The 72,089-nt window shown below is 45.3% G+C and overlaps 2 protein-coding genes, 1 non-coding gene and 1 pseudogene across 3 annotated transcripts; 2 read left to right on the top strand and 2 right to left on the bottom strand.

Annotated features, from left to right (window-relative positions):
* The first annotated feature begins 22,149 nt into the window (after positions 1-22,149).
* On the top strand, positions 22,150-26,387 carry LOC125537993 (chloroplastic import inner membrane translocase subunit HP30-2). Its single transcript, XM_048701304.2, has 6 exons — positions 22,150-22,551; positions 23,069-23,184; positions 25,374-25,500; positions 25,626-25,780; positions 25,915-25,977; positions 26,057-26,387. Exons 1-6 carry the CDS (start codon positions 22,222-22,224, stop codon positions 26,082-26,084), a joined length of 819 nt encoding a protein of 272 aa, XP_048557261.1. The 5' UTR covers positions 22,150-22,221; the 3' UTR covers positions 26,085-26,387.
* A 451-nt stretch (positions 26,388-26,838) lies between these two features.
* On the bottom strand, positions 26,839-26,912 carry TRNAN-GUU (transfer RNA asparagine (anticodon GUU)). The gene has a single exon. It is a non-coding gene; the product is annotated as a tRNA-Asn (tRNA).
* Positions 26,913-27,535: 623 nt separating this feature from the next.
* Positions 27,536-32,867, bottom strand: LOC125537655 (chaperone protein ClpD2, chloroplastic). Its single transcript, XM_048700974.2, has 12 exons — positions 31,794-32,867; positions 31,343-31,512; positions 31,022-31,251; positions 30,809-30,917; positions 30,590-30,720; positions 30,170-30,271; positions 29,807-30,088; positions 29,593-29,714; positions 29,207-29,501; positions 28,882-29,115; positions 28,382-28,615; positions 27,536-28,059 (listed from the first exon to the last, which is right to left on the bottom strand). Exons 1-12 carry the CDS (start codon positions 32,411-32,413, stop codon positions 27,748-27,750), a joined length of 2,841 nt encoding a protein of 946 aa, XP_048556931.1. The 5' UTR covers positions 32,414-32,867; the 3' UTR covers positions 27,536-27,747.
* Positions 32,868-34,688: 1,821 nt separating this feature from the next.
* Positions 34,689-66,686, top strand: LOC147985569 (uncharacterized; annotated as a pseudogene).
* Positions 66,687-72,089: the final 5,403 nt, after the last annotated feature.

The following is a 72,089-nucleotide window of genomic DNA, read 5'->3' as shown; positions in this document are numbered from 1 at the left end:
CGGACTGAACCTTCTCTACCACCACACTCATGACAGTGCGGTGCTCTTCGTCAATGGAAGTGCCACGAAGCGCTTCCAGCAAGTTGTCTGGTGCCTCTGGATGGACAGAGGCCATCGGCACAAATGGCTCGCCCCCCTTTGTGAGGGGTTGCCCGACAGAGTCCGGAACCATGGGAGGTTCCGGCGCAGTATTCGGCCAGGGGCCGGACTTGCTGCCGCCGTCCTTAGGGCCCACGGGAGCCTTGCCTCCCATGCGCCCGGCGTCTGGGAGGTCTCCTTGGGGCGCCCCCGGAACTACCTTCCCTTGGCTTGGTGCCCTTTGGGACAACACCTCGGTGTTGCCCATAGGGCAGGGGAGGAGGCGGTCGGGAGCGAATCATTGTTCATCTCCGACAGGCCCAGAGACCCATCCGAAGAGGATACGTCGAGACGATCCTTGGGTGGGCTGCATGATCATGTTCGGCATGATAAGAAACAATAAAACGAAATATACCGGAACTGTTATGGTATCCGGATACTTACGACTTCGCCAGGGGCTTGTCCCTGGGCAACCACTCCTCGTTGTTGAACGCGGCCGTGGTGGAACGGTCTGGAAGGAGGGCTCTTCCCTTCTTGGACCCTTCGGCCTCCCCGGATGGGGCGGCCTTCCTTTTCTTATCCCCCCCCTGGCTGGATGGGGAGAATTTTCCTCTTCTTCCTCCTCCTCGTCTTCATGGGAGGAGGGCGTCTTGGTGTTATCGGACGACGATTCTGATACAACCTTGCGCTGGAGCCCTTTCCTGGTCCTCGCGGCCTTCTTCTTGGCCTTCTTCTCTGGCGCCTCGTAGGGCGCCGGAACCAGCATCTCCATCAGGAGAGTACTTGCTGGATCTTCGGGCAGTGGGGCCGAACAGTCGATCCGCTCAGCTGTCACGACCCATTCCTGTGTAAAAATGTGGAGGCTCAGATCCCTCACATAATTATACTAGGGAAAGAAACACCTTATGAGATATAAGGAGCTTACCGGATTAGCAGGGCGCTTCGCGCTGAGTCCGCGGTCCTCGGTAAGGGGAGGAGGTACCTCGACAGACTTGAACAGCACCCTCCAGATGTCCTGGTGTGTCGTGTCGAAGAGCTCTCGCAGCGTCTGGTGCTTTGCCGAGTCGAACTCCCACATATTGAATGCCCGTCTTTGACACGGGAGGATCCGGCGGAAGAGCATGACCTGGACCATGTTGACAAGCTTGATTTTCTTGCTTATCATGTTTTTAACGCAGTTCTGGATTCCGATCAGCTCCGCCATGAACCCCAAGATAAGCCCTTCTCTTTCCAGGAGGTGAGCCGCATGGGGATGCCAGGTCGGAATTCGGGGGGCCGCCCAGTTCATGTCGCGTGGCTCGGTGATGTAGAACCACCCCGATTGCCACCCCTTTACGGTCTCCACATAGGAGCCTTCGAGCCAGGTGATGTTGGGCATTTTGCCCACCATGGCGCCTCCGCACTCCGCTTGCTAGCCGACCACCACCTTCGGTTTAACATTGAAGGTCTTCAGCCACAGGCCGAAGTGGGGCTTGATGCGGAGGAAGGCCTTGCACACGACGATAAACACCGAGATGTTGAGGATGAAATTGGGGGGCAGATCATGGAAGTCCAACCTGTAGTAGAACATGAGCCCGTGAACGAATGGGTGGAGGGGAAATCCCAGACCGCGGACGAAATGGGTAAGGAATACAACCCTTTCGTGGGGCTCAGGGGTAGGAACAATCTGTCCCGCGCCTGGGAGCCGGTGCGCAATATCTGCGGCCAGGTATCTGGCTTCCCGGAGCTTCATGATGTTCTCCTCCGTGACGGAGGAGGCCATCCACTTTCCTCCCGCTCCGGACATGTTTGGAGTGTTTTTGCGGAGAAAGATGCGAACTTGGGCGCTGGAGCTCGAGTGCGCGAGAATGGATGGGCAGGGAGGAATAAGGCGTGGGTAAAAAAGAGGAGTCCTTATCCCTTTATAAGGGCGGTAGAAACTACGTGCCTCCCCACTGGCCTGGTAAAACTCGCTTATTCCCCAAGCGTCGTGATTGATGGCGCGGTTGGGTTACCCACACCCGTATTGATGAGAATCCCGTGATAAGGGTCACAATCTCTGCTTCAACAAGACGTGCCAAGAAAACCGCCTCGCAATATGTGCAGTAGCTGGTTGGGAAAAATGGTTCGAATAATAACCGGAGCCATGGCGTGATGTCATGTTATGAAAAGTTGTCAGCAGATTAGATTTGTGGAAATACTATACTCTCTACGGTGGTATGTGGAATTTGTTTTGCAGAGCCGGACACCATCCTTGTGTTCAGAATCTTCTATGGAGTATTCAGAGGAGGAACCCGCCTTGCAATGCCGAAGACAATCTGCACGCTGGACTCATCATCATTGAAGCCTGGTTCAGGGGCTACTGAGGGAGTCCTGGATTAGGGGGTCCTCGGACAGCTGGACTATACACTTTGGCCGGACTGTTGGACTACGAAGATACAAGATTGAAGACTTCGTCCCGTGTCCGGGTGGGACTCTCCTTTGCGTGGAAGGCAATCTTGGTCGTTCGGATATGTAGATCTCCTCCCTTGTAACCAACTCATTGTAACACTAGCCCCTCCGGTGTCTATATAAACCGGAGGGTTTTAGTCCGTAGGACAACAACAATCATACCAAAGGCTAGCTTCTAGGGTTTAGCCTCTCCGATCTCGTGGTAGATCAACTCTTGTAATACTCATATCATCAAGATCAATCAAGCGGGAAGTAGGGTATTACCTCCATCTGAGGGCCCGAACCTGGGTAAACATTGTGTTCCCCGCCTCCTGTTACCATCCGTCTTAGACGCACAGTTCGGGACCCCCTACCCGAGATCCGCTGGTTTTGACACCGACAGCGATCCCATATTCGCCCGAGTTTCAAAACTACTCCGAGTGGAGAGCAATCCTCCCACTCGGGGGCTTAGCTGTGAACCAGCTTCGCCTAAGTCGAAAAATCCGATCACACAAAACATTTCGGAAGCAGGAAAGCAAAATTCGGATAAAACCACCAAGTTCGGATAAATCCGGCAAGTTTCAGAACCGCAAGCAAAAGTACTCGGGCGTCAGGCCTGAAAGATTTTAATTGCTACACGTTCACTCGACATTCCGAGGAAAATAAATATGGATCATTAAAGTTTTTCACTCGGTGGGGGCGGACTCGCTGGCTCGACGAAGGTGTCCAAGTTGATGTCGTCGGCTATGCGAGTGGCTGCTTCTATAAAGGTCTCCATGAAAGACTGGAATTGGAGTTTCTTCATGTTTGCCACTTGGAGAGCCTTCAGTTGTTCCTCCTTGGCATCCCTGCAATGGACTCTGACGAGTGAAAGAGCCACATCGGCTCCACAATGAGCAGCTAATTTCTTTCATGCCTGCACTTGACTGGGGATGTCATTGAGCCGAACCATCAGCGACTCAAGGTCATTCTAAAGTCTGTCTTCTGGCCACAGCTCTTGGTCTATCTTGGACAACGCAACCTTCAGTCGGGCAATGTACCCCAAGACGCTGTCAAGACGACCTTCAAGTCGCATCACATTCATTGCGGCTTCATCTTTGACGAGCGACTTCGTGGGGTCCAAGCCTGGTTCGATCCGCTCATTCTCCCGCTTAAAGTCCTGACAGAACTCTGCATGAGGGTGAAAAATGAGTCGACAATAGAGTTATATAAAAGCTTTCCGGATTCACTCGGATGGACAAAGGTACCTTCAAGCATGACGTACAACTTCTTGGCAAGACCTCCCAGATAAACCTCCAGCTCATCCCTCTTTCGAGTGAGCTCATCCACCTTGTCAGTCAGGGCCACCTTCTCTTCTCTCAGCTGTGCAGCTTCTTTCTTCGCCCCATCGACGGCAGTCTTCAGATTGGCATTTTCCTTTTCCAGTTTGCTGACTGAAGCCAACTTCCTCTTAGCCAATTTAGTATTCTCACGCGCCACCTTCTATGCCCCCGCAGGATCAGTGTCCTTCTTCTCCAATGCCTGCTTCATGGTGTCTAAAGAAATAACATTCTTCAGTTGTGCTTCGAGTTGACGATTTTCACTACGCACATCTGTTCGAGTGGAGTCACTCACTCGGTTCAAAGGATGGAAAAGAAGAAATATCTAAGCATACAATCAGCAAGTTGTTTCCTCCCATGGTCGCTACTTCATCATGAGCGTCCTTCAGGTTCTTCCTGGCAAGCTCCAGATCAAGCTTGAGTTGGATCTTCTCCTTCTCCAGGGCAGTATACTGAGTCCCAAGCTCACAAGATTTCTACAATCAACAAAAAGACAATTCAGTCAACAACAAGAAAGACCCTTTACTTCCGAGTGAAGAAGAGCAAGTTCAGATTGCTGTTGTTAAAGAAGTTTTAAGACCACCGCCGAATCAAACATTCGACGACGGTCTCGGGGACTACACCCAATGGGTGCACTCAGCATGCCCCCACTGGTTCGATTTCCCACTTGGTACGACCTGCCCGGACCGAGTGAAAAAAACCTTGTTCTCAGACCCCCCCCCCCGCCGCCCACTGCATGCAGTCGACAGCGGTCTCGGGGACTACACCCAGTGGGTGCACTCAGCGTGCCCCCACTGGACCTGGAACTCACTCGACACGGCCTGACCGACCCGAGTGACGAACAACAAACCAACATATTATAAAAGACCACTGCCGAATCAAAAATTTCACGGCGGTCTCGGGGACTACACCTAGTGGGTGCACTCAGCGTGCCCCCACTGGACCAGTGTAACGCCCCGAGACCGATGTGCCAGGTGTCTTCTAGTTATTCGCTGTTGTTGCCTTGTCATTTGCTTGCGTGTCGCATCTTGCCATGTCATCATGTGCATTGCATCATCATGTTTTCAAAACTTGCATTCGTACGGATTCCCCCAGTTCCTTCCGTTGTCCATTCTGAGCCCAGACACACTTGGACGCGCCCGAGACACGTCCGAAATATTATTTTATAAGTGGCCGAAAAATGTTCTCGGAATGGGATGAAAGTTGGCGTGCGGTGTTGTTATAGTGTAGGTAGACCGCCTGTCAAGTTTCATCGCATTCGGAGCTCATTTGATAGCCCAACCGTTAAACATATAGCAGCACTATAGCCGGTCATACGTCGGACGTTTCCGGTATCCGGAAACATGTGTCGGGCTGCCCATCTTCCTCTCTTCTCAGCCTACTAGTCCACTTACACAACCCATCATCAGCCCACCTGCAGCCCGCCTACACTCCCCTCCGCCCCGGACCGTCGGATCTCGATCGGAGGGCTTCAGAAGCCCCCAAATCCCCCTAACCGAGCCCTTGTGTCTATATGTAGACCTTCCCCTTCCATTTTTGGAACCCTAACCCCCTCCACCTACTTCTACCTACCCCCTCCTCAATTTTCACGCCGCCAGCCACCTCCTACCTGCATCCGCCGCCCCTCCTCGAAATCCATGCCCGTCCAGCCCTCCGCCGCCAAGTGGTGCGCCACCACTGGCTGTGCCGCCGCAGCCGACGCCCACGGCCAATCGGATGCCTCCATGTCACCCTTCCAGTGCCCCATCCGCCGCGGCCCGCTCAGACCCGTGCGGGGCCCAAGCGCCGCCCGCGCTCGCCGCCCGTCCCGTCTCCCTGCTCCAGCCCCGCCTCTTGGGAGCCCCGACCCCGCCGCCTCATACCCGCACCACTGCGTCAGCCCCGCCGCCTCTGGCCACCAGCCCTCGTCGTCGCCAGCGAGCGCCGCCACCATCTCAGGTGAGCAGCGCCCCGTCCTGCTCCTTTCGCCGCCACCATCTCCCTTCTTCTTATCTCTCTCTAACCTCTCTCTCCCTGTGCCATGTACGCTGCCGCCTAAGCTCGAAAACGCCCCGCTGTACCTCGCCGGCCCCTCCTCCGGTCGGATCCGAGCACCCTCCTGCCAGATCCATCCATCCCCGCCGTCCGCCGGCCCTCTCCGCGCTGCACCACCATCCCCATCGCCGGCCATCGCCGCCCCTGCCTTTCCTCGATCCAGTGGGATCGGGGAGGAGGATGAGGTGCCTCTGGGCCCCGTGGGCTGCGACCCACCTGAGGCCCAGCGCTCCAGCGGGCCTCCTCAACCAGCCGGCCTGCCGACCTCCTCCCACCGAACTGGGCCGAGCCCATGGTGAGGCCACACCCCAGCGCCCCGCTTGTTTTTTTACTTGTTGGGCCAGCTAGATACGGCACGTTTCATGTTTTTTCCATAGAACGTTTATCCTATTTTTCCAAAGATAGCAGTTTTTCAGAAAACCCCTTATGTTCATGCATATAATAACTTCAAAACCGTGCATCGGATTAAAATGATTTATATATGAAAAATGCTTAGAATTGTGTCTAGTTTCATAATATCCAACTTTCAACCATGTTTAAAATGTTTAACTTGATGTTTGCATTAATTTGCTCATATGCCATGTTAAATGTTTTATTTCATAACTAATTAACCGTAGCTCCAAACTTAACAAACTTTATATGTAAATGTGGTAGAAGAATTCATGTTTAACAACTCTAAAATATGGTTTAGGGCAGAATAGTACCAAACCTAAAATATGCATATGAGGATTTTCTGGAATTTGTTGTTTGTTATATCCGGCCTCATTTAAACTTGTCTAGATAGGTAGTTTTCACATGCTTCACCCCCCCTTGCCATGTTTAATAACATTTAACATTGTTGGGTACATAAACGAGAGGAACTAGATAATTGACGTGGTGTTTCGTCAATATGCAACGGAGTTGCATATTGAGCTCCACTTAATTTGTAGGATTGTTTGTGCATTTTGCCATGCCATGCCTCATTAAACCGGACATGCATCATACTTGGTTGTGCATCATGCCATGTTGATGTGATGGTTGTTTACTTTGCTGCTTGCTTCTTTCCAGGTTGCTTCTCTCGTTAGCTTCGGTTTCGTTCCGGAGTTGTGAGGATCCATTCGACTACGTCCGATTGTCTTCTTCATGGACTCATTCTTCTTCCTTGCGGGATTTCAGGCAAGATGACCATACTCTCGAAATCACTTCTATCTTTGCTTGCTAGTTGTTCTCTCTATTGCTATGCTGCGATACCAACCACTTGCTATATGATGCCTCCCACATTGCCATGTCAAGCCTCTAACCCACCTTCCTAACCGTTGTTTGGCTATGTTACCGCTTTTGCTCAGCCCCTCTTATAACATTGCTAGTTGCAGGTGAAGATGAAGTTTGTTCCTTGTTGGAACATGCATATGTTGGGATATCACAATATCTATTATGTTCATTAATGCATCTATATACTTGGTGAAGGGTGGAAGGCTCGGCCTTATGCCTGGTGTTTTGTTCCACTCTTGCCGCCCCAGTTTCCGTCATGGTGTTATGTTCCTTGATTTTGCGTTCCTAACGCGGTTGGGTGTTATGGGAACCCCTTGACAGTTCACTTTGAATAAAACTCCTTCAGCAAGGCCCAACCTTGGTTTTACATTTGCCTAACAACCTATTACCCTTCCCTTGGGTCGGCCAACCCGAGGGTCATCTTTATTTTAAACCCCCCCGGGCCAGTGCTTCTCTAAGTGTTGGTCCGAACTAGAGTCCTTTGCAGCGCCACCTTAGGGAAACTTGAGGGCTGGTTTTAGTTGTAGGGAGTGCTCATCCGGTGTTGCCCTGAGAACGAGATATGTGTAGCTCCTATCAGGATTGTCGGCGCATCGGGCGGTCTTGCTGGTCTTGTTTTAGCATTGTCGAAATGTCTTGTAACCGGGATTCCGAGACTGACCGGGTCTTCCTGGGAGAAGGAATATCCTTCGTTGACCGTGAGAGCTTACGATGGGCTAAGTTCGGACACCCCTGCAGGGTTTTGAACTTTCGAAAGCCGTGCCCGCGGTTATGGGAGATGGGAATTTGTTAATATCCGGTTGTAGAAAATTTGACACTTAACTTAATTAAAATGCATCAACCGCGTGTGTAGCCGTGATGGTCTCTTTCCGGCGGAGTCCGGGAAGTGAACACGGTCTTGTGTTATGCTTGAACGTAGGTAGTTTCAGGATCACTTCTTGATCACTTATAGCTTCTCGACCGTGCATTGCTTCTCTTCCCGCTCTCTTTTGCGTAAGTTAGCCACCATATATGCTTAGTGCTTTGCCGCAACTCCACCTCATTACCCTATCCTACCCATAAGCTTAAATAGTCTTGATCTCGCGGGTGTGAGATTGCTGAGTCCTCGTGGCTCACAGATACTTCCAAACAGTTGCAGGTGCCGATGATACCAGTGCAGGTGACGCAACCGAGCTCAAGTGGGAGCTCGATGAAGATCTTGATCGTTGTGTTGTGTTCTTTTCCGGTTGATCAGTAGTGGAGCCCAGTTGGGACGATCGGGGACCTAGCAATCGGAAATCAACTTACAATCGTACTTACTCGGACATTGGTTTGGAGGGTAGAGCTGGCGTCGTAAGTGGCCTTGCTGGTCTCATACACCACCTTCAGTCAGTCCATCATCAGGCCAGCTTGGATCATGGCTTCCTTGGCCGCTCATGTTTGGTCCTCCAGGACATGATGCAGAGTGAACTGGGATGATGATGGAGTCGATGACGTAGCTGGAGGGATCAGAGTTTGGGGCTGACAGTCGGACCCAATGTCTGAACAGTCGACACTGGAGGCTGATTAGTCGACAAAGGAACAACAAAAGAAACAGTGGCTCGAGACGGGTCACCAAGTTCTTGAACAACAGGCTCGGGCGGCGGGCAGGGCGCTCGACTGGAAGGCGCCCTCTTGCTCGAAGCCCTGCCCCTTCTCCCCACACTCCTCTGGGGTTCATCCTCGTCGTCGTCGTCTGGAAGCTGGATAACATCTGTTGGCGCTGCAAACACTTGATAGTGAGATTTTAGTCGACCACCAAAATAGTGGACATAGCGTAAACATGTCTGCAGTATCATACCTTCTCGAGAGGTGGCCACGTCTGCGGTATCCCATCAACCTGCTCCTCGTCAATATCCATGGACGTTGCAGAAGTAGCAGCCCTGGAAGTCCAAAATCTCACTCGATCAAACAAATGAGGAAGTCCACAACAACAATGAAGAACAAGGAAAAGAAACACTTACGCAGAAGCAACAGGCACGACCACCTTGATCCTGGGCAGGGCCTTCCGAGGCTTTGGTGGAGCGACTTTGTTTTGCTTGGCAGTCTTCTCCGTCGATTCTGGAGTTGACGTCCGAGTGTGCTTGGTAATTCTCGCACTCGATGCCACCGCCTTGTCGTGGCCGCCCGCAGGATCTTGTGATTGCTTGGAGCGTCGCTCGGAGCATGGTGTGACTCAACCTCCTCGCCATCGTTAGAGTCTTCGCTGTCATCCTCATTGTCATCTGCATAGTTTATGTCAGCGCTCCCGCCTTCACTCTCCACTCTTCGAGGTGCTGCTCTCCGTTCGGCATAGAGTACATGTTGGTGAAAACCTACAAGACACAAGTCACAAATGTCAGTCGGATTCCAGAATAACTACATATTGGAGAATACAAGACATATATAGTCGACAAACACGTCTGACCTCTCCTGGAGCGTTTTGGGCGTCGAATGGAAAGATCCTCTTGGCTCCTCGGGGATTGTCCTTGTTACCAGTTATGCTCCGAAGCCACTGGGCCACCGTCTCCTCGTTGACCTCCTCCGGGTGGGTCCGAGCGGTGTCTTCTGGGCCTGAGTACATCCACATGGGGTGGTCACGAGCTTGCAAGGGTTGGATGCGTCGACTAAGGAACACCTCCAACAGATCCATGCCCTTCACTCTGCCCTGGACCAACAGAATGACCGCATCGACCAGGATTGCTACCTCGCCCTTCTCCTCAGGAGATACAGTTAATCAAGGAGGGTGGCGGAGTCTTTCCAGAGTGAAAGGAGGAAGGCCGGTTGACTGACCAGGAGTCGAAACATCTTTGCAGTAAAACCAAGTCGACTGCCACCCGGCCCCTAACTGACTCAGGAAAAGTCATAGGAGGGAAAGTGCTCCTACCCCTCATTTGGATTCCTAGCCCCTCGCACATCTGGATCACATGCGTCCTCTCATCAGTCGGATTAGCTTTCTTCACCGACTGAGATCAGCAAGTGAAGATGTGTTTGAACAATCCCCGGTGCGGGTGACACCCCAAGAAGTTTTCGCACATTGAAACGAATGCGGCAAGATAAGAGATGGTGTTGGGAGGAAAATGGTGGATCTGGGCACCGAAGAAGTTCAAAAAACCTCGGAAGAACGGGTGAGGAGGCAGAGAGAAACCTCAATCGATGTGGGTCATGAGGAGAACGCACTCGCCCTCGCGCGACTTGGGCTAGGTGAAAGTGCAACTATCCCTAGGTGGTTTTGGTAATTCATAACAACATATAGCTCATTGAGCTAATGCTATTCCAAGATGACTATTTCAGGAAAGCTCAATGATTGGCATGGCATGGATGTGAAAGTGGAACCCTCAAAATGCTAAGGACAAAGGATTGACTCAAGCTCAAAAGCTCAAGACTCTTCATTTTATATTTTAGTGATCCAAGATCACATTGAGTCTTTAGGAAAAGCCAATACTATCAAGGAGGGATGAGGTGTTGCTTAATGAGCCTTTTGCTTCATGTGCTTAGTGATATGCTCCAAAACCCTCAACTACTTTCCCATATCCACATATGACCTAAACCCTAAGCCAAACTCGGTCCTACCGATTCTTTCTATCCAGCGCCATCGAGTTTCACTTGTCATAAGCCACTGCCAAACCCTAGCAATTCGGTTCTACCGATAGGGATCTCGGTCTCACCGAGATGGGATTGCAAACTCTCTGTTTCCCTTTCGTAACTTTTCGGTCTCACCGAAAGAGCGAATCAGTCCCACCGAGATTGCAATGTAAGTTCAGTGTTTCCTTTTTGTAACTTTTCGGTCTCAGCGAAAGAGCAAATCGGTCCCACCGAGTTTGCCTGACCAACTCTCTGGTTAGCTAATTACCAAAATCGGTCTCACCGAGTTTGTGTAATCGGTCTCACCGAGATTACGTTATGCCCAAACCCTAACCATATCGGTCCTACCGAGTTGCATGTCAGTCCCACCGAAAATCTCTAACGGTCACTAGGTTTACCTTTTCGGTTCGACCGAGTTTGTTGATTCGGTCCCACCGAGATTGGAAAACTGTGTGTAACGGTTGGATTTTGTGTGGAGGCTATATATACCCCTCCACCTCCTCTTCATTCGTGGAGAGAGCCATCAGAACACATACACAATTCCAACTCATATGTTCTGAGAGAGAACCACCTACTCATGTGTTGAGACCAAGATATTCCATTCCTACCATATGAATCTTGATCTCTAGCCTTCCCCAAGTTGCTTTCCACTCAAATCTTCTTTCCACAAAATCCAAATCCTATGAGAGAGAGTTGAGTGTTGGGGAGACTATCATTTGAAGCACAAGAGCAAGGAGTTCATCATCAACACACCATTTGTTACTTCTTGGAGAGTGGTGTCTCCTAGATTGGCTAGGTGTTACTTGGGAGCCTCCGACAAGATTGTGGAGTTGAACCAAGGAGTTTGTAAGGGCAAGGAGATCGCCTACTTCGTGATGAGGCAAGTCCTTCGTGGGCGATGGCCATGGTGGGATAGACAAGGTTGCTTCTTCGTGGACCCTTTGTGGGTGGTTGCTTCTTCGTGGACCCTTCGTGGGTGGAGCCCTGTGTGGACTCGCGCAACCGTTACCCTTGGGTGGAGCCCTATGTGGACTCGCGCAACCGTTACCCTTCGTGGGTTGAAGTCTCCATCAACGTGGATGTAGGATAGCACCACCTATCCGAACCACGGGAAAAACATCCGTGTCTCCAATTGCGTTTGAATTCTCCAAACCCTTCCCTTTACATTATTGCAAGTTGCATGCTTTACTTTCCGCTGCCAATATACTCTTTGCATGCTTTCTTGAATTGTGTGATGATTGCTTGACTTGTCCTACAATAGCTAAAATCTGCCAAGAACTAAAATTGGGAAAAGGTTAAGTTTTTATTTGGTCAAGTAGTCTAATCACCCCCCTCTAGACATACTTTCGATCCTACAAGTGGTATTAGAGCTTTGGTCTCCATTTGCTTTGATCTCCATAGCTTTTGGTGGTCATAGCCTTGATTTCACAACCTAGGAGAGTATGGCGTCTAGCGAGGGAAATTATCACCGTAGAGGTCCTTACTTTGATGGTACTAATTTTGCTAGTTGGAAGTATAAAATGAAAATGCATATTCTTGGACATAACCCCGCCGTTTGGGCTATTGTGTGTGTTGGTTTGCAAGGTGACTTCTCTGATGGGAAAGAACCAAACCGTGAAGCTACCGCGGATGAGTTGAAGATGTTGCAATACAATGCTCAAGCTTGTGATATTCTCTTCCACGGATTGTGCCCCGAAGAATTCAACAAAATCAGCCGTCTTGAGAATGCAAAGGAAATTTGGGACACTTTGATTGATATGCACGAAGGTACCGACTCCGTCAAGGAATCCATGTTCTTCAAAGTCAACTTGACAAGTTCAAAATGAAGGATGGTGAAGGTGTCGCTGAAATGTACTCTAGGCTTGCTCTCATCACAAATGAGATTGCCGGCTTAGGAAGTGAAGAGATGACCAATAGATTCATCATCAAGAAGATTCTAAGAGCCTTGGATGGAAAATATGATACCGTGTGCACATTGATCCAAATGATGCCCAATTACAAAGATCTCAAGCCAACAGAGGTGATTGGAAGAATTGTTGCTCATGAGATGTCACTTAAGGATAAAGAGGAACTTCACAACAAATCAAGTGGTGTCTACAAAGCCTTATGTGAAACCCCTACATCATCAAGTGAGAAACAAAACTTCAATGAAGAATTGAGCTTAATGGTGAAGAACTTCAATAAGTTCTACAAGAGTAGAAGCAAAGATAGAAGCTTCAAGTCAAGGTCCTACAATGACAAAAGATCTTCTAGTCGAGAGCGAAACTGCTACAGTTGTGGAAGACCCGGACACTATTCCAATGAGTGTACGGCTCCCTACAAGAGAAGAGAAGATTCTCCAAAAATAAGAAGCAAAGAATCACCACCAAGAGAGAGAAGGAGTAGAGATGATCGTTATGAACGAAGATACTCATGGAGAAGCAAGGATTCGGAAAGGAAGGAAAAATCATCAAGGAGCTACACAAAACGAAGACATCAAGCTCATGTTGGTGAATGGGTATCCGGCTCCGACTCCAACAGCCACTCCGAGAGAAGTTATCACTCCGACTCCGAAGATACTCAAGATGAAGGTGTTGCCGGTCTAGCACTTGTGTCAACCAACTCCTACGACATATTTGACTCACCAAATGAAGGAATTGGAAGATGCTTCATGGCCAAAGGTCCTAAGGTAACACACCCCGAGTATGTTGATTTCAATAGTGATGAAGATGACTTGTTAGGTGATGATTTGCTTGTTGACAACTCTAGTGATGAATACTATCATGAAACGTCAATTAATCATGCTAATCAAGATAAAACGAATGACAATGATAAGGAGAAGATTGAGGCTCTAACTAAAGAACTAAACACTCTTAAGTTAGCTCATGAAACTATCTTCGAAGATCATCGAGAACTTTTAAGAGCTCATGAGAAATTACACTTTGAAAAGCTCAATCTTGAGCAAGAGCATGAGTTCTTAAAAGCAATCAATGATGATCTCCGCAAGAAAAGTTCTTCTTACATTGCCAAGCGTTTACTCTTATCCACTTACATGCCTCAAGTCAAGTCTAGTAACAAGAACAAGAAAGATTCTTCCTCTAGCAGTAACAATGATCATGCTAAATCCAATATTGTTGCTTCTAATAGTTCTCTTGATTCCACTAATGATTCTCTTAGCCAAGTTACACTTGAGCAAGAAAATAGCTTATTGAAGGGAATTATAGAGAAAGGAGTGTACAAAAGCCTTGTCGGGAGTAAGCAATTCGAGGAAATTGTGCGCAAGCAAGGAATGCACCGGAAGAATCAAGGTGTTGGTTTTGAACGAAAGTTCAATGCAAATGGAGTTGAGTGGGAAGAAGATCAATACCCCAAGACAAAGTTTGTTCCTCAACAAGAGAAGTATGATACTTCTTTCAAGGGGACACAAGCTCAAGATGATCTTCCACCACAAGACTACAAGCAAAAAGGCAAGGACAAGCTTCAAGAGGAAATTGATGCATTTGAAGAAGCTCCTAAGACCTTAGTCAAGTGGATTCCCAAGACTACTTCAAGTTCCACTTCATCAAGTACGACTACAACTCCAAGGATTCCCATCAAGATGGTGTGGATCCAAAAGAAGAAGAACTAGAGAGTTCTTGAGGGTGACTCCGCCAACATACTTCACTCTTATCATTTTGGGAAGGACAAGTGCAATCAACTTCCACATCTTGCACTAGTTCAAGGAGTCACAAACCCTCTTGTTGGTAAGACAAGGGACAAGGTAACCTAAAAGTTTTCATGGACATCATCTTGTGTGTGCATCACTCTATGTCTATGGATATCCTTGTTTGTTCCTTGTGGGACTAACCCATGTAGGTATTGAAAGTGCAATTCACTCAAATGGATAGCTCCAAGTGATCTACATCAACATTGGGCATCCACATCTTCAACATCTACATGAAGTCATCATCGACAAAACCCGAGGTTAGTTCATCCCTCTAAGGGGGGATATCACATCTAGGGGGAGCTTTACTCTAAGACTTGAGCTAAAGCAACTCTAAAGATGTGAACACAACAATGCTTTATGTAAAAGTGGTAACCCCACTTGAGCTTAAACGATGAGTATGACCTATGATCAAGTGTTCCCACTTGACTCCTAAGTCAATATACTCATATATAGACGACCTTGTCATCGCAAATTGCTTGATAGATGCTAGAATTGGTTGTGCATGCCTTGTCACATATTTCATTTGCCATCTTATTGTGTGAGCATGCTGGTTGCATATCTTACTCATTCGAGGACATCCACTTGTTGTCTTGATTGTTTGGTTTTATTTCCTTTTGCCAAGTGGATGGACAAGAATGCCTAAGAACCTCCTCTAGCTATCTATGCTTTTCTCATCTCAAACTCTATTCATGCTACATCACAAAATTTGATCAAGTCAGATTCGAACCACTCTGTGTGAGGAGCGCTCGGAGTCCCCGATTCGTCATAGACTTAAACTTCCAAAACCTCTTTATGATTCTCGGTCTGACCGATACCCTACTTTCGGTCCTACCGAGATCATTAAGTTGATATAGGTTTTCGATCTCGGTGCAACCGATTTGAACCATTCGGTCACACCGAGTTGCAACAACTGTATACAGTTTTGCATCTCGGTGCCACCGAGTTGTTCCACTCGGTCACACCGACAGGGTCGGGCTATATATAGTCACAGGCAAAAATTTGGAAATTTCTCCGAACCCCTTCGCCCGCGCGATAGCCTGCTCTGCCAACTTGGTCTCCGGATCGTCTCCTCGCCGCCAGCCGCCTCCAGTCGCTGGTCTCCGTCGCCGTCAACGGAAATTCAACCCCGCCGTTGCCGCCGTAGCGAGTCTCCGTCGAACTAGGGTATGGACTTGATCTTTGTGCTATTCCCCAATCCAATTCTTAGCACATTGTGATCATCATGATTCTTGCCACGTTTGTTAAACTTCTATCCAGTCAATGAACTCGTAGATTAGGTTTAATTCGAAAATTTTAGGGTTAGGTTTCCGCCGAAATCATCTCGGACCCACCGAGTTGAAAAACTCGGTCCCACCAATTTGGCTCATGCCATTGCACAAGTGAGACTCGGTCTGACCGAGAATTACTTATCGGTGTGACCGATTTTGGAACTTTGTGAAACCCTAGCAGTTTCGGTGCCACCGAACTGTGACTCGGTCTGACTGAGTTCACTAGTTTAGGTTCCAAAACTGCTTCGGTATCACCGAGTTTAAAAATCGGTAGATCCGAGATGATTTCAGTGGGAAACTAAAACTAAGATTTTGAATCATTCTTTTGCAAAAATCTCTGCATTTTGTGATGCTCATCCACTCTACCTCATCTATAAACTATTCACAGGGTCAGCAGTCAGCTTGTTCATCATGTCAGACCAAAGTGATAGCCAGAACATGTCAGAACAGCCAGTGCAGATGAGTGAGGGCACTAGTCCCTCAAGTTCTTTAGATGAAGGCAGCAGGAGCACCCCTAGCAATCTGCCAAAAGCTGCCACAAGACAAAGGAAGAAGAGAACCTCAGAATCAGAGGATGAGGACTATGTGGCAGAAGAGGAAGCAACTTCAAAGAGAGTAGTGCTCGAGAAGGAACATGGCTCAGCTCAAGGCACAAAGCCAGAATTGAAAATCAAAAGGCCAGCAGGTAGGCAGCCTATGCCAAAGGCCAGAGCCTCAACTCAGATTCCTGAAAAGCCTGCAACCATAGAGCCAGTTGCTGGTGAAGGAAAGAAAAGGAAGGAAAGGGTCAAGAAGACCGTAGCCAGAGTGCTTGGAAAGGCTTCCATCATGGAAGAAGAGGAAGAAGAAGAGGTTGCTGCACCAGCACCTAAGGCACCCAAGCTAATGGGTGATGCTATCAAATCAGGGGCTACTGTATCTAAGCCCAAGGAAGCACCCAAGGCTGCATCAAAGGTCAAGACAGCTCCAAAGAGAAGTACGAGGAGCATACCTGTAACTGAAAAGAACAAGGCCCCAGTTCCTGAAGCTGCTGAAGAAGATGATGAAGAGCATGTTCTGAGAAAGCTCAAGCCCAAGATCCCAGACCACAATGATGCTCATCCTGTGGCTGAGGACATGAAGCTCAGAAGAGACTCAGGGCTGAGGAAGTGGAGAGAAGCAGATCCGTATGCTTCAAGGAGAAGAACTGCTGTTGATTACAGGTTTCATACTAAGGAACAACAGGACTTCTATGAGACAGTTTTGTTGGACAAGAAGCCCATAGTTTGTGACATGAGATGGGTCAATTGGGAGTACATCAAGGACAATGAAGAACACTACCCTGGAGTGTATGACAGCTTCAATGCTTGTGGAGTAGCAGACTTTGTTGGGCAGAAGCTCACAAAGTGGAATGAGGAACTCATTATGCAATTCTACTCCACAGCACATTTCTACCCAGATGGAAAGATCACATGGATGTCTGAAGGTACGAGGTACCAATCTACCGTTGCTGAGTGGGCACAGCTCATCAATGCCCCAGAGGAGCATGAGGATGACTTGGATATCTATGCCAAGAAGAAGATGGACCACAACTCTATGTCCAATATGTGCAAGGAAATTCCAAACGGGGCACTTGATACGTTCAAGTTTGGCTCAGTACACTATCTTCTGTCAGGGCTGCCAACCATCAATTGGATTCTTAGGCACACCCTATTGCCCAAGTCTGGAGATCACAAGATGATCAGGGGCCACGCGATCAACTTGCTTCATATATTTGACGTGCCACAGAAATTCAAAGTCATGAGCCTTATGATTGAAACAATCAAGAGGACAGCAGCAGACCAGAAGAGGAGCTGTGGATATGCCCCATAGATTTAGGAGCTCATCAACTCTAAGATGGGCACGGGCATATACTTATTGGACAAGGAACACCTGCCCATCCGTCCAGATTTTGAAGATAATCAAGTGGTCATGATTGAGAATGAGCCATCATCTGCCCAAGCACAAGCCAAGAAGGAGAAGGCGAGGAAGGAGAAAGCTGCCAAGATGCCAACTCAAGAGGAGGCATCTGAGTATTTCTTGAAAACCAAACAAGAGCAGCTTGGTTACTTGATTGCATCCACACTAAGGATTGAGCAAGGACTAGCCACCCTCACTCAGAATCAGCAGAGCTTAGAGAGGATCATGGAACAAAAGTTTTATGACTTGGATGTCAAAGTAACAGAGATTCAGTCTGCAGGGGAACAACTTCAGGATGACATGCAGGAGAGGAGAGGCAAGACTACAACTGATGCATTTGCCAGAGTGCCAAGAGTTCAGAGATCACATGCAGTGCCAGTTGCTGACACCAGAGCCACCACTTCTGCACCAGCTACAGCTTCAGTTCCACCAGCTCCAGCATCTACTTCAGCCTCAACTCCAACCACGTCTACAGAAGGCTTCGTCCTTGGAGTGATCCGGACTCCACCACCACCTGAAGATCAAGCCTGAGTGTCGACTTAGCACTATGCATTTTCTAGGAAATTTTTGGTAACTTGTTGCCAAAGGGGGAGAAAATGTATAGATCATAGGCTTCGAGGGAGAGAGTGTTGCTTTTATTCTCTCTTGTTTTATTTGGTGGTTTTTCGAACTTTGTTTGCTTTTGAGTGCTTGAGATACTATGCCGTTATCTGTGAGACATTGATGATCATGTGTCTGATCATAAGTTACACTTAATGTTTGCTTAATATTATCATCTTATCTATCTTATGTGATCATTCACTATTCTTGGTGATGAGTGCATGTATTTCATTCTTATCATTTTAAGTGCTCCACCAAGATGTATGTGACATGGAAGAGTAACCCATGACTCTAACTCTTTGTGCATTTGCAGTCCAAAGCAAATTTTAAATATGCATAAATTTAGGGGGAGCTCTTACTTGTTACATACTTCTCAAAGCGACGATATATTTCATGCTTATTATCATTTGTCGAAGCTTTGATCTATATGTTGTCATCAATTACCAAAAAGGGGGAGATTGAAAGTGCAACTATCCCTAGGTGGTTTTGGTAATTCATAACAACATATAGCTCATTGAGCTAATGCTATTCCAAGATGACTATTTCAGGAAAGCTCAATGATTGGCATGGCATAGATGTGAAAGTGGAACCCTCAAAATGCTAAGGACAAAGGATTGGCTCAAGCTCAAAAGCTCAAGACTCTTCATTTTATATTTTAGTGATCCAAGATCACATTGAGTCTTTAGGAAAAGCCAATACTATCAAGGAGGGATGAGGTGTTGCTTAATGAGCCTTTTGCTTCATGTGCTTAGTGATATGCTCCAAAACCCTCAACTACTTTCCCATATCCACATATGACCTAAACCCTAAGCCAAACTCGGTCCTACCGATTCTTTCTATCCAGCGCCACCGAGTTTCACTTGTCATAAGCCACTGCCAAACCCTAGCAATTCGGTTCTACCGATAGGGATCTCGGTCTCACCGAGATGGGATTGCAAACTCTCTGTTTCCCTTTCGTAACTTTTCGGTCTCACCGAAAGAGCGAATCGGTCCTACCGAGATTGCAATGTAAATTCAGTGTTTCCTTTTTGTAACTTTTCGGTCTCACCGAAAGAGCAAATCGGTCCCACCGAGTTTGCCTGACCAACTCTCTGGTTAGCTAATTACCAAAATCGGTCTCACCGAGTTTGTGTAATCGGTCTCACCGAGATTACGTTATGCCCAAACCCTAACCATATCGGTCCTACCAAGTTGCATGTTAGTCCCACCGAAAATCTCTAACGGTCACTAGGTTTACCTTTTCGGTTCGACCGAGTTTGTTGATTCGGTCCCACCGAGATTGGAAAACTGTGTGTAACGGTTGGATTTTGTGTGGAGGCTATATATACCCCTCCACCTCCTCTTCATTCGTGGAGAGAGCCATCAGAACACATACACAATTCCAACTCATATGTTCTGAGAGAGAACCACCTACTCATGTGTTGAGACCAAGATATTCCATTCCTACCATATGAATCTTGATCTCTAGCCTTCCCCAAGTTGCTTTCCACTCAAATCTTCTTTCCACAAAATCCAAATCCTATGAGAGAGAGTTGAGTGTTGGGGAGACTATCATTTGAAGCACAAGAGCAAGGAGTTCATCATCAACACACCATTTGTTACTTCTTGGAGAGTGGTGTCTCCTAGATTGGCTAGGTGTTACTTGGGAGCCTCCGACAAGATTGTGGAGTTGAACCAATGCGTTTGTAAGGGCAAGGAGATCGCCTACTTCATGAAGATCTACCGCTAGTGAGGCAAGTCCTTCGTGGGCGATGGCCATGGTGGGATAGACAAGGTTGCTTCTTCGTGGACCCTTCGTGGGTGGTTGCTTCTTCGTGGACCCTTCGTGGGTGGAGCCCTCCGTGGACTCGCGCAACCATTACCCTTCGTGGGTGGAGCCCTCCGTGGACTCGCGCAACCGTTACCCTTCGTGGGTTGAAGTCTCCATCAACGTGGATGTAGGATAGCACCACCTATCCGAACCACGGGAAAAACATCCGTGTCTCCAATTGCGTTTGAATTCTCCAAACCCTTCCCTTTACATTCTTGCAAGTTGCATGCTTTACTTTCCGCTGCCAATATACTCTTTGCATGCTTGCTTGAATTGTGTGATGATTGCTTGACTTGTCCTACAATAGCTAAAATCTGCCAAGAACTAAAATTGGGAAAATGTTAAGTTTTTATTTGGTCAAGTAGTCTAATCACCCCCCCTCTAGACATACTTTCGATCCTACACTAGGCCCCCCCTCTGGCGACCTCCAAGACCCTTCAGCAATCAGGCCGTCAGTGGCGAGATTCACCAGATCTTCCTTTGTAACAGTGGAGGGGATCCAATCCCCCTGGATCCAACCAGGAGGAAGAGCGGACCGCGATGTCGACCCCTTTGTGGCCTTCTTGCCCCTCGTTGCCTTCTTCTCATGCTCCAGAGCTGCGGTCTTGTCCTTCGCCATAGCCGCGGAGCTCGAGAGGAATGGGCAGAGAAGTGTGGCGCTGGAGAGATGAGGCAGAGAAGCAGAGAGAAATGGGGCGAATGGGGAGCACAGTACCACGCATCGGCAACAACACCTTTTATGGCCACACTTCCAAGTGACTGACCCATGGGCCCATGCAATCCTGGCGCATCCCGTAACAGCCGCTGGCCCGATACGTGGCGAAAAAGATGGCGCGAGGATCGAAGAGTCCCTATCCACTTGCCCCGCTTACCGCGCCACGTCCTGTCTCGCGCGCTTCTCCAAATTTTGAATCCTGTGAGATCCGGGAACCGCAGAGCAGTCGATCACACCATAGATATCCAAATCCAATCTACTCGAAGACATACAACATAATTCACTCGGAAATTCCAGAAGCCAGAATCGGTTAAGGCGATTGACGAAGGGTTAAAATACCAGCATGCTTTCAGACCCCTAAGGAAATATCTCCAAAACATTGAATCGGGTCGGAATCAACCTCAACCCTTCCTCACTTGGTCCTTAATCCATTCGGGGGCTAATGACGATAGCATGTACCTAGGATAGGGTCTTAGGCCTGACTTAGACGCCCTGTCCAAAGACACTACATAAGAGTCTAAGGCCTGAAAGGTTCAACAGAAGATACCGACTGAAATCCTCATGAAATGCAATCCACTCGACAGAAGATTCCACTCGGATATCCCAATTTCACTCGACCGTACAAGGATCCACTCGGAGTACATAATACCTAAAGTCACCCAAGATGGCAACGGTCAGACATTCACTCCGCCATCATAAAGACCATTTAATATGTACGCCACCAGTAACGTTTAGGACTTAACTCTCATTGAACCCGTGTGTAACTGAGGCCTGTGATGGGCCGACACACTCTATATAAGCCACCCCTCCCCTCTGGCACAAGGGTTCGCACCCCCTGTAACTATTTCACATTCCAATCGACAAGCCTTCGCGACACCGAGACGTAGGGCTGTTACCTCCTTCGAGAGGGGCCTGAACTCGTAAATCTGTGCGTACAATCTCGTCGTAGCTAGGACATTGCCCTCTCCTATGTACCCCCTATTTTTACTGTCAGACTCATTCCCACGACACCTACTAAAAGTGCGTCGGACCGATGTGTAACCCAGTCCAGGTATTGTGACTTGGATGGGGCATCCGGCATTAAATGTTAGGTGTTGGTGTGATGTATGTTTGGTATTAGGCTCGGACATTCGGCTCCCCTTCATCACGGGGATAGGAGTAGCGACATGTGTTGCCAAGATGATGACTTCAGGCTTACTGATGTATTACCTTGTAAGGAATTCGTGAATAATTAATAAAATGACTGCATGTATCGTCCAGATGCAGAGACCGGTTACATCATCCTTTAAAAAAAACTAGCGATTTCGGCGAGCATCGCAAATAGGCTTGGCGAGTTTACATGTACTTGTGTTTTGCGCAGATCTCGACGAAGCGACGGCCCAGAAAAACCGGCCCATATGATCCACTAGAGGGGTTTGGGGTTGGTGGTCGACCCTGAGCAACTGGAGAGAAATATTAGCGGAGCATCCGAGGGAGGGGATAAACAAACCCTCCGCTATCTCTTCCTCCTCTCGAAACACCCGAACGGCCGGATGGAAGGGATTGGGCAGAAGAGGCGCCCGCTGGTGGTGATGGCCTCCTCGTCGACTACGGCGGCGCAGTCGGCGTCGCGGGGTGGGGCCAACCCGCTGGCCGAGCTGACCGACCGTTTCAGGTCGCTGGAGGTCGGGGTGCGCGAGTGGATGGCGAAGCAGCCCACCCACATCGAGGCCGCCGTCACCACGGCGTTTGGGGCTGTGCAGGGCGGCGCGCTCGGCGGGCTCATGGGCACGTTTGCGCCGGAAGGAGGGGCGGGGCTCCCCGTGCCGCAGCCGCCTCCCGGTCTCGACCCCAAGGCCATGGCCACCTTCAAGCAAGCGCAGGTCTCCTGCTCCCCCATGTATATCAATCCTTTCGCTACAGATTTACCTGGAGACCATCATTTTTGGTAATTTTCTGGGATATTTACTTAGAACATAAAGCAAGTGACCCCTTGCTCATATAATACTTAAAACATCGAGAGTATCAAGGTTCTTTTGTTCGACTTTAGACTTGATTGGTGGATTTGTAATTTGGAATCAAGCCAACTTTCTTAAAGATCAAATCAAGATAGCTAGTATGTACTAGTACTTACTATGCGCATGTGATGGCGTTTCCTTTTCGTAGACATGGCTTTTCCTTTCTCGTTTCTTAAAGCAATCATCACTCCTCCTTTAGTTTTAGTGCAGCAAAGTCTTTATTGGTCCTTAAGGATGTCTGGCATATACTTAGAAACTAAGAATATGCAAAGACAACGATTACATTCTGTCGATCATGTACCAAGTACAACATTATCCTGGTTAATGCAAATCCAGTCATCCTCTAATCCTTCAGGTTAATGGTTTTTTTTTTGGATTATAGGCTTTGGCAGGTGGGCCACTGGTGCAAGCTCGAAATTTTGCAGTTATGACTGGTGCAAATGCAGGCATATCTTGTGTTATGAGAAGGGTACGAGGAGTGGAGGATGTCCAGGGCAGGTGAGGGTTCATAACTTCTTGTTTCTTGTTATGTGAATATTTGCAAGTAACAGGGAGCCAACAGCACATTCGAAAGAATAGGTGCATCTTATTGTGTTCACATAAGATGTTCTCCTTTTCTTTCTTAGCTACTGGTCAGTTGCATATCGGTTGGCTAAGATATAAAGAACGTTTGGTTCCGAAGAGTATTTGTTCTACTTGATGTTTATGTAAGCCATTAAAGATAATATCTGTACTAAACAATTATCTGGTAGTGTTGCTGCTAAATTATCAGTTAAATGGAACCCCCAAAATCTAAGAGAAAAGACCTATAGTTGCAACACCACAATAAGTTCACAACAACAACAAAGCCTTTCAGTCCCAAACAAGTTTCCTCATGCCAAGTTTCCTCAATATGGAAGCCTAATATTAATTTTGAGAAAATTAACCTATCAGTGGCATTTAGACTGAATAAAATAAAACAAATGTCGTGTCTAATACGAACATGGCAAGAGGCGCTCGGTGCGTTTGGTTACAAGGGTGGTCATGAATGGGTTGGGATCGTTCAAAAAATAGACATGTTTGGTTATAAAGCACATGAATGGTTCAAGTCAAAAAAAGAGAATATGCCTTGAAGATGCTGAACCGTTCCACCCATAGTAGCCGGAAACGGGGAACGGTAGGCCGTCCCTCGATCCCGATTCATCGACCCGGAATCGGATTCGGGAACGAGGTCGGATTTGGTACGATTCGATGAAGATTCGGCGTCCCCGCAGCCTGCTCCTCGATTCAGGTTCGAGGATCCAACAGCCAAAACGCGAGGCATAATTTACTCACGCTGTCGTTTCTTTTCTCAAGGACTCCTCGTTCTTCCTCCAGTCCATTAATTGCAAGGGATCCGTTAACAGCAAGGAATGCTGACCATCAGGGAGTCGTCGTTCTTTAGGAACTGCGTTCCTCGACTCATGGTACCGTACCGGGTTCATCGTACCCAAACGGATTGGATCGCGTCCCCGCTATAAAAAAATCGTTTGAGAGATGTATACCCTCGTTGTACCCTATTTTTTTCAGCCACCGACTCTCGTCCCTCGTTCCCATTCCTCGTTCCCACCGTACCGGAAACATGGCAACTATGGTTCCACCCAACCAAATCGGTCGAATCAAATGGCCACGCTTTGCATGCATGACTATGTGAGCATGACTGGTGGTCCTGTCCTAAATAATTAGCTCATCTCTTATATTCAGCCAAACGCATGAATTGAATGGTTCAATCCCAAATAAATTGGACGGTCCCAACCCATTCATATGACACCTTCAACCAAACGCATCCTAACTGATTCATGATCTTCTGTATTCTCTTCCTGCCAAGAGATGCGCTGCTAATGTGCACATGTTGGCTGTTCCTACTTCTATGTTGAAAACCTCAAAGTTCCATGGCATGACCCAGCAACACGCACAATTATTTGCAGAACACAGTATATTGTGCAACTGGTGTCGAATGAACGGATAAAACTGCAATTTTACTCACTCTCACTCTCTGTGTGCAAAGAGAGAACATACCACTACGACCACTAGCTGGATCCTTTTGAAGTTGTAAAAATAATATGTTTCCAGACTTACTATTTGTATATGATGAACAAGTCAGGGTGTACTTTGTCAGCCAATTGATAACTAATTAGTTTAATGTGGTGTTGTATTGACTAAGAGAAATAATATCCTTGCAATCATGCTGGACAGCCGCCTCCATGCAGGGTAGGATTGAACTCAGCAAAACACCACTACTCGACTCTTCCCTACATAATCTAGCCAGAGAATGTGCCACTTCATTTCCATTTCGGCTGCCTTTTAACATCCTTAAGTTTGGTAATTGCTGAAGCAACGTCAGGGTCTCTAAAGCGATCCCCACCGTTAGTTGATAACTATTTTCTACATGATGGATCTCATATGGTTGCTCCAGTATGTATGTTCATGATTATCTTCTGAGTTATAAACAGCAAAACAACGACAAATTGTAAGATGGACTTGACATCCTAGGGACTTAGGCAATACTAAAACATATAATACAAGGAAAACGGAAAGTGATATCATACCCTTCATCCTTTCAGTCAATCATGTTGGGCGTTACAAATTCAGGGGACCAATTGTTAATAAGATGAATATATTCCGCATATATTTCCAACTGTATGATTGACCAACACTCTTTTATATAGCATGGCAGCAGCTTTTGGTTCGGGCGCTCTATTCTCCATTGTGAGTGGAATGGGAACCCCAAATCCAGTTGTTAATGCAATTACAACTGGTATGGCTTTTGCAGTATTTCAAGGTGGCTTTTTCATTGTAAGTAAGCTGTACATGTTTCCTGCAAATGAAAGTCATTTTGTTCGAATTGAATTATGTCTCTAGGTTTTAGTACTGAATGTGTTGGTGAGCCTTCACGTTGCATTGCAACTTCACTGTTGTAGGTTGGACAGAAATTCTCGAAGACAAAGACACATAATGAAGATATGAACTATTCTCGTGCAAGAAATATGTTGAACCAATTAGGCCTCCAAAACTATGAGAAGAATTTCAAGAAGGGTCTTCTGACTGATGAAACATTGCCTCTTCTCAATGAAAGGTACATATCTTTAATACTCAATTGAGTCCTGCAACTACGGAAAAGAAGCAATCTTTAAAAATTAGTTATATATGCTTACTGAAATATACCATTCGGTTGATGAAAAATCATGTTTGTCTTGCACTATCCTCCAGCGCACTCAGGGATGTGAATATCCCCCCTGGTCCAAGACTTGTCATACTTGAGCACATTAGAAGGTTTGGAATTATTGCAGGCATTTCCGGTTTCTGGTGCGTCAGTGTTATTCATCTAATATCTTATTTTGCAATTTTGCAGAGAACCTGGGTTGACCAAATCAAACTGAAGTGTTGCCTTGGCACCAGTTTTTTCTCAAGTTGCATAAACTATGGTCTGGGAAGTCCGTCCAGTCCAGTCCAGCTCTTTCAACGATGATGAGCTCTTTAGGCAGCAGTATGATTGTAAAAGATAACTAGTAAATGTTTTGTAGTAATTAGGCTGATTAAGTTATATGGATTCATCTGTATTGAAGTTTCAGTCGAGCTACTATCTGCTGTTGTCATGGCAGAAATTTTATTTCCAGAACACTTGAGCTTATTCAGAGTTATTTTTTCGAAAATTATTCAAGAGTTATTTTGTGCAAAGACAAGATGGAATGTCTCAAGTCTGGGTAGAACATGTTAATACCCCTTTCTCCTGTTTGCCGATCAGACAGTTAAATGCTGGTAGTTAGCAAGTAGTACTATAAGTGAAGGATTGCTGTATGCTTCAACATGGAGAAATGGCTTGAAGCATGCACAAACTTTCTCAAGAACGTATCTTAAGGTGCAATACACTCCCAAAAATAGTTGTGAAATCCAGAAAAATTTCATTGTGAAAACCAGAAAATTTACATGCTGAAAACGACATGGAGAAATGGCTTGAAGTATGCACATACTTTTTGAAGAACGTATGTTAAGGTGCAATACAATCCCAAAATAGTTGTAAAATACAGAAAATTTTCATAGTGAAAATAGTTGCGAAAACCAGAAAATTTACATGTTGAAACATTTGATTCAGGGAAAGGAAAACGGAAAATTGAAAACGATAAGGGAAAAAATCGCTAGAAGGAGGGCTCGAACCTCCGACCTTGTGGTTAACAGCCACACGCTCTAACCAACTGAGCTACTCCAGCTTGGTTGATGCATTGGTACTTCAGACTTATAAATAGATATAAGAAGCAAGAGTAATACTCCAAAAAATACCTATACAATGTAGAGGTTAAAGCAATTCGGTGTATTATCCATCAATATGATGGTAAATGCAGTCAAATACGATATAAAGTTTACCTCACAAAAATATAAACGGTACAAAGTTTACCTAAAAAACGATATAAAGTTTGACGCCTAATCATATATTCCAGGCCTTCCCCGCAAAAATAATAATATTCCAGGCCTTGTCATACCATATCACATATTCACGTTACAAGATTTATAATATGTTTCTGGTTCCGAGTGTTTGGTCTAGTTGACAAATATGGTATTCTTCACAGAATTTGCACCGAGCCTGATTGACGAAGTCAAATTGAAGTGATTCAGTGCCTGTTGGCGACAGTTATTTCTCATGTTGAGTGAACCGTGTTCCCGGAAGTCTGCCAGTCTACGGCAAAATTTGTTGCTCAGAACGCCTGAGATTTTTCCTCTTGAGCAAGCAGATACTTATTCAGAAAGCTTACTCAGAGTGCGTCTGGAAATAACCAGCAGGTGTTCAGCAGGATATGCTGAAGCGCGGCACAGGCACAATGTGTACATTACAGTCTGATGTAAACACTGTACACATGTTAGAAATGCAGCATTATGTACAGGTGATGTAAGACTTCAATTTACATTATATTCACGGAGGAACTCCAGCATCTGGAGACTATGTACATGAACTACGGAACCTATACCGCTATGCACGAAAGAATCAACAAGTTTATCAACAGCGAAGAATAACGCAGTAAGCCTCACTATACACTGGTGCTCAAGCCTTCAAAGCGTTGGCGTTGGATCAGAAACTTGAACAGTCTGATTATTCAACCGGCTCAAGCAAGGTTTTCCCTTGTCATCAGTGTCCATCATTATGGTATCGCCGGGTTTGTACTGCCCAGAGAGAATTGCTTCGCTGATGACATCCTCAACCAACTGAGTGACGGCCCTTCTAAGTGGCCGCGCACCATAGCTCTTGTCGTATCCTTGCTGAGAAATCATGTTCTTCATGGCATCAGATACTACTAAGCCGATACCAAGTGCCAACAGCCTACCCTTCACCTCTTCCAGAATTATATTAAGAATAGCCAGCATCTGAAAAATGTCGGAAACTGTTAGCACGCCATTTGCGATACGTAGCATGCTTTCGTAAACGACATGTTAGAAGGTGTAATACAACATTTTTCAACAAAAAGAGAGAAGATCTGATGCACAAGATTTTACAAGGTACCCCCTTCATAAACTAATATAAGATCTTTTACAGAGGGAGTATGTAGATGCAAAGAGGAAAGGGGTTGCAGCACAGGTATTGTGTAATGGCATACAAATGGACCGGTGATTTTAGTTTTATAATAAACTGATATGATATCTAGAATCACATGATAATAACCAAGCAACCTAAAATGAAATAACAGACCTGAGTCTTCTCAAGTGGATGGAACACAACCACCTCATCCATTCTATTGAGCAATTCAGGTCGAAAAAATGCCTTCAACTCTTCCATTACCAAGGATTTCATTACAGCATATGTGTTCTCTTCTGTATCATTCTGCGTCTGGAAACCCATGCTCATCGTTCCTTTGGAAATCGATGTAGAACCAACATTTGATGTCATGACAATTAATGTATTCTTGAAGGAAACCCTGCGGCCCTGTAGTTCAGAAAAAGATAATGATGGTTTCATTTCACTAAGATGAATCCAGGATCATGCTTAAGAAAAGTTCACACAAGATTTAGCAATGCACATCAGACTGAGTCTCATCAATAGGATCGCCCTTCTAGGACAACTCATAACAATGAACAATTAGCTTGTTGAGTTTGCAACAATAGCTAGCCAGACTTTTGAGGTGCAAAGTACAGTATGAATTTTATTTATCAACTGCAGAAAGTAATATCACGTATGTGAGGATCTAGCACCTGTGAGTCCGTCAAATGACCATCTTCAAACACTTGGAGAAGAATATTGAAAATATCAGGATGAGCTTTCTCTATTTCATCAAACAATACCACAGTGAATGGTTTTCTTCTGACTGCTTCTGTCAAAGTACCACCTTCACCAAATCCCATGTACCCTGGAGGAGCGCCTATCAGTTTGCTCACAGCATGCCGCTCCATGTACTCACTCATATCCAATCTAACCATAGCTGACTCCTGTTAAACGAAAGAAATAACCTTTCAAGACAAATTCGATGTAACATGTTCTGTAAGTTGAGTAAGATATAACCAGGAAAGAGTGACCTACAGATCCAAAATAAGTTGATGCTAGAGCTTTAGTTAATTCAGTCTTTCCAACTCCTGTTGGACCACAGAAAAGTAGAGTAGCAATAGGTCTGTCAGGATCACTCATGCCAGTGCGTGATCTCTTCACAGCTCTTGATATAGCCACAACAGCATCATCTTGACCTATGACACGCTTTCTGAGTTCATCGTCTAGTCCTACTAGAAGCTTTCTTTCATCTGCAGTCAACTGCTGGACTGGTATGCCCGACCACAATGATGTGACTCTTGCAATTTCCTCTAACCCAACCACAGATGGTCTGCATCATTAATTGTGTTTTAAAATTTTGGATGCTTATATTGTGAAATGTGAAGTCTACTTGGGATGAGATCATGAATGAGAAAACATACTCATCAGCTGAAGCTGAGGGTGTTGTTGTCGGGCTTGTCTTGCTATCATCCAGTACTTCAACATTAACCTCATTCTCTTGGTCATTTTCATTTAGAGAATATTTCAACCTGTTAGTCAGTGCCTGAAACATGTTGCGAAATGAATTGAACATCTACCAGCAGATGGACATGCAAAAATGTTACTTGGAACAGCTCTATTTAAATATTCTATTACCACTTCATGCATGGCCTGGACAGCTCTAATCTCTTGCCAATATTCATCAGGTGACTTCAAAATAATAGAGCACTGCTCTTCCTTCTTCTTTTTAAATGATTCCATCCGAGCTCTGCTACCGGCCTCATCAATTAGGTCAATAGCCTTGTCAGGAAGATGCCTGTCAGGGATATACCTCACTGACAAATAAACTGCCGCATTGATGCCTTCTAAGGTGTATTTGCATTTGTGATAAGTCTCATATTTTTCACGCAGACCAAGTAATATCTTCACAGCATCCTCCTGCAGAGAGCACAAGAGAAATTAAAAGAAGCTGATAATGAAGAGTCCCAAGAGGTTTTGAGAATTAAAATTCTGCACTACCTGACTGGGCTCATTTACATATACTGGCTGGAATCGGCGGGCCAAAGCCTTATCCTTTTCGAAATGCAAACGGTGCTCATCCAGAGTTGTAGATGCAATGCACTGTGAGTTCAGACAAGTATCAACACATGCAAAAGAAAAATAAGAAAATATGATATGTTGCAGTATGTCGCAGACGAGATATGATATACTACTCCCTCCATCCCAAAATAAGTGACTCAACTTTGTAATAAAGTACTTAGTAGCATAGAAACGGTCCATGTGGACTGCTGATTAACACAAATACTTCACAGGTATTTATGAAGGGACGCCACTCAAGTGACAAACTACACAGCACAACATCAGGAATATGTGCAGCAGTAAAAATCAGTACAACATCAGGAATAGCCATAGAAGGAGTTCCTTGTGTGGAAACAATACCTGCAATTCACCTCTAGCAAGTGCAGGTTTCAGCAGATTAGCGATATCAAGACCAGCTCCTTTATTTCCTCTTCCAGCAATTCCAGACCCAATAAGAGTATGAACCTCGTCGATAAAGAGAATAACATCATCTGCATGAAATTTGGAGCTATTTGTAAGATAAAAAAAACGGAAAGAAATGTTTAAGTGTTCCATTTATACTGTACAAATCAGATAAACCTGCTTTGCGCACTTCACGTATTAAACTTGTAACCCTGGCTTCCAATTCGCCCCTCTCTTTTGCACCAGCCATCAGTAAAGCAACATCTAGTGACAATATACGTTTTCCCTACATAAACAATGTGAATTAGTCGTAAGTATTAACTACTGTTTACGAGCAACTTTTTGACATCAAGCGTGGCTGTTTATCTACAATTGCTTGCGGAAACTCACCACAAGAAAAATAGGTACATCTCCATTAGCAATTTTAAGAGCCAACCCTTCAGCAATGGCAGTTTTGCCAACACCTGCTTCACCCAAAAGAATTGGATTGTTCTTTGTGCGCCGGCATATAATCTGAACTACTCTTTCAATCTCCTTCGTGCGGCCAATAACGGGATCGATAAACCCCCCACTGGCTCGCATAGTCAAATCTATACAAAATTGAGCTAGTGCGCTCTTCTCTGAAATGACAAGTAAATAAGCTCATTCTTTCCACACTCAGTGTCATAATTATTTTAGCACAAACACCTGCACAGCAGCTTAATCCCTGACCTTTCTTTTTATTGGAGTATTTGGCAATTGCAGTCCTCCCATTTCCAGCAGCAGACTTATCACGCAATTTGAAAGAAGACAAACCCAGAGGCTCTCTGCCATCCTTCGCTAGCTCCCCTTTGACTCGGGTAAGAGCCTGCTTTGCTAGCTGAGTTGGAACTACTCCTAAGCTACAATGAACATCATTAATTAGCTAGTAATAACTATAAATGCGAAAAGGACAACATTTTATTTAATTTTCAGTTAATTGGGTTCCCATTTCTTTGGGGAGTTCACATAAATTCATTTGCATTTCCCGTTTTGACAATTCAAAAAATCAAATGTTGCTTATTGTTTAGACGATCAAGAGATAGTTTGACGCATTATTCAGCTGGTCACATTTTTGCCTGACATGAAACCACAAATTGCAAGCTCTTTGGGAGAAATGGAGCAGGGTGACATCAGCACCAACCTCTTGAGGATGCTGTTGGTTGTCGGATCGTCCAGGTCGAAGAGGCCGAGCGCAATGTGGTCCGGGGAGATAAAGTTGCACCCCATATTCCTGGAGAACTCGACGGCCGCGACGAACACGCGCTTGCTGGCCCCTGAGAAGGGCACGTCCGTGGCCAGCCCCGTCGCGGCCTGAGCGAGCCCGCCCTTCCCGACGGCGGCACGGCACGCCTCGCGGGCGCGCTCGATTCGGACGCCCGACGCGAGGAACCCCGCGGCGGACCGGTCCTCGGCGACGAGGCCCAGCAGCAGGTGGTGCGGCGCCACCACCTCGTCCCCCATCCCGCGGGCTTCCCGCTGCGAGAGCACCACCGCCTTGACCGCCCGCTCGGTGAACCGCTCGAACACCGCCCTGACGACGAGGCCCGCGGCCCCGCGCCGCTGCTGCCCCCGCCGAGGCGGCGCCGCCAGCAGAGCGGCGGAGGAGGCGCGGAGCGGGGGCGCAAGCGCGAGCGCCACCGCCCTCCCGCCCGACGCCGCGGCCGCAACCGCCGCCGGGGAGAAGCGGCGGCGGAGGCCGGCGCCCGTGGCGAGGATGGAGGCGGGCGGGGCCGACGACGAGGAGCAGCAGCACGCCTCCATCGTCGTCGGTTGTTCGGTGTGTGATTGGATGCTTCCTCCTCCTCCGCCTCTGGGATTAAACTATGGGCTCGTACCCGCTGTAAGGTGCGACCTTAAAGTCGCACGAGACGGAATAGAGTAGCCGCAGCGGTTAGCTGTGTCTGCGTGCCACAGCTGCTCGGGAATCGAGTGATTGCATGGGGAGGAAGTGACCCGCGGGCGGCACGCAAGGAAGGAGGGGAGGGTGGGGAGACCGGCGGGCGCGGCGGCGCCGTGGCGGACGGAGATGCGGTGCGGTGCGGTGGAGGAGGAAGGAAAGGAATCTGCTTGTGTCGGGAGGCGAGGAATGGTGTTCCACCGCGCGGCGCGGGGGTTGGTGTTCTTCGGTGGCGCGCGCGTGACGCGGGTTTATCCGATCGGGATGGCCGGTCGGGGATGGAGGATGGGCGCCGGTGGCCAATGTGTGCGGCTTTGGGCAGAAGTTTGCGTCGCGCGCCGGTTGCCCAAATGTGCCGTTCCGGGCATCGTGTTCCGCACTGTACACAACAGAGTGGCAGGTTCGCAACGTGATTCATGCGTGGGGGCACTCCGTCCCGGATCCGGTTTGCCTGCTCCCTCTCCGTATTCTTATCCGGGCTTTCACTTCATCCTACGGTTGTTTTTTTTTTCCTTTTTTCTTTCTAATCTAATCATCTCCCCCCTGATTTTAAAAGGGTGGGCCCGGGCCTTATTTTGTTCCAATCAAATCAAGCCACGTACGCGGGAGCACGGATGGGCACACGCCGAGAGAGCAGGCAACTGAGGCAAGTCTCGTCCTCCCTCCATCCCGTCCCGGGGAAATGCATGGATGGAGTAACCGGGAGTGAAAATGACGTGCATCTGAGCTAGCCAGCTAGGCATACATGGATTCTCTACCAGATTGTTATGTTTGTTGTGAGATTTGGCAATTTCGATGGTTAGGTTATGGGTGCCAACTGAGCCTATCTAAGAGCATGTCTAGTAGAGGATCCCTCAAACCCTTAAATCTAGTTTTAGTTTTAAGGGTTGAGAATTAGTCATTTTTGACACTTTTAAGAGTTGAAAAACATGAGCAAAATAAGGGTTGGATTTGAGGGTTCTAGGCAAAATAAGGGTTGGATTTGAGGGTTCTAGTCTTTGCCCCAACCTCAACCCTTAAAACTGTCATTTGACATATCACAATTTTCATTAGAAAAACACAATCAACCTTCAAACAAACACATAAATGAAGATCATTGATGCATGGTTTAATAGTTTACATCACACAATCATCATCTTCCCCCTCTCAAGTCGGCAATTGCCTCCTACAAACCCACCAATAGCATAGCAAACATATATGTACTCACATAACAATAGCATAAAAAATCAAAAAAAATGTGAAAAACATATATGTACTCACATAGTCACTCTCCATGGTTCCACTAGGCGGTGCATCCTTCACTTGGTCCATTGCCGCACTCCAACGAGCACAATGGGGCTTCATCAACTCCCACCGGCCTTGAAGCGACCGGTAACTACGAGGGATGTACCCATCGGTCTTCGGCTTGATCTTGCAATAGAAGTCCTCTATGCGTTGCCAATAGCGTTTACCGGTTTGATCGGTACCAGTGCTTGCATCCAACCCCACATGTGCCCAAGCACGAACCAAGAGAATATCTTCGTCCTCGCTATAGTTTGTCGAGCGCACGGTGGGTTTTGCAACGGCGGCGAACGTATCCTCCTCTATCTCGGTCACCTCCTCCTCATCTTCCCCTTCCTCCTCATCACCCTCTTCCTGCAAGTCATCACCAAACCCAAAGGGTTCGAGAGAAGGAGCCCCGATGTCCACCTCCACTTCTTCGAGAAGCCCCATGAACGACATTGCTGGGGCAGGCATTCCGTCGAGCACCTCGTGCACGACGGGCGGAGGTGCGGGGACCGGGGCGGACGGGGCGACCGGGGCGGGCGTCGGCTTCTTCCTGGAGGTGGCCTTCTTCACCTTCGGCACCGCTGCCCCCTTCGACCCAAGGGAGGGCTTCTTACTCACCTTCGGCGCCGCTGCGGCCGAGGCGACGGAGGCGACGGCGGGGCGGGCTGGGGGAGGACGACGTGCTGGCCAGCACGCCGCCTCTTCACGCTGACGGCCACAACCGACGGCACCTCCGGCGCGGGCGGAGGGAGCGAGGACGGGGTCGGCTCAAGCATCACCGAGGCCGAGGCCGGGGGCGGGGCGACGGGCGGAGGGAGGGAGGACGCGGGCGGGGCGACCGGGGCGACGTAGGAGTCCGGCGGCGCCTCCATGGCTCACCGCGGGGGCGACGGGATCGACGAGGCGTCCGACGGGAGGGAGCGCGCGAGGGGAAATTTCCCTCCCGCGGAACGACCGGTGGAGTGCGGGTTGGAGGTGGGTTTCCCTCTCCCATCCTCACTTTTACAGATTGGGAGGGCAACCCCAGATCCAATCCGTAATTCTTTTTAAGGGTTTAGGGGTTCTATTATTTGCCGTTTTTCGTCAACCCGTAAAACACGGTTATTTCTGTTTATTTGAGGGTTTAAGGGCTGTACTAGACATGCTCTAAGATGGTTAGGGCAGCTTTAACCTATCGGCGCATTTTATCCGCGCGCGCCCATGGATTAAAACGGATAGAAATCATGGTCCAACCCGCTGATGCAAATGGATATCCGTCTATTTTTCATCCACCCGCGACCCATTTTCGGCCCAAATTAGGGTCGGGTTTACGTCGATGCGGACACTGCATGGACGCACGCGGTGTCCACACTTGTCATCTCCCTGGCTCGCCCGTCTGGTGGCACATCCACTCATTCTCCTCTCCCACTCCACACCCTACACCTCTGGCCATGCCGCCTTCCACTTAGGGCCGCAGGGCCACTGCCCGTATCCACACACTTGCCTCACCTCGACACTGCTTCTGATGCCCGCTCTTGCCGGTGTTGGTGGTCTCGTTTTGCCTCCGTCATAGCAGCTCCACTGCTCCGCCACCACATCGACATCCCTGTCGCCTGCCTAACTCCAAGCCCGCAGGCCTCGCTCCACAGCAGCCTCCACTTTGATAGGCATGTTGCCTGTGTGGGGAAGAGGTGTTGGGATCTTCACCGCCCGGCTTCTCCAACACACCCGCAAGGTGTTCGACACTTCGCCCGCAAGGTACCATGGATAGTGGGGATGAGTTATTTTCAAAAAACTTCATGTGTCCATCAATGACCACATTGCTAGGCAGCGGCGGAGGTTTAGGGGATCAACCACGGGCCATGCTTTGACGTTGAATCACAACAGAGAGATTGGTCATTGCCTACTATTCGTTGATTACTTTCAATGCACGTCCCCACTCTACAAATCCAAGCTATTCCGGCACCGCTTCCAGATGGCTAGACATGTGTTCAACCGTATTTGAGAGGGAGTGATGACGTATGTGAAGGAAATATGCACTAGAGGCAATAATAAAGTTGTTATTTTATATTTCCTTATTCATGATAAATATTTATTATTCATGCTAGAATTGTATTGATCAGAAACCTACATACATGTGTGAATACATAGACAAACACTGTGTCCCTAGTGAGCCTCTACTTGACTAGCTCGTTGATCAAAGATGGTTAAGGTTTCCTAACCATGGACATGAGTTGTCATTTGATAACGGGATCACATCATTAGGAGAATAATGTGATGGACAAGACCCATCCGTTAGCTTAGCATATTGATCGTCCAGTTTTATTGCTATTACTTTCTTCATGCCAAATACATATTCCTTTGATTATGAGATTATGCAACTCCCGGATACTGGAGGAATGCCTTGCATGCTATCAAACATCACAACGTAACTGGGTGATTATAAAGATGCTCTACAGGTATCTCCGAAGTTGTTTGTTGGGTTGGCATAGACCGAGATTAGGATTTGTCACCCCGAGTATCGGAGAGGTAACTCTTGGCCCTCTCGATAATACACATCATAAGAAGCCTTGCAAGCAAAGTGACTAATGAGTTAGTTACATGATGATGTATTACGGAACGAGTAAAGAGACTTGTCGGTAACGAGATTGAACTAGGTATGAAGATACCGACGATCGAATCTCGGGGAAGTAACATACCGACGGACAAAGGGAATTGTGTATGTTGTCATAATGGTTCGACCGATAAAGATCTTCATAGAATATGTAGGAGTCAATATGAGCATCCAGGTACCGCTATTGGTTATTGACCGGAGAGGTGTCTCGGTCATGTCTACATAGTTCTCGAACCCGTAGGGTCTGTACGCTTAACGTTCGATGATGATATAGTATTATATGAGTTATGTGATTTGGTGACCGAATGTTGTTCGGAGTCCCGGATGAGATCACAGACATGACGAGGAGTCTCAAAATGGTCGAGAGGTAAATATTGATATATAGGACGATGGTATTCGTGAAGGAAATATGCCCTAGAGGCAATAATAAAGTTATTATTTATTTCCTTATATCATGATAAATGTTTATTATTCATGCTAGAATTGTATTAACCGGAAACATAATACATGTGTGAATACATAGACAAACAGAGTGTCACTAGTATGCCTCTACTTGACTAGCTCGTTGATCGAAGATGGTTATGTTTCCTAACCATAGACATGAGTTGTCATTTGATTAACGGGATCACATCATTAGGAGAATGATGTGATTGACTTGACCCATTCCGTTAGCTTAGCACTTGATTGTTTAGTTTGCTGCTATTGCTTTCTTCATAACTTATACATGTTCCTATGACTATGAGATTATGCAACTCCCGTTTACCGGAGGAACACTTTGTGTGCTACCAAACGTCACAACATAACTGGGTGATTATAAAGGTGCTCTACAGGTGTCTCCGAAGGTACTTGTTGGGTTGGCGTATTTCAAGATTAGGATTTGTCACTCCGACTGTGGGAGAGGTATCTCTGGGCCCTCTCGGTAATGCACATCACTTAAGCCTTGCAAGCATTGCAACTAATGAGTTAGTTGTGGGATGATGTATTACGGAACGAGTAAAGAGACTTGCCGGTAACGAGATTGAACTAGGTATTGAGATACCGACGATCAAATCTCGGGCAAGTAACATATCGATGACAAAGGGAACAACGTATGTTGTTATGCGGTCTGACCGATAAAGATCTTCGTAGAATATGTAGGAGCCAATATGAGCATCCAAGTTCCGCTATTGGTTATTGACCGGAGACGTGTCTCGGTCATGTCTACATAGTTCTCGAACCCGTAGGGTCCGCACGCTTAAAGTTCGATGACGATCGTAATTAGGGTTTTTGTGTTTTGATGTACCGAAGGTTGTTCGGAGTCCCGGATGTGATCACGGACATGACGAGGAGTCTCGAAATGGTCGAGACATAAAGATTGTTATATTGGAAGCCTATATTTGGATATCGGAAACGTTTCGGGTGAAATTGGGATTTTACCGGAGTACCGGGGGGTTACCGGAACCCCCCGGGGGTTATTGGGCCTACATGGGCCATAAGGGAGAAGAGGAGGGCCGGCCAGGGCAGGCCGCACGCCCCCTCCCCCCTAGTCCGAATAGGACAAGGAAGGGGGGCGGCGCCCCCCTTTCCTCTTTCTCCCTTCCCCCTTCCTTTTCCAACAAGGCAAGAGGGGGGAGTCCTACTCCCGGTGGGAGTAGGACTCCTCCAGGCGCACCCCTAGGGCCAGCCGCACCTCCCCCTCTCCCTCCTTTATATACGGGGGCAAGGGGGCACCCCATGACACAGAAGTTGATCTTCGTGATCGTTCCTTAGCCATGTGCGGTGCCCCCTTCCACCATATTCCACCTCGGTCATATCGTAGCGGTGCTTAGGCGAAGCCCTGCGTCGGTAGAACATCATCACCGTCATCACGCCGTCGTGTTGCGAAACTCCCCCTCAACGTTTTGCTGGATCGGAGCTCGAGGGACGTCACCGAGTTGAACGTGTGCAAAACTCGGAGGTGCCGTACGTTCGGTACTTGGATCGGTCGGATCAGGAAGACATAGGACTACTTCCTCTATTTTGTGTCAACGCTTCCGTTGCCGGTCTACGAGGGTACGTAGACAACACTCTCCCCTCTCGTTGCTATGCATCACCATGATCTTGCGTGTGCGTAGGAATTTTTTTGAAATTACTACGTTCCCCAACAGTGGCATCCGAGCCTGGTTTTATGCGTTGATGTTATATGCACGAGTAGAACACAAGTGAGTTGTGGGCGATATAAGTCATACTTCTTACCAGCATGTCATACTTTGGTTCGGCAGTATTGTTGGATGAAGCGGCCCGGACCAACATTACGCGTACGCTTATGTGAGTCTGGTTCTACGGACGTGCTTTGCACACAGGTGGCTGGCGGCTGTTAGTTTCTCCAACTTTAGTTGAATCGAGTGTGGCTACGCCCGGTCCTTGCGAAGGTTAAAACAGCACCAACTTGACAAACTATCGTTGTGGTTTTGATGCGTAGGTAAGAACGGTTCTCGCTAAGCCCATAGCAGCCACGTAAAACTTGCAACAACAAAGTAGAGGACGTCTAACTTGTTTTTGCGGGGCATGTTGTGATGTGATATGGTTAAGACATGATGCTAAATTCTATTGTATGAGATGATCATATTTTGTAACCGAGTTATCGGCAACTGGCAGGAGCCATATGGTTGTCGCTTTATTGTATGCAATGCAATTGTGCTGTAATGCTTTACTTTATCACTAAGCGGTAGCGATAGTCGTGGAAGCATAAGATTGGCGAGACGACAATGATGCTACGATGGTGATCAAGGTGTCACGCCGGTGACGATGGTGATCATGACGGTGCTTCGGAGATGGAGATCACAAGCACAAGATGATGATGGCCATATCATATCACTTATATTGATTGCATGTGATGTTTATCTTTTATGCATCTTATCTTGCTTTGATTGACGGTAGCATTATAAGATGATCTCTCACTAAATTTCAAGATAAAAGTGTTCTCCCTGAGTATGCACCGTTGCCAAAGTTCGTCGTGCCCAGACACCACGTGATGATCAGGTGTGATAAGCTCTATGTCCATCTACAACGGGTTCAAGCCAGTTTTGCACACGCAGAATACTCAGGTTAAACTTGATGAGCCTAGCATATGCAGATATGGCCTCGGAACACTGAGACCGAAAGGTCGAGCGTGAATCATATAATAGATATGATCAACATATTGATGTTCACCATTGAAAGCTACTCCATTTCACGTGATGATCGGTTATGGTTTAGTTGATTTGGATCACGTGATCACTTAGAAGATTAGAGGGATGTCTTTCTAAGTGGGAGTTCTTAAGTAATATGATTAACTGAACTTAAATTTATCATGAACTTAGTCCTGGTAGTATTAGCATATCTATGTTGTAGATCAATAGCTCGCGTTTAGCTCCCCTGTTTTATTTTTGATATGTTCCTAGAGAAAACTAAGTTGAAAGGTGTTAGTAGCAATGACGCGGATTGGATCCGTGATCTGAGGTTTATCCTCATTGCTGCACAGAAGAATTATGTCCTTGATGCACCGCTAGGTGACAAACCTATTGCAGGAGCAGATGCAGATGTTATGAACGTTTGGCTAGCTCAATATGATGACTACTTGATAGTTTAAGTGCACCATGCTTAAACGGCTTAGAATCGGGACTTCAAAGACGTTTTGAACGTCATGGACCATATGAGATGTTCCAGGAGTTGAAGTTAATATTTCAAGCAAATATCTGAGTTGAGAGATATGAAGTCTCCAACAAGTTCTATAGCTAAAAGATGGAGGAGAATAGCTCAAGCAGTGAGCATGTGCTCAGATTGTCTGGGTACTACAATCGCTTGAATCAAGTGGAAGTTAATCTTCCAGATAAAATAGTGATTGACAGAATTCTCTAGTCACCATCACCAAGTTAGTAGAACTTCTTGATGAACTATAGTATGCAAGGGATGACGAAAACAATTTCCAAGCCCTTCGTGATGCTGAAATCGACGAAGGTAGAAATCAAGAAAAGCATCAAGTGTTGATGGTTGACAAGACCACTAGTTCCAAGAAAAGGGCAAAGGGAAGAAGGGGAACTTCAAGAAGAACGGCAAGCAAGTTGCTACTCAATTGAAGAAGCCCAAGTCTGTACCTAAGCCTGAGACTAAGTGCTTCTACTGCAAAGGGACTGGTCACTGCAAGCGGAACTACCCCAAGTATTTGGCGGATAAGAAGGATGGCAAACTGAACTATGCTATATTTGATATACATGTTATTGATGTGTACTTTACTAGTGTTTATAGCAACCCCTTGGTATTTGATACTGGTTTAGTTGCTAAGAGTAGTAACTCGAAATGGGAGTTGCAAATTAAACAGAGACTAGTTAAGGGTGAAGTGACGATGTGTGTTGGAAGTGGTTCCAAGATTGATACGATCATCATCGCACAGTCCCTATACTTTCGGGATTAGTGTTGAACCTAAATAAATGTTATTTGGTGTTTGTGTTAAGCATAAATATGATTGGATCATGTTTATTGCAATACGATTATTCATGTAAGTTAGAGAATAATTGTTGTTCTGTTTACATGAATAAAACCATCTATGGTCATACACCCAATGAAAATGGTTTGTTGGATCTCGATCGTGGTAACACATTTTCATAATATTGAAGCCAAAAGATGCAAAGTTAATAATGATAGTGCAACTTATTTGTGGCACTGCCGTTTAGGTCATATTGGTGTAAAGCGCATGAAGAAAATCCATGCTGATGGGCTTTTGGAATCACTTGATTATGAATCAGTTGATGCTTGCGAACCATGCCTCATGGGCAAGATGACTAAGACTCTATTCTTCAGAACAATGGAGCGAGCAACAGATTTGTTGGAAATCATACATACTGATGTATGTGGTCCGATGAATATTGAGGCTCGCGGCAGGTATCATTATTTTCTGATCTTCACAGATGATTTGAGCAGATATGAGTATATCTACTTGATGAAACACAAGTCTGAAATATTTGAAAAGTTGAAAGAATTTCAGAGTGAAGTGGAGAATCATCGTAACAAAAATAAAATTTTCTACGATATGATCGCAGAAGTAAAATATTTGAGTTACGAGTTTGGCCTTCAGTTAAAACAATGTGAAATAGTTTCACTACTCACGCCACCTGGAACACCACAGTGTAATGGTGTGTCCGAACGTCGTGACCGTGCTTTATTAGATATGGTGCGATCTATGATGTCTCTTACCGATTACCACTATCGTTTTGGGGTTATGCATTAGAGACAGCTACATTCACGTTAAATAGGGCACCATCTAAATCCGTTGAGACGACGCCGTATGAACTATGGTTTGGCGAGAAACCTAAGCTGTCGTTTCTTAAAGTTTGGGATTGCGATGCTTATGTGAAAAAGTTTCAACTTGATAAGCTTGAGCCCAAATCGGAGAAGTAAATCTTCATAGGATACCCAAAAGAAAATGTTGGGTACACCTTCTATCACAGATCCGAAGGCAAGATATTCATTGCTGAGAATGGATCCTTTCTAGAGAAGGAGTTTCTCTCGAAAGAAGTAAGTGGGAGGAAAGTAGAACTTGATGAGGTAACTGTACCAGCTCCCTTATTGGAAAGTAGTTCATCACAGAAATCTGTTCCTGTGACTACTACACCAATTAGTGAGGAAGCTAATGATGATGATCATGTAACTTCAGATCAAGTTACTACCGAACCTCGTAAGTAAACCAGAGTGAGATCTGCACCAGAGTGGTACGGTAATCCTGTTCTGGAAGTCATGTTACTAGACCATGACGAACTTGCGAACTATGAGGAAGCGATGATGAGCCCAGATTCCGCGAAATGGTTTGGGGCCATGAAATCTGAGATGAGATCTATGTATGAGAACAAAGTATGGACTTTGATTGACTTGCCAAATGATCGGCGAGTCATTGAGGTTAAATGGATCTTCAAGAGGAAGACGGACGCTGCTAGTAGTGTTACTATCTACAAAGCTAGAATTTTTGCAAAAGGTTTTCGACAAGTTCAAGGTGTTGACTATGATGAGAGTTTCTCACTCGTATCTATGCTTAAGTCTGTCCGAATCATGTTAGCAATTGCCGCATTTTATGAAATCTAGCAAATGGATAAACAAAACTGCATTCCTTAATGGATTTATTAAAGAAGAGTTGTATATGATGCAACCAGAAGGTTTTGTCAATCCTAAAGGTACTAACAAAATATGCAAGCTTGAGCGATCCATCTATGGACTGGTGCAAGCATCTCGGAGTTGGAATATATGCTTTGATAAGTTGATCAAAGCATATAGTTTTATACAGACTTGTGGTGAAGCCTGTATTTACAAGAAAGTGAGTGGGAGCACTACAACATTTCTGATAAGTATATGTGTATGACATATTGTTGATCGAAAATAATGTAGAATTATTCTGCAAAGCATAAAGGAGTGTTTGAAAGGAGTTTTTCAAACAAAGACCTCGGTGAAGCTGCTTACATATTGAGCATCAAGATCTATAGAGATAGATCAAGACGCTTGATAAGTTTTCAATGAGTACATACCTTGACAAGTTTTTGAAGTAGTTCAAAATAGAACAGTCAAAGAAAGAGTTCTTGCCTGTGTTACAAGGTGTGAAATTGAGTAAGACTCAAAGCCCGACCACGGCAGAAGATAGAGAGAGAATGAAAGTCATTCCCTATGCCTCAGCCATAGGTTCTATAAAGTATGTCATGCTGTGTACCAGACCTATTGTATACCCTACCCTGAGTTTGGCAAGGGAGTACAATAGTGATCTAGGAGTAGATCACTGGACATTGGTCAAAATTATCCTTAGTGGAATAAGGATATGTTTCTCGATTATGGAGGTGACAAAAGGTTCGTCGTAAAGGGTTACGTCGATGCAAGTTTTGACACTAATCCAGATGACTCTAAGTCTCAATCTGGATACATATTGAAAGTGGGAGCAATTAGCTAGAGTAGCTCCGTGCAGAGCATTGTTGACATAGAAATTTGCAAAATACGTACGGATCTGAATATGGCAGACCCATTGACTAAACTTCTCTCACAAGCAAAACATGATCACACCTTAGTACTCTTTGGGTGTTAATCACATAGCGATGTGAACTAGATTGTTGACTCTAGTAAACCCTTTGGGTGTTGGTCACATGTTGATGTGAACTATGGGTGTTAATCACATGGTGATGTGAACTATTGGTATTAAATCACATGGTGATGTGAACTAGATTATTGACTCTAGTGCAAGTGGGAGACTGAAGGAAATATGCCCTAGAGGCAATAATAAAGTTATTATTTATTTCCTTATATCATGATAATTGTTTATTATTCATGCTAGAATTGTATTAACTGGAAACATAATACATGTGTGAATACATAGACAAACAGAGTGTCACTAGTATGCCTCTACTTGACTAGCTCGTTGATCGAAGATGGTTATGTTTCCTAACCATAGACATGAGTTGTCATTTGATTAGCGGGATCACATCATTAGGAGAATGATGTGATTGACTTGACCCATTCCGTTAGCTTAGCACTTGATCGTTTAGTTTGTTGCTATTGCTTTCTTCATAACTTATACATGTTCCTATGACTATGATATTATGCAACTCCCGTTTACCGGAGGAACACTTTGTGTGCTACCAAAAGTCACAACGTAACTGGGTGATTATAAAGGTGCTCTATAGGTGTCTCCGAAGGTACTTGTTGGGTTGGCGTATTTCAAGATTAGGATTTGTCACTCCGACTATGAGAGAGGTATCTCTGGGCCCTCTCGGTAATGCACATCACTTAAGCCTTGCAAGCATTGCAACTAATGAGTTAGTTGCTGGATGATGTATTACGGAACGAGTAAAGAGACTTGTCGGTAACGAGATTGAACTAGGTATTGAGATACCGATGATCAAATCTCGGGCAAGTAACATACCGATGACAAAGGGAACAACGTATGTTGTTATGCGGTCTGATCGATAAAGATCTTCATAGAATATGTAGGAGCCAATATGAGCATCCAGGTTCTGCTATTGGTTATTGACCGGAGACGTGTCTCGGTCATGTCTACATAGTTCTCGAACCCGTAGGGTCCGCACGCTTAAAGTTCGGTGACGATCGTAATTAGGGTTTTTGTGTTTTGATGTACCGAAGGTTGTTCGGAGTCCTGGATGTGATCACGGACATGACGAGGAGTCTCGAAATGGTCGAGACATAGAGATTGATATATTGGAAGCCTATATTTGGATATCGGAAACGTTTCGGGTGAAATCGGGATTTTACCGGAGTACCGGGGGGTTACCGGAACCCCCCCGGGGGTTATTGGGCCTACATGGGCCATAAGGGAGAAGAGGAGGGCCGGCCAGGGCAGGCCGCGTGCCCCCTCCCCCTAGTCTGAATAGGACAAGGAAGGGGGGGGGCGGCGCCCCCCTTTCCTCTTTCTCCCTCCCCCCTTCCTTTTCCAACAAGGCAAGAGGGGGGAGTCCTACTCCCGGTGGGAGTAGGACTCCTCCAGGCGCACCCCTAGGGCCGGCCGCACCTCCCCCTCTCCATCCTTTATATACGGGGGCAAGGGGGCACCCCATGACACAGAAGTTGATCTTCGTGATCGTTCCTTAGCCATGTGCGGTGCCCCCTTCCACCATATTCCACCTCGGTCATATCGTAGCGGTGCTTAGGCGAAGCCCTGCGTCGGTAGAACATCATCACCGTCATCACGCCGTCGTGCTGACGAAACTCTCCCTCAATGTTTTGCTGGATCGGAGCTCGAGGGACGTCACCGAGTTGAACGTGTGCAGAACTCGGAGGTGCCGTACGTTCGGTACTTGGATCGGTCGGATCGGGAAGACGTACGACTACTTCCTCTACGTTGTGTCAACGCTTCCGTTGCTAGTCTACGAGGGTACGTAGACAAAACTCTCCCCTCTCGTTGCTATGCATCACCATGATCTTGCGTGTGCGTAGGATTTTTTTTTGAAATTACTACGTTCCCCAACAATTCGGACACCGGAAGTGTTCCGAAGGGTACCGGGTACATATCAGGTCACCGGAAGGGGTTTCGGACACCCCCGACAAAAGATATGGGCCTTATGGGCCAAGAGGGGAAACTGAAGGAAATATGCCCTAGAGGAAATAATAATGTTGTAATTTATATTTCCTTATATCATGATAAATGTTTATTATTCATGCTATAATTGTATTAACCGGAAACTTGATACATGTGTGAATACATAGACAAAACACCGTGTCCCTAGTAAGCCTCTACTAGGCTAGCTCATTAATCAAAGATGGTTAAGTTTCCTAACCATAGACATGTGTTGTAATTTGATGAATGGGATCACATCATTAGGATAATGATGTGATGGACAAGACCCAGCTTAGCATGTTGATCGTTCAGTTTTATTCATATTGCTTTCTTCATGTCATATACATATTCCTTTGACTATGAGATTATGCAACTCCCGAATACCGGAGGAATACCTTGTGTGCTATCAAAAGTCACAACGTAATTGGGTGATTATAAAGATGCTCTACAGATATTTCCGAAGGTCTTTGTTGGGTTGGCATAGATCGAGATTAGGATTTGTCACTCCGAGTATCAGAGAGGTATCTCTGGGCCCTCTCGGTAATGCACATCATAATAAGCCTTGCAAGCAATGTGACTAATGAGTTAGTTGAGGGATGATGCATTATGGAACGAGTAAAGAGACTTGTTGGTAATGAGATTGAACTAGGTATGAAGATACCAACGATCGAATCTCAGGCAAGTAACATACCGATGACACATGGAATAACGTATGTTGTCATTAATGGTACGACCGATAAAGATCTTCGTAGAATATGTGGGAACCAAAATGAGCATCCAGGTTCCGCTGTTGTTTATTAACTGGAGAGGTGTCTCGGTCAAGTCTACATAGTTCTCGGACCCGTAGGGTCCGCACGCTTAACGTTTGATGACGATTTTGTATTATATGAGTTATGTGATTTGGTGACTGAATGTTGTTCGGAGTCCTAGATGAGATCACGGACATGACGAGGAGTCTCAAAATGGTCGAGAGGTAAAGATTCCTATATAGGACGATAGCATTTGGACACCGGAAGTGTTCCAGGTGTACCGGGTATGTATCGGGTCATCGGAAGGAGTTTTGGGCAACCCCCGGCAAACTGTATGGGCCTAATGGGCCAATAGAGGGACAGACCAGCCCCTAAAGGGGCTGGTGCGCCCCCCTATAGGCCGAATAGGAGGAGAATTAAAGGAAGGGAAGGGAGAAGGACAGGGGAGGATTTGCCCCCCCTTTCCTTCCCCTCCCCCCTCTCTTTCCTTCCCCCTCCGGCACTTATGGAAGGGGGGAGGCCGACTTGTGGGAGGCGCCCAAGTAGGATTACTCCTACTTGGGGTGCCCCTTGCAGCCCCTCTCCCTCTCCCACCTATATATATGTGGGGGGACCGCTAGAACACACAACATTGATTCCTAGCCGTGTGTGGCGCCCCCTCCACAGTTTACGCCTCCGGTCATATTCATGTAGTGCTTAGGCGAAGCCCTGCAGGGATTACTTCACCATCACCGTTGCCACGCCGTCATGCTGACGGAACACTCCCTCAACACTTTTGCTGGATCAAGAGTTCGAGGAACATCATCGAGCTGAATGTGTGCAGAACTCGGAGGTGCCGTATGTTCGGTGCTTGATCGGTCGGAATGAGAAGAAGTTCGACTACATCAACCGCGTTGTCAAACGCTTCCGCTTTTGGTCTATGAGGGTACGTGGACACACTCTCCCCCTCTCATTGCTATTCATCTCCTAGATAGATCTTGCGTGAGCATAGGATTTTTTTTGAGATTGCATTCTATGTTTCCCAATAGTGGTATCCAAGCCAGGTCTATGCGTAGATGATATGCACGAGTAGAACACAAAGAGTTGTGGGCGGTGATCGTCATACTGCTTACCACCAATGTCTTATTTTGATTCGGTGGTATTGTTGGATGAAGCGGCCTGGACCAACCTTACATGACCACGTTCATGAGACCGGTTCCACCGACAGACATGCAACTAGTTTTGCATAAAGGTGGCTGGCGGGTGTCTGTTTCTCCAACTTTAGTTGAATCGAATTTGACTTCGGCCGATCCTTGTTGAAGGTTAAAACAACACACTTGGTAAATCACTGTTGTGGTTTTGATGCATAGGTAAGAACGGTTCTTGCTAGAAGCCCGTAGCAGCCACATAAAACTTGCAACACCAAAGTAGAGGACGTCTAACTTGTTTTTGCAGGGCATGTTGTGATGTGTTATGGTCAAGACATGATGTGATATACATTATTGTATGAGATGATCATGTTTTGTAGAAGTTATCGGCAACTGTCAGGAGCCTTATGGTTGTCACTTTATTGTGTGAAATGCAAATGCCATGTAATTGCTTTACTTTATCACTATGTGTTAGCGATAGTTGGAGAAGCAATAGTTGGCGAGACGACCAAGACACTACAATGGAGATCAAGGTGTCAAGCCGGTGACGATGGAGATCATGACGGTGCTTTGGAGATGGAGATCAAAGGCACAAGATGATGATGGCCATATCATGTCACATATTTTGATTGCATGTGAATTTTGCTTAGTACGGCAGTAGCATTATAAGATGATCCCTTACTAAAATTTCAAGGTATAAGTGTTCTCCCTGAGTATGCACCATTGCGACAGTTCGTCGTGCTGAGACACCACATGATGATCGGGTGTGATAAGCTCTACATTCACATAAGTTTTGCACATGCAGAATACTCGGGTTAAATTTGACGAGCCTAGCATGTACAGACATGGCCTCGGAACACTGGAGACTGAATGGTCGAACGTGAATCATATAGTAGATATGATCAACATAGAGATGTTCACCATTGAAAACTACTCCATCTCATGTAATGATCGGACATGGTTTAGTTAATTTGGATCACATGATCATTTAGATGACTCGAGGGATGTCTATCTAAGTGGGAGTTCTTAAGTAATATGATTAATTGAAGTTAATTTATCATGAACTTAGTCCTGATAGTTTTGCATATCTACGTTGTAGATCAATGGCCCGTGCTACCGTTCCCTTTGTTGGGGAACGCAGTATTTCAAAAAAATCCTACGATCACGCAAGATCTATCTAGGCGATGCATAGCAACGAGAGGGCAGAGTGTGTCCACGTACCCTCGTAGACCGAAAGCGGAAGCGTTTAGTAACGCAGTTGATGTAGTCGAACGTCCTCGCGATTCAACCGATCCTAGCACCGAACGTACGGCACCTCCGTGTTCAGCACATGTTCAACACGATGATGTCCCTCGAGCTCTTGATCCAATTGAGGACGATGGAGAGTTCCGTCAGCACGACGGCGTGGCGACGGTGATGATTAAGTTACCGGTGCAGGGCTTCGTCCTAAGCACTACGATGATATGACCGAGGTGTGTAACTGTGGAGGGGGGCACCGCAAACGGCTAAGAGAAGACTTGGTGTGCCTTTGGGGTGCCCCTCCCACATATATAAAGGAGGGGGAATAGGAGGCCAGCCCAAGGGGGGCGCGCCAAGGGGGAGTCCTACTTGGACTCCCAGTCCAAGTAGGATTCGGCCCCCCTTTTCCTATTCCAACTAGGAGAAGGAGGGAAGGAGGAAGAGGGGAGAAGGAAAGAGGGGGGCCGGCCCCCTCCCCTAGTCCAATTCGTTTTGGGCAAGATGGTGGGGCGCCCCTCTCACATGGCCTTTCTCATCTCCTACAATAGGCCCAATACCTCTCCCGGGGGGTTCCTGTAACCTCACGGTTCTCCAGAAAAATGCCTGAACCACTCGGAACCATTCCGATGTCCAAATGCAACCTTCCAATATATGAATCTTTACCTCTCAACCATTTCGAGACTCCTCGTCATCTCCGTGATCTCATCCAGGACTCCAAACAAACTTCGGTCATCAAATCACATAACTCATAATACAAATCGTCATCAAACATTAAGCGTGTGGACCCTACGGGTTCGAGAAGTATGTAGACATGACCGAGACACATTTCCGGTCAATAACCAATAGCGGAACCTGGATGCTCATACCGGTTCCTACATATTCTACGAATATCTTTATCGGTCAAACCGCATAACAACATACATTGTTCCCTTTGTCATCGGTATATTACTTGCCTGAGATTCGATCCTCGGTATCATCAGACCTAGTTCAATCTCGTTACCGGCAAGTATCTTTACTCGTTCCATAATGCATCATCCCATGATTAACTCATTAGTCACATTGCTTGCAGGGCTCATAGTGATGTGCATTATCGAGAGGGTCGAGAGATACCTCTCCGATACACGGAGTGACAAATCCTAATCTTGATCTATGCCAACTCAACAAACACCATCAGAGACATCTGTAGAGCATATTTATAATCACCCAGTTACGTTGTGATGTTTCATAGCACACAAGGTGTTCCTCCGGTATTCGGGAGTTGCATAATCTCATAGTTAGAGGAACATGTATAAGTCATGAAGAAAGCAATAGCAATAAAACTAAACGACCATTATGCTATGCTAATGGATGGGTCTTGTCCATCACATCATTCTCTAATGATGTGATCCCATTCATCAAATGACAACACATGTCTATGGTTAGGAAACTTAACCATCTTTGATTAACGAGCTAGTCAAGTAGAGGCATACCAGGGATACTCAGTTTTGTCTATGTATTCACACATGTACTAAGTTTTCGGTTAATAGAATTCTAGCATGAATAATAAACATTTATCATGATATAAGGAAATATAAATAACAACTTTATTATTGCCTTTAGGGCATATTTCCTTCATTCTCCCAGTTGCACTAGAGTCAATAATCTAGATTACATAGTAATGATTCTAACACCCATGGAGTCTTGGTGCTGATCATGTTTTGCTCGTGAGAGAGGCTTAGTCAATGGGTCTGCACATTCGGATCCGTGTGTATTTTGCAAATCTCTATGTCTCCCTCCTTGACTTGATCGCCGATGGAATTGAAGCGTCTCTTGATGTGTTTGGTCCTCTTGTGAAATCTGGATTCCTTCACCAAGGCTATTGCTCCAGTATTGTCACAAAAGATTTTCATTGGACCCGATGCACTAGGTATTACACCTAGATCGGATATGAACTCCTTCATCCAGACTCCTTCATTTGCTGCTTCCAAAGCAGCTATGTACTCCGCTTTACACGTAGATCCTGGCACGACGCTCTGTTTGGAATTGCACCAATTGACAGCTCCACCATTCAATATAAATACGTATCCGGTTTGTGACTTAGAGTCATCTGGATCAGTGTCAAAGCTTGCATCGACATAACCATTTACGACGAGCTCTTTGTCACCTCCATAAACGAGAAACATATCCTTAGTCCTTTTCAGGTATTTCAGGGTGTTCTTGACCGCTGTCCAGTGATCCACTCCTGGATTACTTTGGTACCTTACTGCTAAACTTATAGCAAGGCACACATCAGGTCTGGTACACAACATTGCATACATGATAGAACCTATGGCCGAGGAATAGGGAATGACTTTCATTTTCTCTCTATCTTCTACAGTGGTCGGGCATTGAGTCTGACTCAACTTCGCACCTTGTAACACATGCAAGAACCCTTTCTTTGACTGGTCCATTTTGAAATTCTTCAAAACTTTATCAAGGTATGTGCTTTGTGAAAGTCCAATTAAACGTCTTGATCTATCTCTATAGATCTTGATGTTCAATATATAAGCAGCTTCACCGAGGTCTTTCATTGAAAAATTCTTATTCAAGTATCCTTTTTATGCTATCCAGAAATTATGTATTATTTCCAATCAACAATATGTCATCCACATATCATATTAGAAATGCTACAGAGATCCCACTCACTTTATTGTAAATACATGCTTCTCCAAAAGTCTGTATAAAACCATATGCTTTGATCACACTATCAAAGTGTATATTCCAACTCCGAGAGGCTTGCACCAGTCCATAAATGAATCGCTGGAGCTTGCAAACTTTGTTAGCACCTTTAGGATCGAGAAAACCTTCTGGTTGCATCATATACAACTCTTCTTTAAGATATCCATTAAGGAATGCAGTTTTGACATCCATTTGCCAAATTTCATAATCATAAAATGCGGCAATTGCTAACATGATTCGGACAGACATAAGCATCGCTACAGGTGAGAAAGTCTTATCGTAGTCAACTCCTTGAACTTGTCGAAAACCTTTCGCAACAAGTCGAGCTTTATAGACAGTAACATTATCGTCAGCGTCAGTCTTCTTCTTGAAGATCCATTTATTCTCTATGGCTTGCCGATCATCAGGCAAGTCAACCAAAGTCCACACTTTGTTCTCATACATGGATCCCGTCTCAGATTTCATGGCCTCAAGCCATTTCGCAGAATATGGGCTCATCATCGCTTCCTCATAGTTCGTAGGTTCATCATGGTCAAGTAACATGACCTCCAGAACAAGATTACCATACCACTCTAGTGCGGATCGTACTCTGGTTGACCTACGAGGTTCGATAGTAACTTGATTAGAAGTTTCATGATCATCATCATTAGCTTCCTCGCTAATTGGTGTAGGAATCACCGAAACTAATTTCTGTGATGAACTACTTTCCAATTTGGGAGAAGGTACAATTACCTCATCAAGTTCTACTTTCCTCCCACTCACTTCTTTCGAGAGAAACTCCTTCTCTAGAAAGTATCCATTCTTAGCAACGAATATCTTGCCTTTGGATCTGTGATAGAAGGTGTACCCAACTATCTCCTTTGGGTATCCAATGAAGACACATTTCTCCAATTTGGGTTTGAGCGTATCAGGTTGAAGCCTTTTCACATAAGCATCGCAGCCCCAAGCTTTAAGAAACGACAACTTGGGTTTCTTGCGAAACCACATTTCATATGGTGTCATCTCATCGGATTTAGATGGTGCCCTATTTAACGTGAATGCAGCCGTCTCTAAAGCATAACCCCAAAACGATAGCGGCAAACCAGTAAGAGGCATCATAGATCGCACCATATCTAATAAAGTGCGGTTACGACGTTCAGACACACCATTATGCTGTGGTGTTCCAGGTGGCGTGAGTTGCGAAACTATTCCACATTGTTTCAAATGAAGACCAAACTCATAACTCAAATATTCACCTCCACGATCAGATCGTAGAAATTTTATTTTCTTGTTACAATGATTTTCCACTTCACTCTGAAAGTCTTTGAACTTTTCAAACGTTTCAGACTTATGTTTCATCAAGTAGATATACCCATATCTTCTCAAATCGTCCATGAAGGTCAGAAAATAATGATACCCGCCGCGAACCTCAACACTCATTGGATCGCATACATCAATATGTATTATTTCCAACAAGTCAGTTGCTCGCTCCATTGTTCCGGAGAACGGAGTCTTAGTCATCTTTCCCATGAGGCATGGTTCGCAAGCATCAAGTGATTCATAATCAAGTAATTCCAAAAGCCCATCAGCATGGAGTTTCTTCATGCACTTTACACCAATATGACCTAAACGACAGTGCCACAAATAAGTTGCACTATCATTATTAACCTTGCATCTTTTGGTTTCAATATTATGAATATGTGTATCACTACAATCGAGATTCAAAAAATAGACCACTCATCAAGGGTGCATGACCATAAAAGATATTACTCATATAAATAGAACAACCATTATTCTCTAATTTAAATGAATAACCGCCTCACATCAAACAAGATCCAAATATAATGTTCATGCTTAACGCCGGCACCAAATAACAATTATTCAGGTGTAAAACTAACCCCGAAGGTAGATGTAGAGGTAGCGTGCCGACGGCGATCACATCGACTTTGGAACCATTTCCCACGCACACCATCACCTCGTCCTTAGCCAATCTTCGTTTAATCTGTAGCCCCTATTTTGAGTTGCAAATATGAGCAACAGAACCAGTATCAAATACCCAGGTGCTACTACGAGCATTAGTAAGGTACACATAAATAACATGTATATCAAATATACCTTTCACTTTGCCATCCTTCTTATCTGCCAAATACTTGGGGCAGTTCCGCTTCCAGTGACCAGTCCCTTTGCAGTAGAAGCACTCAGTCTTAGGCTTAGGTCCAGACTTGGGCTTCTTCACTTGAGCAGAAACTTGCTTGCCGTTCTTCTTGAAGTTCCCCTTCTTTCCTTTGCCCTTTTTCTTGAAACTAGTGGTCTTGTTAACCATCAACACTTGATGCTCCTTCTTGATTTCTACCTCCACAGTCTTTAGCATTGCGAAGAGCTCATGAATTGTCTTATCCATCCCTTGCATATTATAGTTCATCATGAAGCTTTTGTAGCTTGGTGGCAGTGATTGAAGAACTCTGTCAATGACACTATCATCAGGAAGATTAACTCCCAGTTGAGTCAAGTGGTTGTGGTACCCAGACATTCTGAGTATATGTTCACTGACAGAACTATTCTCCTCCATTTTCCAACTATAGAACTTATTGGAGACTTCATATCTCTCAATTCAGGCATTTGCTTGAAATATTAACTTCAACTCCTAGAACATCTCATATGCTCCATGACGTTCAAAACATCGTTGAAGTCCCGATTCTAAGCCGTAAAGCATGGCACACTAAACTATCGAGTAGTCATCAGCTTTGCTCTACCAGACGTTCATAACATCTGGAGTTGCTCCAACAGCGGGTCTTGCACCTAGCGGTGCTTCCAGGACGTAATTCTTCTGTGCAGCAATGAAGATAATCCTAAAGTTACAGACCCAGTCCGTGTAGTTGCTACCATCATGTTTCAACTTAGCTTTCTCTAGGAACGTATTAAAATTCAAGGGAACGGTAGCACATGCCATTGATATACAACAACATAGACATGTAAATACTATCAGGTACTAAGTTCATGATAAATTAAAGTTCAATTAATCATATTATTTAAGAACTCCCACTTAGATAGACATCCCTCTAGTCATCTAAATGATCACGTGATCCAAATCAACTAAACCATGTCCGATCATCACGTGAGATGGAGTAGTTTTAAATGGTGAACATCACTATGTTGATCATATCTACTATATGGTTCACGTTCGACCTTTCGGTCTCAGTGTTTCGAGGCCATATTTGCATATGCTAGGCTCGTCAAGTTTAACCCGAGTATTCTGCGTGTGCAAAACTGCTTGCACCCATTGTATGTGAACATAGAGCTTATCACACCCGATCATCATGTGGTGTCTCGACACAACGAACTGTAGCAACGATGCATACCCAGGGAGAACACTTATACCTTGAAATTTAGTGGGGGATCATCTTATAATGCTACCGCCGTACTAAGCAAAATAAGATGCATAAAGGATAAACACATGCAATCAAAATATGTGACATGATATGGCCATCATCATCTTGTTCCTTTGATCTCCATCTCCAAAGCACCATCATGATCTCCATCGTCACCGGCTTGACACCTTGATCTCCATCATAGCATCGTTGTCGTCTCGCCAACTATTGCTTCCTGAAGGAAATACGCCCTAGAGGCAATAATAAAGTTATTATTTATTTCCTTATGTCATTATAAATGTTTATTATTCATGCTAGAATTGTATTAACCGGAAACATAATACATGTGTGAATACATAGACAAACAGAGTGTCACTAGTATGCCTCTACTTGACTAGCTCGTTGATCAAAGATGGTTATGTTTCCTAACCATAGACATGAGTTGTCATTTGATTAACGAGATCACATCATTAGGAGAATGATGTGATTGACTTGACCCATTCCGTTAGCATAGCACTTGATCGTTTAGTTTGTTGCTATTGCTTTCTTCATGACTTATACATGTTCCTATGACTATGAGATTATGCAACTCCCGTTTACCGGAGGAACACTTTGTGTGCCACCAAACGTCACAACGTAACTGGGTGATTATAAAGGTGCTCTACAGGTGTCTCCAAAGGTACTTGTTGGGTTGGCGTATTTCGAGATTAGGATTTGTCACTCCGATTGTCAGAGAGGTATCTCTGGGCCCTCTCGGTAATGCACATCACTTAAGCCTTGCAAGCATTGCAACTAATGAATTAGTTGCAGGATGATGTATTACAGAATGAGTAAAGAGACTTACCGGTAACGAGATTGAACTAGGTATTGAGATACCGATGATCGAATCTCGGGCAAGTAACATACCGATGACAAAGGGAACAATGTATGTTGTTATGCGGTCTGACCGATAAGATCTTCGTAGAATATGTAGGAGCCAATATGAGCATCCAGGTTCCGCTATTGGTTATTGACCAGAGACGTGTCTCGGTCATGTCTACATTGTTCTTGAACCCGTAGGGTCCGCACGCTTAACATTACGATGACAGTTTCATTATGAGTTTATATATTTTGATGTACCGAAGGTTGTTCGGAGTCCCGGATATGATCACGGACATGACGAGGAGTCTCAAAATGGTCGAGACATAAAGATCGATATATTGGACGGCTATATTCGGACACCGGAAGTGTTTCGGGTGATTTTAGAGAAAACCGGAGTGCTGGAAGGGTTACCGGAACCCCCCGGGGAAGTATTGGGCCTTAATGGGCCTGAGGGGAGAGAGAGGGCAGCAGCCCAGGAGGTGGCGCGCCCCCTCCCATAGGGAGTCCGAATTGGACTAGGGGAGGGGCGCGGCCCCTCTTTCCCTCTCCCTCTCTTTCCTCCCCCCTTCTCTCTTCCTAGTTGGACTAGGAAAGGGGAGTCCTACTCCTACTAGGAGGAGGACTCCCCCCTCCTTGGCGCGCCCCAAGGGCCGGCCGGCCTCTCCCCCTTGCTCGTTTATATACGGGGGCAGGGGGGCACCTCTAGACACACAAGTTGATCTTCGTGATCGTTCTCTTAGCCGTGTGCGGTGCCCCCTTCCACCATAATCCTCGATAATATTGTAGCGGTGCTTAGGCGAAGCCCTGCGATGGTAGAACATCAAGATCATCACCACGCCGTTGTGCTGACGGAACTCTTCCCCGACACTTTGCTGGATTGGAGTTCGGGGATCGTCATCGAGCTGAACGTGTGCTAGAACTCGGAGGTGCCGTAGTTTCGGTGCTTGATCGGTCGGGCCATGAATACGTACGACTACATCAACCGCGTTGTGCTAACGCTTCCGCTTCTGGTCTATGAGGGTACGTAGACAACACTCTCCCCTCTCGTTGCTATGCATCACCATGATCTTGCGTGTGCGTAGGAAAATTTTGAAATTACTACGTTCCCCAACAGTGGCATCCGAGCCTAGGTTTTATGTGTTGATGTTATATGCACGAGTAGAACACAAGTGAGTTGTGGGTGATATAAGTCATACTGCTTACCAGCATGTCATACTTTGGTTCGGCGGTATTGTTGGATGAAGCGGCCCGGACCGACATTACGCGTACGCTTACGCGAGACTGGATCTACCGACGTGCTTTGCACACAGGTGGCTGGCGGGTGTCAGTTTCTCCAACTTTAGTTGAACCGAGTGTGGCTACGCCCGGTCCTTGCGAAGGTTAAAACAACACCAACTTGACAAACTATCGTTGTGGTTTTGATGCGTAGGAAAGATTGGTTCTTGCTTAAGCCCGTAGCAGCCACGTAAAACTTGCAACAACAAAGTAGAGGACGTCTAACTTGTTTTTGCAGGGCATGTTGTGATGTGATATGGTCAAGACGTGATGAGATATAAGTTGTTGTATAAGATGATCATGATTTGTTGAAGTTATCGACAACTGGCAGAAGCTTTATGGTTGTCTCTTTATTGCATAAGATGCAAGCGCCAAATAATTGCTTTACTTTATCGCTATGCGATAGCAATAGTTGCAAGAGCAATAGTTGGCGAGACGACCATGTGACGACACATTGATATAGATCAAGATGATGGAGATCATGGTGTCATGTCGGTGACGATGGAGATCATGACAGTACTTCGGAGATGGAGATCACAAGCACAAGATGATGATGGCCATATCATGTCACATATTATGATTGCATATGATGTTTATCTTTTATGCATCTTATTTTGCTTAGTTCGACGGTAGCTTTATAAAATGATCCCTTACTAAAATTTGAAGGTATAAGTGTTCTCCCTGAGTATGCACCATTGCCAAAGTTCGTCGTGCCCAGACACCATGTGATGACCGGGTGTGATAAGCTCTACGTCCATCTACAACGGGTGCAAGCCAGTTTTACACACGCAGAATACTCAGGTTAAACTTGACAAGCCTAGCATATGCAGATATGGCCTCGGAACACTGAGACCGAAAGGTCGAGTGTGAATCATATGGTAGATATGATCAACATAATGATGTTCACCATTGAAAGCTACTCCATTTCACGTGATGATCGGTTATGGTTTAGTTGATTTGGATCACGTGATCACTTAGATGATTAGAGGGATGTTTATCTAAGTGGGAGTTCTTAAGTAATATGATTAATTGAACTTTAATTTATCACGAACTTAGTCCTGGTAGTATTAGCATATCTATGTTGTAGATCAATAGCTCGCGATGTTGCTCCCCGTTTAATTTTTATATGTTCCTAGAGAAAACTAAGTTGAAAAATGTTAGTAGCAATGATGCGGATTGGATCCATGATCTGAGGTTTATCCTCATTGCTGCACAGAAGAATTATGTCCTTGATGCACCGCTAGGTGACTGACCTATTGCAGGAGCAGATGCAGACGTTATGAACGTTTGGCTAGCTCAATATGATGACTACTTGATAGTTTAGTGCACCATGCTTAACAGCTCAGAATCGGGAGTTCAAAGACGTTTTGAACGTCATGGACCATATGAGATGTTCCAGGAGTTGAAGTTAATATTTCAAGTAAATACCCGAGTTGAGAGATATGAAGTATCCAACAAGTTCTATAGCTAAAAGATGGAGGAGAATAGCTCAAGCAGTGAGCATGTACTTAGATTGTCTGGGTACTACAATCGCTTGAATCAAGTGGGAGTTAATCTTCCAGATAAAATAGTGATTGACAGAATTCTCTAGTCACCATCACCAAGTTAGTAGAACTTCGTGATGAACTATGATATGCAAGGGATAACGGAAACGATTCCCAAGCTCTTCGTAATGCTGAAATCGACAAAGGTAGAAATCAAGAAAAATATCAAGTGTTGATGGTAGACAAGGCCACTAGTTTCAATAAAAGGGCAAAGGGAAGAAGGGGAACTTCAAGAAGAACGGCAAGCAAGTTGCTGCTCAAGTGAAGAAGCCCAAGTCTGATCCTAAGCCTGAGACTAAGTGCTTCTACTGCAAAGGGACTGGTCACTAGAAGCAGAACTGCCCCAAGTATTTGGCAGATAAGAAGGATGGCAAAGTGAACAAAGGTATATTTGATATACAGATTATTGATGTGTATTTTACTAGTGTTCGTAGCAACCCCTCGGTATTTGATACTGGTTCAGTTGCTAAGAGTAATAACTCGAAACGGGAGTTGCAGAATGAACAGAGACTAGTTAAGGGTGAAGTGACGATGTGTGTTGAACGTGGTTCCAAGATTGATATGATCATCATCGCACACTCCCTATACTTTCGGGATTAGTGTTAAACCTAAATAAGTGTTATTTGGTGTTTGCATTGAGCATGAATATGATTTGATCATGTTTATTGCAATACGGTTATTCATTTAAGTAAGAGAATAAATTGTTATTCTGTTTCCATATATGGTTACACACCCAATGAAAATAGTTCGTTGGATCTCGATCGTAGTGATACACATATTCATAATATTAAAACCAAAAGATGCAAAGTTAATAATGATAGTGCAACTTATTTGTGGCACTGCCGTTTAGGTCATATTGGTGTAAAGCGCATGAAGAAACTCCATGCTGATGGACTTTTGGAATCACTTGATTATGAATTAGTTGATGCTTGCGTACCATGCCTCATGGGCAAGATGACTAAGACTCCGTTCTCCGGAAGAATGCAGCAAGCAACAGATTTGTTGGAAATCATGCATACTGATGTATGTGGTCCGATGAATATTGAAGCTCGCGGCAGGTATCATTATTTTCTGATCTTCACAGATGATTTGAGCAGATATGAGTATATCTACTTGATGAAACACAAGTCTGAAACATTTGAAAAGTTCAAAGAATTTCAGAGTGAAGTGGAGAATCATCGTAACAAAAATAAAAGTTTCTACGATATGATCGCAGAAGTAAAATATTTGAGTTACGAGTTTGGCCTTCAGTTAAAAACAATGTGAAATAGTTTCACTACTCACGCCACCTAGAACACCACAGCATAATGGTGTGTCCGAACGTCATAACCGTACTTTATTACATATGGTGCGATCTATGATGTCTCTTACCGATCTACCACTATCATTTTGGGGTTATGCATTAGAGATAGCTGCATTCACGTTAAATAGGGCACCATCTAAATCCGTTGAGACGACACCGTATGAACTATGGTTTGGCAAGAAACCTAAGCTGTCGTTTCTTAAAGTTTGAGGTTGCAATGCTTATGTGAAAAAGTTTCAACCTGATAAGCTCTAACCCAAATCGGAGAAGTGCGTCTTCATAGGATACCCAAAAGAAAATGTTGGGTACACCTTCTATCACAGATCCGAAGGCAATATATTCGTTGCTTTGAATGGATCCTTTCTAGAAAAGGAGTTTCTCTCGAAAAAAGTGAGTGGGAGGAAAGTAGAACTTGATGAGGTAACTGTACCTGCTCCCTTATTGGAAAGTAGTTCATCATAGAAATCTGTTCCTGTGATTACTACACCAATTAGTGAGGAAGCTAATGATGATGATCATGTAACTTCAGATCAAGTTATTACCGAACCTCGTAGGTAAACCAAAGTGAGATCCGCACCAGAGTGGTACGGTAATCCTGTTCTGGGGGTCATGTTACTTGACCATGACGAGCCTACGAACTATGAGGAAGCGATGATGAGCCCAGATTCCACGAAATGGCTTGAGGCCATGAAATCTGAGATGAGATCCATGTATGAGAACAAAGTATGGACTTTGATTGACTTGCCCATTGATCGGCGAGCCATTGATATTAAATGGATCTTCAAGAGGAAGACGGACGCTGATAGTAGTGTCACTATCTACAAAAGCTAGAATTGTTGCAAAAAGGTTTTCGACAAGTTCAAGGTGTTGACTACGATGAGAGTTTCTCACTCGTATCTATGCTTAAGTCTGTCCGAATCATGTTAGCAATTGCCGCATTTTATGAAATCTGGCAAGTGGATAAACAAAACTGCATTCCTTATTAGATTTATTAAAGAAGAGTTGTATATGATGCAACAAGAAAGTTTTGTCAATCCTAAAGGTGCTAACAAAATATGCAAGCTCCAGCGATCCATCTTCGGACTGGTGCAAGCATCTCGGAGTTGGAATATACGCTTTGATAAGTTGATCAAAGCATATAGTTTTATACAGACTTGCAGTGAAGCCTGTATTTACAAGAAAGTGAGTGGGAGCACTACAACATTTCTGATAAGTATATGTGAATAACATATTGTTGAACAGAGATAATGTAGAATTATTCTGCAAAGCATAAAGGAGTGTTTGAAAGGAGTTTTTCAAAGAAAGACCTCAGTGAAGCTGCTTACATATTGAGCATCAAGATCAATAGACATAGAGCAAGACGCTTGATAAGTTTTTCAATGAGTACATACCTTGACAAGATTTTGAAGTAGTTCAAAATGGAACAGTCAAAGAAAGAGTTCTTGCCTGTGTTACAAGGTGTGAAGTTGAGTAAGACTCAAAACCCGACCACGGTAGAAGATAGAGAGAGAATGAAAGTCATTCCCTATGCCTTGGCCATAGGTTCTATTAAATATGCCATGCTGTGTACCAGATCTATTGTATACCCTACACTGTTTTTTGGCAAGGGGGTACAATAGTGATCTAGGAGTAGATCACTGGACAGCGGTCATATTATCCTTAGTGAAATAAGGATATGTTTCTCGATTATGGAGGTGACAAAAAGGTTCGTTGTAAAGGGTTACGTCGATGCAAATTTTGATACTGGTCCAGATGACTCTAAATCTCAATCTGGATACATATTGAAAGTGGGAGCAATTAGCTAGAATAGCTCCGTGCAGAGCATTGTTGACATAGAAATTTGCAAAATACTTAGGGATCTGAATGTGGCAGACCCGTTGACTAAACTTCTCTCACAAGCAAAACATGATCACACCTTAGTACTCTTTGGGTGTTAATCACATAGCGATGTGAACTAGATTATTGACTCTAGTAAACCCTTAGGGTGTTCGTCACATGACGATGTGAACTATGGGTGTTAATCACATGGTGATGTGAACTATTGGTGCTAAATCACATGGCGATGTGAACTAGATTATTGACTCTAGTGCAAGTGGGACACTGAAGGAAATATGCCCTAGAGGCAATAATAAAGTTATTATTTATTTCCTTATATCATGATAAATTTTTATTATTCATGCTAGAATTGTATTAACCGGAAACATAATACATGTGTGAATACATAGACAAACAGAGTGTCACTAGTATGCCTCTACTTGACTAGCTCGTTGATCAAAGATGGTTATGTTTCTTAACCATAGACATGAGTTGTCATTTGATTAACGGGATCACATCATTAGGAGAATGATGTGATTGACTTGACCCATTCCGTTAGTGTAGCACTTGATCGTTTAGTTTGTTGCTATTGCTTTCTTCATGACTTATACATGTTCCTATGACTATGAGATTATGCAACTCCCGTTTACCGGAGGAACACTTTGTGTGCCACCAAACGTCACAACGTAACTGGGTGATTATAAAGGTGCTCTATAGGTGTCTCCGAACGTACTTGTTGGGTTGGCGTATTTCGAGATTAGGATTTGTCACTCCGATTGTTGGAGAGGTATCTCTGGGCCCTCTCGGTAATGCACATCACTTAAGCCCTGCAAGCATTGCAACTAATGTGTTAGTTGCAGGATGATGTATTACAGAACGAGTAAAGAGACTTGCTGGTAACGAGATTGAACTAGGTATTGAGATACCGACGATCGAATCTCGGGCAAGTAACATACCGATGACAAAGGGAACAACGTATGTTGTTATGCAGTCTGACCGATAAAGATCTTCGTAGAATATGTAGGAGCCAATATGAGCATCCAGGTTCCGCTATTGGTTATTGACCGGAGACGTGTCTCGGTCATGTCTACATTGTTCTCGAACCCGTAGGGTCCGCACGCTTAACGTTACGATGACAGTTTCATTATGAGTTTATATATTTTGATGTACCGAAGGTTGTTCTGAGTCCCGGATATGATCACGGACATGACGAGGAGTCTCGAAATGGTCGAGACATAAAGATCGATATATTGGACGGCTATATTCGGACACCGGAAGTGTTTCGGGTGATTTCGGAGAAAACCGGAGTGCTGGAAGGGTTACCGGAACCCCCCGGGGAAGTATTGGGCCTTAATGGGCCTGAGGGGAGAGAGAGGGCAGCAGCCCAGGAGGTGGCGCGCCCCCTCCCATAGGGAGTCCGAATTGGACTAGGGGAGGGGGGCGCGGCCCCTCTTTCCCTCTCCCTCTCCCTCTCTTTCCTTCCCCCTTCTCTCTTCCTAGTTGGACTAGGAAAGGGGAGTCCTACTCCTACTAGGAGGAGGACTCCTCCTTCCTTGGCGCGCCCCAAGGGCCGGCCGGCCTCTCCCCCTTGCTCCTTTATATACGGGGGTAGGGGGCACCTCTAGACACACAAGTTGATCTTCGTGATCGTTCTCTTAGCCGTGTGCGGTGCCCCCTTCCACCATAATCCTCGATAATATTGTAGCGGTGCTTAGGCGAAGCCCTGCGATGGTAGAACATCAAGATCGTCACCACGCCGTCGTGCTGACGGAACTCTTCCCTGACACTTTGCTGGATCGGAGTCCGGGGATCGTCATCGAGCTGAACGTGTGCTAGAACTCGGAGGTGCCGTAGTTTCGGTGCTTGATCGGTCGGGCCGTGAAGATGTATGACTACATCAACCGTGTTGCGCTAACGCTTCCGCTTCCGGTCTACGAGGGTACGTAGACAACACTCTCCCCTCTCGTTGCTATGCATCACCATGATCTTGCGTGTGTGTAGGAAAATTTTGAAATTACTACGTTCCCCAACACTTCCACGACTATCGCTACCGCTTAGTGATAAAGTAAAGCAATTACATGGCGATTGCATTTCATACAATAAAATGACAACCATATGGCTCCTGACAGTTGCCAATTACTTCTACAAAACATGATCATCTCATACAACAATTTATATCTCATCACGTCTTGACCATATCACATCACAACATGCCCTGCAAAAACAAGTTAGACGTCCTCTACTTTGTTGTTGCAAGTTTTACATGGCTGCTACGAGCTTCTAGCAAGAACCATTCTTACTTACGCATCAAAAACCACAATGATTTTTCGTCAAGTGTGCTGTTTTAACCTTCAACAAGGACCGGCCATAGTCAAACTCGATTCAACTAAAGTTGGAGAAACAGACACCCGCCAGCCACCTGTGTGCGAAGCACGTCGGTAGAACCAGTCTCATGAACGCGGTCATGTAATGTCGGTCCGGGCTGCTTCATCCAACAATACTGCCGAATCAAAGTAAGACATTGGTGGTAAGCAGTATGACTATTATCACCCACAACCCGTTGTGTTCTACTCGTGCATATAACATCTACGCATATACCTAGCTCGGATGCCATTGTTGGGGAACGCAATATTTCAAAAAAATTCCTACTATCACGCAAGATCTATCTAGGAGATTCATAGCAACGAGAGGGGAGAGTGTGTCCACGTACCCTCGTAGACCGAAAGCGGAAGTGTTTAGTAACGCGGTTGATGTAGTTGAATGTCTTCACGATTCAACCAATGCTAGCACCGAACATATGGCACCTCTGTGTTCAGCACACGTTCAACACGATGACATCCCTCGAGCTCTTGATCCAATTGAGGATGATGGAGAGTTTCGTCAGCACGACTGCATGGCGATGGTGATGATTAAGTTACCGGCGCTGGGCTTCATCCTAAGCACTACGACGATATGACCGAGGTGTGTAACTGTGGAGGGGGGCACCGCAGATGGCTAAGAGAAGACTTGGTGTGCCCCCTCCCACGTATATAAAGGAGGGGAAAGAGGAGGCCGGCCCAAGGGGGGGCGCGCCAAGGGGGGAGTCCTACTTGGACTCCCAGTCCCAGTAGGATTCGGCCCCCTTTTCCTATTCCAACTAGGAGAAGGAGGGAAGGAGGAAGAGGGGAGAAGGAAAGAGGGGGGCCGGCCCCCTCCCCTAGTCCAATTCGGTTTGGGCAGGGGGGCGCCCCTCTCACGTGGTATTTCTCCTCTCCTCCAATAGGTCCCAATAGGCCCAATACCTCTCCCGGGGGGTTCCGGTAACCTCCCGGTTCTTCGGAAAAAATGCCCGAACCACTCGGAACCATTCTGATGTCCAAATACAACCTTCCAATATATGAATCTTTACCTATTTACCATTTCAAGACTCCTTGTCATGTCCGTGATCTCATTCGGGACTCCGAACAAACTTCGGTCATCAAATCACATAACTCATAATACAAATCATCATCGAACGTTAAGCGTGCGGACCCTACGGGTTCGAGAACTATGTAGACATGACCGAGACACATTTCCGGTCAATAAGCAATAGTGGAACTTGGATGCTCATATTGGTTCCTACATATTCTACGATGATATTTATCGGTCAAACCACATAACAACATATGTTGTTCCCTTTGTCATCGGTATGTTACTTGCCCGAGATTCGATCGTCGGTATCATCATACCTAGTTAAATCTCGTTACCGGCAAGTCTCTTTACTCGTTCCGTAATGCATCATCCCATGATTAACTCATTAGTCACATTGCTTGCAAGGCTCATAGTTATGTGCATTACCGAGAGGGCCCAGAGATACCTCTCCGGTACACGGAGTGATAAATCCTAATCTCGATCTATGCCAACTCAACAAACACCATCGGAGACACCTGTAGAGCATCTTTATAATCACCCAATTACATTGTGATGTTTGATAGCACACAAGGTGTTCCCCCGGTATTCAGGAGTAGCATAATCTCATCGTCAGAGGAACATGTATAAGTCATGAAGAAAACAATAGCAATAAAACTAAATGATCATTATGCTAAGCTAACGGATGGGTCTTGTCCATCACATCATTCTCTAATGATGTGATCCCGTTCATCAAATGACAACACATGTCTATGGTTAGGAAACTTAACCATCTTTGATTAACGAGCTAGTCAAGTAGAGGCATACTAGGGATACTAAGTTTTGTCTATGTATTCGCACATGTACTAAGTTTCCGGTTAATACAATTCTAGCATGAATAATAAACATTTATCATGATATAAGGAAATATAAATAACAACTTTATTATTGCATCTAGGGCATATTTCCTTCACCCTTGAATTTTAATGTGTTCCTAGAGAAAGCTAAGTTGAAAGATGATGGTAGCAACTACACGGACTGGGTCCGTAACTTGAGGATTATCCCCATTGTTGCATAGAAGAATTATGTTCTTGATGCACCGCTAGGTGAAAGGCCTGCTGCAGGAGTAGATGCTGATGTTATGAACGTCTGGCAAGCTCGATCTGATGACTACTCGATAGTTCAGTGTGCCATGCTTTACGGCTTAGAATCAGGACTTCAAAGACGTTTTGAACGTCATGGACCATATGAGATGTTCCAGGAGTTGAAGTTAATATTTCAAGCAAATGCCCGAGTTGAGTGATATGAAGTCTCCAACAAGTTCTATAGCTGCAAGATGGAGGAGAATAGTTCTGTCAGTGAACACATACTGAGAATGTTTGGATTTCATAACCACTTGACTCAGCTGGGAGTTAATCTTCCAGATGATAGTGTTATTGACAGAGTTCTTCAATCACTACCACCAAGCTACAAAGGCTTCGTGATGAACTATAATATGCAAGGCATGGATAAGAAAATTCCCGATCTCTTCGCTATGCTCAAAGCTGCGGAGGTAGAAATCAAGAAGGAGCATCAAGTGTTGATGGTTAACAAGACCACTAGTTTCAAGAAAAAGGACAAAGGAAAGAAGGGGAACGTCAAGAAGAATGGTATGCAAGTTGCCACTCCCGGGAAGAAGCCCAATTCTGGACCTAAGCCTAAAACTGAGTGCTTCTACTACAAAGGGGTTGGGCACTGGAAGCGGAATTGCCCCAAGTATTTGGCGGATAAGAAGGATGGCAAAGTGAACAAAGGTATATTTGATATACATGTTAATGATGTGTACCTTACAAATGCTCATAGTAGTTCTTGGGTATTTGATACCGGTTCGGTTGCCCATATTTCTAACTCGAAACAGGGGTTACGGATTAAATGAAGATTGGCTAAGGACGAGGTGACGATGCGCGTTGGGAATGGTTCCAAGGTCTATGTGATCGTCGCCGGCACGCTACCTCTACATCCACCTTCGGGATTAGTTTTAGACCTAAATAATTGTTACTTGGTGCCAGCGTTGAGCATGAACATTATATCTGGATCTTGTTTGATGCGAGACAGATATTCATTTAAATCAGAGAATAATGGTTGTTCTATTTATATGAGTAATATCTTTTATGGTCATGCACCCTTGAAGAGTGGTCTATTTTTGTTGAATCTCAATCATGGTGATACACATATTCATAATATTGATGCCAAAAGACGCAAAGTTGATAATGATAGTGCAACATATTTGTGGCACTGCCGTTTAGGTCATATTGGTGTAAGGCGCATGATGAAACTCCATGCGGATGGACTTTTGAATCACCTGATTATGAATCATTTGATGCTTGCGAACCATGCCTCATGGGCAAGATGACTAAAACTCTGTTCTCCGGAACAATGGAGCAAGCCACTGACTTATTGGAAATAATACATACCGATGTATGCGGTCCGATGAGTGTTGAGGCTCGCGACGGGTATCGTTATTTTTTGACCTTCACAGATGATTTGAGCAGACATGGGTATATCTACTTAATGAAACACAAGTCTGAAACATTTGAAAAGTTCAAAGAATTTCAGAGTGAAGTGGAGAATCATCGTAACAAGAAAATAAAGTTTCTATGATCTGATCGCGGAGGCGAATATTTGAGTTATGAGTTTGGCCTTCATTTAAAACAATGTGGAATAGTTTCACAACTCACGCCACCTGGAACACTGATACGTCTCCAACGTATCTATAATTTTTTATTGTTCCATGCTATTATATTATCTGTTTTGGATGTTTTATATGCATTAATATGCTATTTTATATGATTTTTGGGACTAACCTATCAACCTAGAGCCCAGTGACAGTTTCTGCTTTTTCCTTGTTTTAGAGTTTTGTAGAAAAGGAATACCAAACGGAATGAAACTTTCGCGATGATTTTTCTTGGACCAGAAGGCATCAAGAGGACTTGGAGTGCATGTCAGGGGAGCCACGAGGCAGCCACAACGACGGAGGGCGCGTCCAGGGGGTAGGGCGCGCCCCCACCCTTGTGGTCCCCTCATGACTCCACCGACCTATTTCTTCCACCTATATATTCTCAAACACCCCAAAACCTTCTAGGGGAGCCACAAAACCACTTTTCCACCGCCGCAACCTTCTGTACCCATGAGATCCCATCTAGGGACCTTTTCCGGCATTGATCCGGAGGGGGATTCGATCACGAAGGGCTTCTACATCAACACCATTGCCTCTCCGATGAAGCGTGAGTAGTTTACCACAGACCTACGGGTCCATAGCTAGTAGCTAGATGGCTTCTCCTCTCTCTTTGATTCTCAATACCATGTTCTCCTCAATGTTCTTGGAGATCTATTCGATGTAATACTTTTTTGCGGTGTGTTTGACGAGGTCCGATGAATTGTGGATTTATGATCAGCTTATTTATGAATATTATTCGAATCTCCTCTGAATTCTTATATGCATGATTTGATATCTTTGCCAGTCTCTTCGAACTATCGATTTGGTTTGGCCAACTAGATTGGTTTTTATTGCAATGGGAGAAGTGCTTTGCTTTGGGTTCAATCTTGCGGTGCTCGATCCTAGTGATAGAAGGGGAACTGACACGTATTGTATTGTTGCCATCGACGATAACAAGATGGGGTTTTCATCATATTGCTTGAGTTAATGATACGTCTCCAATGTATCTATATTTTTTGATTGTTCCATGCTATTATATTATCTGTTTTGGATGTTTTATATGCATAATATGCTATTTTATATGATTTTTGAGACTAACCTATTAACCTAGAGCCCAGTGCGAGTGCCAGTTTTTGTTTTTTTTCTTTGTTTTAGAGTTTCGCAGAAAAGGAATACCAAACGGAGTCCAAATGGAATAAAACTTTTCCATGATTTTTCTTGGACCAGAAGATACCCAAGAGACTTGGAGTACAAGTCAGAGGAGCCTCGAGGTGGCCACAAGGGTGGAGGGCGCGCCCCCTGTCAATTATATATCCGGCATATCTCGTAGTAGGGGTCCTAAGCTAGGCGTCTTGGAGTGATCGTAACATGGACACGAGATTTTACCCAACTGATGACCCACAAGTGTAGGGGATCTATCGTAGCCTTTTTCGATAAGTAAGAGTGTCGAACCCAACGAGGAACAGAAGGAAATGATAAGCAGTTTTTAGCAAGGTATTCTCTGCAGGCACTGAAATTATCGGCAACAGATAGTTTTGTGATAAGGTAATTTGTAACGGGTAGCAAGTGATAAAAGTAAATAAGGTGCAGCAAGATGGCTCAATCCTTTTTGTAGCAAAGGACAAGCCTAGACAAACTCTTATATAAAGGAAAGCGCTCCCGAGGACACATGGGAATTATCGTCAAGCTAGTTTTCATCACGTTCATATGATTTCGCGTTTGGTACTTTGATAATTTGATATGTGGGTCATCCAAGGTGTCTTTTTGCAGCCGAGCTCCAACGTCGGTCTGCTTCCGAGCTCCAATGCCGAAAGTATATGAGCTCCAATGCCGGACTATATCCGAGGTGTCATAGATCACCTTGGCTCAAAAAAGTCGAAGAAGTTTAGCTGAGCTTAATGCCGGAAATGCCCTCTATAGAGCCAGCCACCTGCATTCGAGCTTTATGCCGGACTGCTTCCGAGGTGATGCACCAACTCGGGCTTGGGCTGATTGTTTGCGGATTTTATTTCCGATTGATGCAATTTATTTACTGACGAGTTATATAGCCAGTAGCCCTCAAGGTGTGTGTGTCGGCCTAAAACCCGAGATGCACATTAGAGGAGATAGTGATTGGCAGACGGGCCCTTGAGAGAGGGTATTGAGAAGTCGTCGTAATATATTAGCTTGACGCCGGATAGGTCCTAGATAGTTCCTATTGTTATCCGAAGATGCATTTGCCCATAGTTCGGTCAAGCTGAACACTAAGCATTTTGAATTTTCTATATTGAATAGGCAATGCAGTAGCCCCCGAGACACTGGTTGGGTGGCAACACCAGATCAGGGGATCGATGTGCCCATTTAATATTAGTAAATGATAAGCCCGAAGCCCAGTAGCCCCCGAGCCTTAATGTGGGCACGAGTGGCCGAATTAAGGATCGATATTCGGAGTAAAATCACAAATTATGTGGAATGATTCTATGTATCCAAGTAAACTACATCATTAATGCTTGGATCCACACTGTACAAAACTTTGTTGACCGACCATCGTCCTCAACCTCCTCGGCCAGTAAGCCGGGGAGTGTCTATCCCACTTTATAAAGCCTTTATGAGGGCAAAGATTTACGACAAACAAGGCAATCCAGCCATATGGTTTTATAAACAAAGGTATGCAGAGAGAATGTCATATTACTATTTAATGTAAGAAACATCTTCCAAAGAAAATAGTCCCGCTATTGGTTCCTTTCTTTGGGTTGTCATGCCGACCATGATCATGAAACCTCACCTCCAATCAATGAGGGAGAAAAATATTGAGGATTTAGTTTGGGGAAAGTTCCCGAACTATGTGCTCTTTAGCGAACCTAAATTTTCACTTCCGTCGTTGCCGACCAATTATATCCTTTAAGATCGCTAGCTTTCGGCTTCACCCAGTCTAAGGTACTAACTCGGATGACCCGGTAGTAACAATCATAGAGGTGCTCCCTTTACCGCCTAGCCGAACAATCGGGAACATAGGGGTAAGCACAGGAGCCAGGCAACCCAGCTTGGCCAAAATCTTAAGTCAAATTGATGCATATTTTTGGCTTTATAACGATGATTATGGAAGGCAGCCCTCGTATATTAAATACAAACGCCGATGATATGTTTATTTTGACTCCGTTGCGACCGTTTACCAGTTTAAAGTGGCCCATCGTCGGCTTCCACCCCCTTGTAGATGCTATGCAGGGTGTTTCCGCAATAACAAAACAACCCTTAGCCGACATCTTGGTGCCCGAAGGCGGTTGTGTTAGCAGAAACGAGGCAATCAGATATGCGGGATTTATAATTTTCACTTATTCATAAGAGCTTTAAACTGGGGAAGCTAGCTACGAGCCCCCGATTAGTGTTCGGCACCGACCGAAGTCTAGCCATTAACACTTCGGTCAATGTTATGAAAGGCCCATCGTTTAACATGAGGTAATCGGTATCGATCTATAGTTTGACACCGTCATCGGATCGCTGACTAGTTTACGCCCATTGTGATAGTCAGTTTTCGGCTTTCTCCACTGAGGTGCTTAACCATTCGAGCTGGAAGCATAATCGCAGTGGTTCTCCCTTTGCACACCTAGCTGAACAAAGCGGAACGTAGGAGGCAACCACAGGAGCCGGGCAACCCAATTATTGACCGAAGACACAATTCGAAACCAATGCATATATAGCAATATCCGAGAATGTTTTTGGCGAATCTCTAAAGGTGTCCGGCGTTGCACTGCATGACTTATGCTGGAAACACACAAATAGTTTAAAAGTGCCATAGGCTTGGAAAACCAAAAAACTTCAGTAAAAACTTTACGCCCGAACTAAATCGAGTCATTTGGTGCCAATCCAAAAATTGGTCTTACTTTTGTGCTTCTGTCGTGCATTAATATGACACATCCGATCTCAAGACTTCAAGCGGGTCAGCCTACGGCTACAACCTCCTATCCCGAAGGTGGAGTACTGCTTGTTAAGCTAGTTTGGCGAACTAAACTCGAGCGACATTAGAGAGAAAACATGCTATCCGGCTATTGACCAGACACTCGAGTCGAGAAAGGAGTGGTAGAAAAAGACTTGCAACGACTTAGAAGAAGAACACTTATTATAAAATGGCTCATATAAATTTAGGATCCCCAGTTAACACGGGCAAAGAAAAGTGGTTTTTAACGAACCTCGTTTTTGACAAACATATTTTAGCATAAATATAATGTTTGGTAGAACCGAACAAGAATTAAAAAAAATGAACATGGAAGCGACTTAGCTGGTTAATGTGCTTGGTGTCGATGCGCGGCCCGAGTTTACGACGGGACGAGGTCCCAGCCCCCAAGCCGGTCCCGAGGCGGCGGAGCAAAGAGCTCGACACTCCGAAGTGGTGACATAGCATGACTAATGTGTGTGTGTTTGTGGGGGGGGGTGGAACCTCCAGTCTAGATGAGGCGACGGAGCAGCCGACAGTATGACGCCGAAGTACACGGTGTGGGTTAATGATATGATGACGAAGCCCCGGTCCAACCGAGGTGACGTGGTACGTCGGTATGCCGAGGTGACATCGCTGCCCAACCCAGATCATTTACCTGTGCACAGAAAATAGTGCAAGCCAGAGATAATAGTAATAATAAAATAAAATAA

The sequence above is a fragment of the Triticum urartu genome, chromosome 2A, assembly GCF_056163025.1.
Source record: "Triticum urartu cultivar PI428250 chromosome 2A, HENAU_Tu73, whole genome shotgun sequence".
NCBI lineage: Eukaryota > Viridiplantae > Streptophyta > Magnoliopsida > Poales > Poaceae > Triticum > Triticum urartu.
This window is presented reverse-complemented; position numbering and strand designations above follow the sequence as displayed.

What these genes read in the sequence shown, in the direction of transcription:
- LOC125537993 (XM_048701304.2), top strand. Translation starts at nt 22,222, where the DNA reads ATGGAAGGGATTGGGCAGAAGAGGCGCCCGCTGGTGGTGATGGCCTCC. An exon ending in TTCAAGGTGGCTTTTTCATT is followed by an intron (nt 25,501 to 25,625) that starts GTAAGTAAGCTG and finishes TCACTGTTGTAG; the next exon opens with GTTGGACAGAAATTCTCGAA. An exon ending in TTGCCTCTTCTCAATGAAAG is followed by an intron (nt 25,781 to 25,914) that starts GTACATATCTTT and finishes ACTATCCTCCAG; the next exon opens with CGCACTCAGGGATGTGAATA.
- LOC125537655 (XM_048700974.2), bottom strand. Translation starts at nt 32,413, where the DNA reads ATGGAGGCGTGCTGCTGCTCCTCGTCGTCGGCCCCGCCCGCCTCCATC. An exon ending in ACGTGAAGTGCGCAAAGCAG is followed by an intron (nt 30,721 to 30,808) that starts GTTTATCTGATT and finishes AATTTCATGCAG; the next exon opens with ATGATGTTATTCTCTTTATC. An exon ending in ATGTAAATGAGCCCAGTCAG is followed by an intron (nt 30,089 to 30,169) that starts GTAGTGCAGAAT and finishes TGCTCTCTGCAG; the next exon opens with GAGGATGCTGTGAAGATATT.